General features: G+C 38.1%; 1 long non-coding RNA gene across 1 annotated transcript; it reads left to right on the top strand.

Moving 5' to 3' along the window:
• Positions 1-21,593: 21,593 nt before the first annotated feature.
• Positions 21,594-61,343, top strand: LOC108407946 (uncharacterized). The gene is made up of 3 exons (XR_001855861.3): positions 21,594-21,769; positions 47,472-47,639; positions 52,025-61,343. It is a non-coding gene; the product is annotated as an uncharacterized lncRNA (long non-coding RNA).
• Positions 61,344-72,089: the final 10,746 nt, after the last annotated feature.

Here is a 72,089-nt window from a genome sequence, read left to right as displayed (position 1 = left end):
GAATGAAATTGGATTACTGTCTAATTCCATACACAAAAGTTGACTCCTGTCTAATTCCATACACTAAAGTAAACAAAATGGGTCAATGACTTGAATCTAAGACACGAAACAACGAAACTCTTAGAAGAAAACAGGCAAAAATCTCTTGTAAGTATGAGCAATTTTTTCCTGGACACATCTCCTTGGAGAAGAGAAACAAAATAAAAAATGAACAAATGGGGTGACCTAAAACTATAAAGCTTCTGTACATCAAAGGACACCATCAGCAGAATTAAAAATGCAACCCACAGTATGGTAAAATATATTTGTAGACGATTTATCTGATAAGGGGTTAACATCCACTCTAGAAATTTACCCAAAGAAAACAAAATCCTGATTCAAAGAAGATATATGCACTCCTATGTTTTTTTCCACATTATTTACAATAGCCAAGATATGGAAGTAACCTAAATGTCCATCAATAGATGAATGGATAAAGATGACGTGGTACATATACACAATGGAATATTATTTAGCCATTAAAAAAGATATCCTTCCATTTGCAACCACATGGATGGATCTAGAAGGTATTATGCTCAGTGAAATAAGCCAGGTGGAGAATGACAAATACCACATGATTTCACTTATTTGTGGAATATAAAAACAAATCAAGACAGAATAAACACAATATCAGTAACTTATAGACAATAAGAAGTGACTAGTGGTTTCCATGGAGGTAGAATTGAGGTGGGTCATAGGGGAGGGCAAGAGGGATAAAGGGGCACAAAAATTCTCAATTATAATACAAGTTGGTCATGGGCATAATAGTATAGCATGGAGAATATAGTCAATGATTCTGTAACTTCTTTCTGTGTAGACAGATAGTAACTGCACTAGACATGGTAAGTATTAAATAATATGGGTAAATGTTGAACCACTGTGTTGTATATTTGAAATGAATATAAAATTATATATCAACAATATTTCAAAAATACTTCAATTAAAAAAAAAGTGACAGGCCAGGAGTGTCACAGGCAAAAAAGAAAAAAAATGTGCAGAGGAGAATTTGGTTAGAGCATTGTGGGTAGGCTTTGATTTCATATCTGGACAAAAGGAGAGTTGGTTCTGAGAGAAAATAATACAAGATAGTTTGAAATCTTTTGACCAATTTTGATTTAAATAAGGTAATCCTAAACAATCAGGCTTATATTAATACTTCTGAGTGATGCCTCTAGAATGATAAATAGTTCCCTGAATATTTAAAACATATTTTAATCAGTAAATTTGATTTAAATCATTTTTAGTATAAATTGTTTATTTATGTTCTCTCTGTGACAAAATTATCTGTGATATTCTTCTCTTATTATGCTAGCTAACATAAAGTTGATAATGGGTAGTAAACACATATATGAAAATGTATAGACTTACTCAAGACAACTGTGTAGAGCAGTTGCTCTTTTTTTTTAAATTTTTATTGAGGTATTATTAATATACACTCTTACAAAGGTTTCACATGCAAAAACAATGTGGTTACTACATTTACCCATACCCCAATACAGTCACTGTCCATCAGTGAAGTAAGATGCCACAGATTCACTATTTGCCTCTCTGTGATACACTGTTTTCCCCATGATCCCCCAAAACCATGTGTACTAAACATAACACCCCTCAATCCCCTTCTCCCTCCCTCCCTCCCCACCCACCATCTGACACCCTCCTCTTTGGTAACCACTAGTCCCTTCTTGGAGTCTCTGAGTCTGCTGCTATTTTGTTCCTTCAGTTTTGCTTCATGGTTATACTGCACAAATGAGGGAAATCATTTGGTACTTGTATTTCTTTGCCTGGCTTATTTCACTGAGCATAATATCCTCCAGCTCCATCCATGTTGTTGCAAATGGTAGGATTTGTTTCTTTCTTATGGCTGAATAGTATTCCATTGTGAATATGTACCACTCTTATTTATCCATTCATCTACTGATGGACACTTAAGTTACTTCCATATCTTGACTATCATAAAAAGTGCTGCGATAAACATAGGGGTGCATATGTTTTTTTGAATCTGAGGAGTTGTATTCTTTGGGTAAATTCCAAAGAGTGGGATTGCTGGGTCAAATGGTATATCTATTTTTAGTTTTTTGAGGAACTTCTGTATTGCTTTTCAGAATGGTTGAACTAGCTTACATTCCCACCAGCAGTGTAGGAGGATTCCCTTTTCTATGGATCCTCACCAGCATTTGTTGTTCTTAGTCTTTTTGATGCTGGCCATCCTTACTGATGTGAGGGGATATCTCATTGATTGTATTTTTAATTTGCATTTCTCTGATGATTAGTGATGTGGAGCATATTTTCATGGGTCTGTTGGCCATCTGAATTTCTTCTTTGGAGAACTGTTTCTTCATGTACTATGCCCATTTTTTGATCAGGTTAATTGCTTCTTGGGTTTTGAGGCATGTAAGTTCTTTATATATTTTGAATGTTAAACACTTGTTGGATATGTCATTTACAAATATTTTCTCCCATACTGTAGGATACCTTTTTGTTCTGCTGATGTTGTCCTTTGCTGTACAGAAACTTTTAAGTTTGATGTGCTCCCATGAGTTCATTTTTGCTTTTGTTTCCCTTGTGTTCAGAAAGAAGTTGCTCATGCTTATATTCAGGAGATTTTTGCCTATCTTGTCTTCTAAGAGTTTTATGGTTTCATGACTTACTTCAGGTCTTTAATCCATTTCAAGTTTACATTTGTGTATGGGGTTAAACAGTAATCTATTTTCATTCTCTTGCATGTAGCTCTTCAGTTTTGCCCACACCAGCTGTTAAAGAGACTGTCATTTCCCCATTGTATATCCATTGCTCCTTTATCATATATTAATTGACCATATATAGTCGGATTTATATCTGGGCTCTCTGGTCTGCTCCATTGGTCTATGTGTCTGTTTTTGTGCCAGTACAAAGTTGTCTTGATTACTGTGGCTTAACAGTAGAGCTTGAAGTTGGGGAGCGTAATTCCCCCTGCTTTATTGTTCCTTCTCAGGACTGCTTTGGTTAGTTGGGGTTTCTTGTGGTTCCATGTGAATTTTAGAAGGATTTTGTCTATTTCATTGAAGAATGCTGTTCATATTTTGATAGCAATTGCATTGTATTTGTAGATTGCTTTAGGCAGGATGGCCATTTTGACAATATTAATTCTTCCTATTCATGAGCATGGGATGTGTTTCCATTTATTGGTATCTTCTTTAATTTCTCTCACGAGTGTCTTGTAGATTTCAGAGTATAGGTCTTTCACTTCCTTGGTTAGGTTTATTCCTAGGTATTTTATTCTTTTTGATGCAACTGTGAATGGAATTGTTTCTTGATTTCTCTTTCTGCTAGTTTATTGTTAGTGTACAGGAATGCCACAGATTTCTGTGTATTAATTTTGTATCCTGCAACTTTGCTGAAATAAGATATTAGTTCTCGTAGTTTTAGAGTGGATTCTTTAGGGTTTTTTATGTAGCATATCACGTCATCTACAAATCGAAACAGTTTAACTTCTTCCTTGCCAATCTGGATGCCTTTTATTTCTTTGTGATGTCTGATTGCTGTGGCTAGGACCTCCAGTACTACGTTGATTAGAAGTGGGGAGAGTGGGTATCCTTGTCTTGTTCCTGATCTTAAAGGAATAGCTTTCAGCTTCTCGCTGTTAAGTATAATGTGGGCTGTGGGTTTGTAACATATGGCCTTTACAATATTGAGGTACTTGCCCTCTATACCCATTTTGTTGAGAGTTTTTATCATGAATGGATGTTGAATTTTGTCAAATGCTTTTTCAGCATCTGTGGAGATGATCATGTGGTTCTTTTTCTTCTTTTTGTTGATGTAGTGGAGGATGTTGATGGATTTTTTAATGTTGTACCATCCTTGCATCCCTGGAATAAATCCTACTTGATCATAATGGATGATGTTTTTGATATATTTTTGAATTCAGTTTGCTAATATTTTGTTGATTATTTTTGCATCCATGTTCATCAGGGATATTGGTCTGTAATTTGCTTTTTTGTGGTATCTTTGCCTGGTTTTGGTATTAGAGTGATGCTGGCCTCATAGAATAAGTTTGGAAGTATTCCCTCTGCTTCTACTCTTTGGAAAACTTTAAGGAGGATGGGTATTAAGTCTTCACTAAATGTTTGATAAAATTCAGTGGTGAAGCCATCTGGTCCAGGAGTTTTGTTCTTAGGTAGGTTTTTGATTACAAGTTCAATTTCTTGCTGGTAATTGGTCTGTTCAGATTTTCTGTTTCTTTCTGGGTCAGCCTTGGAAGGTTGTATTTTTCTGGAAAGCTGTCCATTTCTTCTATGTTATCCAATTTGTTAGCATATTTTTCATAATATTCTCTATTAATTCTTTGTATTTCTGTGGTGTCTGAAGTGATTTTTCCTTTCTCATTTCTGATTCTGTTTATGTAAGTAGACTCTCTTTTTTTCTTGATATGTCTGGCCATGGGTTTATCTATTTTGTTTATTTTCTAGAATAACCAGCTCTTGCTTTCACTGATTCTTTCCATTGTTTTATTTTTCTCTGTTTTATTTATTTCTGCTTTAATCTTTACTATGTCCCTACTTCTACTGACTTTGAGCCTCATTTGTACTTCTTTTACTAGTTTTGTTAATTGTGAGATTAGACTGCTCATATGGGATTGTTCTTTCCTGAGGTAGGCCTGTATTGCAATATACTTTCATCTTAGCATGGCCTTCACTGTGTCCGACAGATTTTGCATTGTTGAATTATGGTTGTTATTTGTGTCAACATATGGCTTGATCTCTGTTTTTATTTGGTCATTGATCCATTGATTATTTAGAGCATGTTGTGAAGCTTCCATGTGTTTGTGGGATTTTTCATTTTCTTTGGGTAATTTAGTTCTAGTTTCATACCTTTGTGGTCTGAGAAACTGGTTAGTACAATTTCAACCTTTCTGAATTTACCAAGGCTCTTGGTTTTTTTTTTCCTTGAAAATGTTCCATGTGCCCTTGAGAATTATGTGTTTTCTGCTGCTTTTGTGTGTAGAGTTCTGTAGATGTCTGTTAGATGCATCTATTCTAATGTGTTGTTCAATGCCTCTGTCTCCTTAGTTATATTCTGTCTGGTTGATCTGTCATTCAGAGTGAGTGGAGTGTTGAAGTCTCCTAGAATGAATGCATTGCATTCAATTTCCCCTTTTAATTCAATTAGTATTTGTTTCACATGTGTAGGTGCTCCTGTGTTGGGTGCATAGATATTTATAATGGTTATATTTTCTTGTTGGATTGTCCCTTTTATCATTATGTAATGTCCTTCTTTGTCTCTTGTGACTTTCTTTGCTTTGAAGTCTATTTTTTCTGATACAGGTATTACAATGCCTGCTTTTTTCTCCCTATTAGTTGCATGAAATATCTTTTCCCATTCCTTCACTTTAAGTCCTTGTATGTCTTTGGGTTTAAAGTGTGTCTCTTGTAGGCAGCATATAGATGGGACTTGTTTTTTTATCCATTCAGTGACTCTATGTCTTTTGTTTGGTGCATTCAGTCCATTTACATTTAAGGTGATTATCGATAGGTATGTACTTATTGCCATTGCAGGCTTTAGATTTGTGGTTACCAAAGGTTCAAGGGTAACCTCCTTAGTATCTAAGAGTCTAACTTAACTCACTTAATATGCTATTAAAAACAGAATCTAAAGCTTCTTTATTTTTTCTCCTTTTTCTTCCTCCTCCATTCTTTATGTTAGGTATCATATTCTGTACTGTTTGTCTATCCCTTGATTGCTGTTGGGGATAGTAAATTTAATTTTTCTCTTGCTTTGTATTTAGCTGTTCTATTTTGTTTACTGTGGTGTTATTACCTCTGGTGACAACTATTAAACCTTAGGAACACTATCATCTATAACAGTCCCTCCAAAATACACTGTAGAGTTGGTATGTGGGAGCTAAATTCTCTCAGCTTTTGCTTATCTCAAACTTGTTTAATCCCTCCTTCAAATTTAAATGATAATGTTGCAGGATAAAATAATCTTGGTTCAAGGTCCTTCTGCTTCATGGCATTAAATACATCATGCTACTCCCTTTTGACCTGTAAGGTTTCTGCTGAGAAGTCTGATGATAGCCTGATGGCCTTTCCTTTGTATGTGATCTTATTTCTCTCTCTGGCTGCTTTTAATAGTCTGTTCTTACCCTTGATCTTTGCCATTTTAATTACTATCTGTCTTGGTGTTGTTTTCCTTGGTTCCCTTGTGTTGGGAGATCTGTGTACCTCCATGGCCTGATAGACTACCTCCTTCATCAGATTGGGGAAGTTTTCAGCAATTACCTCCTCAAAGACACTTTCTCTTTTTCTCTCTCTTCTTCTTCTGGTAACCCTATAATGTGAATATTGTTCCGTTTGGATTGGTCACACAGTTCTCTCAATATTCTTTCATTCTTAGAGATCCTTTTTTCTCCTTGTGTCTCAGCTTCTTTGTATTCCTCTTCTCTAATTTCTATTTCAGGTATTGTTTCCTCCACCATATCTAATGTGCTTTTAATACTCTCCATTGTGTTCTTCAGTGATTGGATGTCTGACCAGAATTCATTCCTGAATTATTGAATATCTTTCCATATTTCCATGAGCATGTTACTGATTTTTATTTTGAACTCCCTTTCAGGAAGATTCATGAGGTTGATGTCATTTATATGTTTCTCAGGAGTTTTATTAATTATTTTACTTTGAACCAGGTTCCTTTGGTGTTTCATATTTGTATATGGCACCCTCTAGTGACCAGAAACTCTACTGTCTAGAGCTGCTCACCCCCTAAAGCAGTGTTGGGATTGTAGGGTAGTGGTATTGGTATTGGTGCCTGGGGGGAAGAAAGAGCTATTTCCTCCTTCTCAGCCACTATGTCTGTCTCCACTGCCTGAACCAGTGGGCCGAGCACACAGGTATAAGCCTCTATGCTTTGTGTTTGTAGTTGCTGTAGGCAGATCTTCCCCCTGACTGGCCTAATGCCAGGGTAGGGTTTGCTGATTTGAAAACCTGGTGGGGCTGGCTGGGAGAAAGACGCAGTACGCTGTGTATCACGAAGGGGTTCCCTGGAGCTGTGTAGCCAGCCAGGGAGCTGGAGCCCCTGAAGATCATGAAAACTCCCAAGTAACTCAGTAAGCTCTGTGCAATCCTTGCCCCTTCAGCAGCCCTCTTGCTAAGGGCTTCCTTGTTAGAAAGTCTCTCAGACTGCCCCCCTTTCTTTTGTCCCAGAGCAGCTAGATATGGATCCCTGTTTTCCACAAGTGACTGGAATCTCAGTCTCTCCAGGTATTCTGCCTGTCCTACCTTTCCAACCCCCTAATTACAAGAGTACCATGCAAGCACCATAAAATGTAGGTTTGTCCTCCCAGAGCAGATCTCCAGAGTTAGGTATTCAGCAATCCCAGGCTTCCACTCCCTCCCTGCTCTGTTTCTCTTCCTCCTGCTGGTAAGCTGGGGTGGGGGAAGGGCTTGGGTCCTGCTGGGCCACTGGTTTGGTACGTCTCTCTGTTCTATGTGGTCTGCTCTTTTCTCCAGGTGTATGCAGTCTGGTGCAGTCCTGTTTCCTGTTGCTCTTTCAGGATTAGCTGTATTAATTATATTTTCATAATATATGTGGTTTTAAGAGGAAGCCTCTGTCCCACCTCTCATGCTGTCATCTGTAATCCTCTCCATAGAGCAGTGGTTCTTAAACATGTCTGTGCTCAGAATCACTGCTGAGACATTTTTTTTTACTTTATTTTAATATTGATTATGAACCCACATATTTTGATGAACTGAATCAAAATCTCTGAGAATGAGGACCAGGCACTTCTAAAAAATGTCTCTGAAGTGATCTGAATGAACCATTGGGGTTGGAAAGTATATATTAACAGGGGAAGATATTTGAAACATATTCCTGAGAAATATCTAAGGAGAAGGAATCCAGTGGGGCCTAAAACAGAACAGCCAGAGAGATAGATGGAAAACAAGAAGGGGCACATTGTTAGAAACCAGGAGATACGTGGAATCCGGAAAACAGCCAACAGTATTAGTTACTGAAATCAGTGAGGAAAATACTAAAAAGTCCTCTGGACGTCACTCGTGCCATTTGCATGAGTCACTCAAGTGGAGTAGATGGTTCTGAAGTGGGTTTGTAGGTACAATGACTATGAGAGTAAAGAAAGTGATGATAGTATGTATGGAACACTTTCACATAGTATTACTATAAATGGATACAAATATGGGACTATAACTGAGTCAGATAGAGTGACAAGAGAGGTTTTATTCTCCTTTCTTTTCAAATAAGAACACCCTTAAGCATGTTCACAAGCTAAGAGAGAAGAGGTGTCAGAGAGTGGAAAATTGAAGGTACAGAAAGGAGAGGCAAAAACAGTCCTTGAGGAGGCAAAGGAGGATGATATATAACATGATGTATATATAAGTAACTTTGGTCTGAAGAAGAAATGATTCATCCACTGGGATCTATGAAAAGTAATAACTTAGAATTGAATATATTTATTGGAGAAGTGAGGCATGATGTTTGGATGATGAGGCTGTATAACCTTTATTTTTCTCCGTGTATTAGAAGGCAAATCTGTTGTGAGTGAAAGTAATACTGGTGGAGCGGGTGACTAAAGAATAGTGGAAATATTTTGGAAATGTAGTACAGGGTGGAAACAGTAGTTGAGTGGGGTCAAATGAAAAGATGCCAGCATGTAATTATGACAGGTGACTGTGGTGCTAGAATGCTGCTGACATCAGCAATCAGCATGTAGTAGAGGTGGTTGATGGAGAGATGAACTGAGGCTTGAAATTTTACAGGGTGATTGATTTTGAATAATAAGGAATCTGATAATATGGACAGTATACCAAGAGGTGGATTATGTGATCTAGACTGACAAAAAAGGAAACAAAAAGAAATGGCTGATAGATTGAGAAAAAAATTAAGGACTTAGAATGCAAAAGGGTGAAGTAGGAGAACATTTATGGTGGGAAGGAGATGAAAGCTGGGGGTATAGAAAGGATTGTGGTCAGAGAATGAGATGTTGGGGATAAAGAGTGGTGATGGGGAGGGAGGAGGTACAGAGAAGTGTAGGGAAGGGTTTTAGTTACAAATTGAATTTACAAATTGATTTGGGGGCTAAACAAAAATAAAAATAAAATTTATAATACAGGTGATGTTATTGAAAGAGTGATATGGGCAATGCTCACTATGTAGTTCCAATAAGGGAGACATTATCATAAAGAATAATTATCAATGACTTCATCATGGAGAAGAAGAGGTGACATCTGTGTCTTGAGGGTGAACACAATCCAGAAAAATAGGAATAGGGAAGGGATCTTAGGCAAAGGATGAGATAGGCTCCAACATAGAAGGAAATTAAAATGCACTTGAAGAGACAAGTTTAGAGACTAGAGAAGGTCTTGTGTCTATACGGTTGAATAAAAAGGAAACTGAGAGGCTTAGGATGGCCTTAAGTGTAAGCTAAGGAGTTTTACTAATGTTATAATGTTCCTTATCAATACCTAAGTAAACAGAATTTCTTTTAAAATGAATGTAGAAAATCATATTTAAAGGTTAGTTTTTCAATTACTATTGACACACAAAAAAGACTATTGCCTTTAAATTTAAATGGCTCTAAATTTAATTTTGGTTACAAAGTATTAACTTCCAGGAAGATAAACGACAAAATACTTTGATCTTTCAGTATAAATTCCAAAATGCTCTCCATGCTGAATTGTAAGCAGGATGATGAAGTAGTTGTGCATGTTTCTACAATAGCTTTCTTTCTCACCTGATTTTTTAACTCAGGATTCATCTTCTGGAAATTGCATGCAACCCTGACATTCTTCAGGGACTGATGTTCCTGGGAAGCAATGTCCATCTGTCTCTTCTACTCTGTCCTCCTACCCCTAGATTTGCCATATTCCAGATGAATCTTTTGATATTTCCCAGTGAAATTATTATCCCATCACAGTCATGCTGACAACATGTTATTTGGACCTGACTGGAGGGATCTTCAGGCACCTCCTGGCCCCATAGGGTTGTACCTTTCAATTTTCAGCTTTGGGTCACAAGGCCATCAAGTTTTCATGTCACCTAAGGAAGAGATTGCAATAGTGGGGCCTGCAAGGTACTCCTCCTCCTGAAGTGACTCAGATTACTTCATGGAGAAAACTGGTGATGCAGTATAAGCCTTCAGCTTCCTGTCGTGCCGCCAAAATATGTTCACATTCTCAGTCATTCAGTGCTTTCCCCTCCTCCTTCAGGAGAAGTGGTATCCTCGGTGTTCAAGGCCAAATCCTTTCCCCAAATCCTCTTTGCCCACTGTATACTGTATTCTTGTAGGCCTAATGCAACTGTTATTTCCTCTAGCTTTATTTTCCAATCTTGACTTCAATGCCTTTTTTCTCTCAGAAGATAAACATCTTTTACAATAAAACAATAAAATAAAATCACCTAGTGTAGTCTCATTCCTCTCATTTTGGCACATTCTCCCTTCTCCATCTCACAGTCTAGTTTCATTGCCCATATTCTCAGCCTCTGTCTTTTATTTATTTATTTAGGTATGATTAATATACAATTACATGAGCAACATTGTAGTTACTAGATATCCCCCCATTATCAAGTTCCCACCACATACCCCATTACAGTAACTGTCCATCAGCATAGTAAGATGCTATATAATCACTACCTGTCTTCTCTGGGCTATACTGCTTTCACTGTGACCCCCACTACATTATGTGTACTAATCGTAATGCCCTTTATTCTCCTTCTCAGTCCCTTTCCACTCAACCTCCACCCCTACCAAGTCACTTTCCCGTTGGCAACTGTTAGTCCATTCTTTGGTTCTCTGAGTCTGCTGCTGTTTTGTTCCAACAGTTTTTGCTTTCTTCTTATGCTCCACAGATAAGTGAAATCACTTGGTACTTGTCTTTCTCTGCCTGGTTTATTTCACTGAGCATAATACCCGCTAGCTCCATCCATGTTACTGCAAATGGTAGGATTTCTTTTCTTCTTATGGCTGAGTAATATTCCATTGTGTATATGTACCACATCTTCTTTATCCATTCATCTACTGATGTACACTTAGGTTGCTTCCATATCTTGGCTATTGTAAATAGTGTTGTGATAAACATAGGGGTGCATATGTCTTTCTGAATCTGAGAAATTATATTCGTTGGGTAAATTCCTAGGACTGGATTTCCTGGGTCAAATGGTATTTCTATTTTTAGTTTTTTGAGAAACCTCAATACTGCTTTCCACAATGGTTGAACTAGTTTATATTCCCACCAGCAATATAGGAGGTTTCCCCTTTCTCTGCATCCTTGCCAGCATTTGTTATTCTTAGTCTGTTCTATGTTTGCCATCCTAACTGGTGTGAGGTAATATCTCATTTGGTTTTAATTTGCATTTCCATGATAATTAGTGATGTAGAGCATCTTTTCATGTGCCTGTTGGCCATCTGAACCTTTTCTTTGGAGAATTGTCTGTTCAGATCCTCCACCCATTTTTTAATAGGGTTATTTGTTTTTTGGTTGTTGAGGCATATGAGTTGTTTATGTATTTTGGATGTTGACCCTAATCAGATATGGCATTTAAAAATATATTCTTCCATACTGTAGGATGCCCTTTGTTCTGCTGATAGTGTCCTTTGCTGAAAAGAAGCTTTTTAGTATGATGTAGTCACATTTGTTCATTTTTGCTTTTGTTTCCCTTGCCTGAGGAGATGCATTCAGGAAAAAGTTGCTCATGTTTATATTCAAGATATTTTTGCCTATGTTTTCTTCTAAGAGTTTTATCATTTCATGACTTACATTCAGGTCTTTGATGCATTTTGAGTTTGCTTTTGTGTATGGGGTTAGACAATAATCCAGTTTAATTCTCTTGCATATAGCTGTCTAGTTTTGCCAACACTAGCTGTTGAAGAGGCTGTCAGTTCCCCATTGTATATCCATAGCTTGTTTATTGTATATTAGTTGATGATATATGCTTGTTTATATCTGGGCTCTCTAGTCTGTTCCATTGGTCCATGGGTCTGTTCTTGTGCCAGTACCAAATTGTCTTGATTTCTGCAGCTTTGTAGTAGAGTTTGAAGTCAGGGAGCATAATTCCCCTGCTTTATTCTTTCTTCTCAGGATTGTTTCAGCTATTTGGGGTCTTTTCCAGTTCTAAAAATATGAATTTTAGAACTATTTGCTGTAGTTCATTGAAGAATACTGTAGGTATTTTGATATGGATTGCATTGAATCTGTAGATTACTTTAGGCAGGATGGTCATTTTGACAGTATTAATTCTTCCTATTCATGAGCACGGGATGTGTTTCCATTTATTGGTATCTTCTTTAATTTCTCTCATGAGTGTCTTGTAGATTTCAGAGTACAGGTCTTTCACTTCCTTGGTTAGGTTTATTCCTAGGTATTTTATTTTTCTGATGCAATTGTGAATGAAATTGTTTTCCTGATTTCTCTTTCTGCTAGTTCATCATTAGTGTATAGGAATGCAAGACTTCTGTGTATTAAATTTTTATCCCTCAACTTTGTTGAATTCAGATATTATATCTAGTAGTTTTGGAGTAGATTCTTTAGGATTTTTTAAGTACAATATCATGTCTTGGGCAAACAGGGGCAGTTTGACTTCTTCCTTGCCAATCTGGATGCCTTTTATTTCTTGGTGTTTTCTGAATGTTGTGTATAGAACCTCCAGAACTATGTTGAATAAATGTGGGTAGAGTGGGCATCCTTGTCTTGTTCCTGATCTTAAAGGGAAAGCTTTCAGCTTCTCATTGTTAAGTATAATGTTGGCTGTGGGTTTTGCATATATGGCCTTTATTATGTTAAGGTACTTGCCCTCTATACCCATTTTGTTAAGAGTTTTTATCATGAATGGGTGTTGAATTTTGTCAAATGATTTTTCAGCATCTTTGGAGATGATCATGTGGTTTTTATCCTTTTTGTTGATGTAGTGTATGATGTTGATAGATTTTCAAATGTTGTATCATCCTTGCATCCCTGGGATGAATCTCACTTGATCATGATGGATGATCATTTTGATGTATTTTTGAATTTGATTTGCTGATACTTTGTTGAGTATTTTTGCATCTATGTTCATCAGGGATATTGGTCTGTAATTTTCTTGTTTTGTGGTGTCTTTGCCTGATTTTGGTATTAGAGTGATGTTGGCCTTGTAGAATGAGTTTGGGAGTATTCCCTCCTCTTCTACTTTTTGGAAAACTTTAAGGAGGGTAGGTAATAAGTCTTCACTAAATGTTTAGACTTTATGTAAAGTTCAGCAGTGAAACCATCTTGTCCAGGAATTTTGTTCTTGGGTAGTTTTTTGATTACCAGTTCAATTTCCTTGCTGATAATTGGTCTATTCACAATTTCTGTTTCTTTCTGGGTCAGCCTTGGAAGGTTGTATTTTTCTAGAAAGTTGTCTATTTCTTCTAGGTTACCCAGTTAGCATATAATTTTCATAGTATTCTCTCATAATTCTTTGTAATTCTGTGGCATCCATAGTGATTTTTCCTTTCTCATTTCTGATTCTGTTTATGTGGGCAGACTCTCTTTTTTTCTTGATAAGTCTGGCTAGGGCTTTGTATATTTTGTTTAGTTTCTTAAAGAACCCACTCCTGCTTTTGTTGATTCTTTCTGTTGTTTTATATTACTCGATTTTATTTATTTCTGCTCTAATCTTTATTATGTTCATCCTTCTACTTTGGGCCTCCTTTGCTCTTCATTTTCTAGTTTCATTAATTGTGAGTTTATACAGTTCATTGTTCTTCTTTCCTGAGGTAGGCCTGTATTGCAATATACTTCCCTCTTAGCATGGCCTTCGCTGCATCCCACAGATTTTGCGGTGTTGAATTATTGTTGTCATTTTTCTACATATATTGCTTGATCTGTTTTTATTTGGTCATTGATCCATTGATTATTAGAAGCATGTTATTAAGCCTCCATGTGTTTGTGAGCTTTTTCATTTTCTTTGTGTAATTTATTTATAGTTTCATACGTTTGTCATCTTGAGAAGGAGGTTGATACAATTTCAATCTTTTTGAAATTACTGAGGCTCTTTTTGGGCCTAGTATATGATCTATTCTTGAAAGTGTTCCATGTGCACTTGAGAAGAATTTTATCCTGTTGCTTTGGATGGAGTGTTCCTTATATGTCCATTAGGTCCTTCTCTTCTAATATGTTGTTCAGTGCCTCTCTCTCTTAATTACTTTCTATCTGGTTGATCTGTCCTTTGGAGTGAGTGGTGGGTTGAAGTCTCCAAAAATGAATGCATTGAATTCTATTTCCCCCTTTCATTCTGTTAGCATTTGTTTCACATATGTGGGTGATCCTGTGTTGGGTGCATGGATATTTATAATAGTTATTTCCTCCTGTTGGACTGACCCTTTTATCATTATGTAATGCCCTACTTTGTCTCTAGTTACTTTCTTTGTTTGAAGTCTGTTTTGTCTGATACAAGTATTACAATGCCTGCTTTTTTCTCCCTATTAGTTGCATGAAATATCTTTTTCCATTCCTTCACTTTTAGTCTGTGTATGTCTTTGGGTTTAGAGTGAGTCTCTTGTAGGCAGCATATAGATGGGTCTTTTTTTTTTTATCCATTCAGTGACTCTATGTCTTTTATTTGGTGTATTCAGATCATTTACATTTGGGGTGATTATCAATAGGTATGTACTTATTGCCACTGCAGGCTTTGGATTCGTGGTTACCAAAGGTTCAAGGGCAATTCCCTTAGTATCTAACAGTCTAATTTCTCTCACTTAGTATGCTATTACAAACATAACTTAAAGGTTCTTTTTTTTTACCTCCTTTTTCTTCCTCCTTGATTCTTTATATATTAGGTATCATATCTGTACTCTTTGTCTCTCTCTTGATTGACTTTGGGGGTAGTTGATTTGATTTTGCATCTGCTTAGTAATTAATTGTTCTACTTTGCTGTGGTTTCATTTACCCTGGTGATAGCTATCTATTAGCCTTAGGAATACTTCCATCTGTAGCAGTCCCTCCAAAATGCACTGTAGAGGTCTTTTGTAGGAGGTAAATTATCCCAGCTTTTGCTTACCTGAAAATTGTTTAATCCCTCCTTCAAATTTAAATGATAATCTTGCAGGATAAAATAATCTTGGTTCAAGGTCCTTCTGCTTCATTGCATTAAATATATCATGCCACTGCCTTCTGATCTGTAAGATTTCTGCTGAGAAGTCTAATGATAGACTGATGGGTTTTTCTTTGTATGTGATCTTATTTATCTCTCTGGCTTCTTTTAATAGTCTGTCCTTATCCTTGATCTTTGCCATTTTAATTGCTATATGTCTTGGTGTTGTCTTCCTTGGTTCTCTTGTGTTGGGAGATCTGTGCACCTCCATGGCCTGACAGACTACCTCCTTCATCAGATTGGGGAAGTTTTCAGCAATTACCTCCTCAAAGACACTTTCTATCCCCTTTTCTCTCTCTTCTTCTTCTGGTAACCCTATAATGCGAATATTATTCCGTTTAGATTGTTCACACAGTTCTCTCAATATTCTTTCATTCTTAGAGATTCTTTTTCCCTCTGTGCCTCAGCTTCTTTGTATTCCTCTTCTCTAATTTCTATTCCATTTACCATTTCTTCCACTACATCTAATCTGCTTTTAAATCCCTCCATTGTATGTTTCATTTTAGATAAGGAATTTCTTAATGATTGAATCTCCATCTTAAATTTATTCCTGAGTTCTTGAATATTTTTCTGTATCTCCATGAGAATGTTTATGATTTTTATTTTGAACTCTCTCTCAGTAAGATTTGTGTGTTCATTTTCATTTGGCCTTTTTCTGAGTTTTGTGAGATTTTGTTCTGAACCAGGTTCTTTGATGTTTCATATTTCTATGCTGTTCCCTCTAGTGCCCAGAAGCTCTATTCTCTGGAACTGCTCAGCCCCTAAAGTGAGGTTGGGGGTCACAGGGGAGTGGCCCTGGTGCCTGGGGGCCAGAAAGAGCTGTTTCCTGATTCCCAGCTGCAGTGCCTGTCTCCAGCGTCAGAGCCAGTGGGCCGAGCACACAGGTGTAAGCCTCTGAGCTTTGCGTCTCTAGCTGTTGTTGTTGGGGCCTCCCTCTGACTGGCCTGATAACAGTTCAGTGACTGCTGGTTTGCAAGCTGGTGCTGGCAGACCAGAAGGAAGGTGCAGCAGGCTGGGTGTCACAGTTGGGGGCCTCGAAGCTGAGTAGCCAGCCAGTGGGATGAAGCACCTGAAGTTCCTCAAAGTTCCCAACCTGCTTGGCAGAGTGCACCCAGACAACCTTGCCCAGCTCTCCCTTCTCCCATGCAGCAAAGCTGTGTGCAAACCCCACCTCTTCAGCACCCCTCTTCCTGCTGGGAATCCTCTCAAACTGCCCACCTTTCCTTTGTCCCAGAGAGGCCGGTTGTGGATCCCTGTCCTCCACAAATAGCTGGAATTGCATTCTCTCATGCACTCTGCCTTTCCCAGCTCCCCAACCCCACAAACCTCCAGAGCAGCACACAATGTAGGTTTGTGCTCCAAAGATCTCCAGGGCTGGCTGTTCAGCAGTTCTATCCTTCCACCACTCCCTCCCCTCTCCATTTCTCTTCCTCCCATGGGTGATTTAGGGTGGGGAAGGGCTTGGGTCCCTCCGGATCAAGGCTTTGGTTCATTATCCTGTTTTGTGAGGTCTGTTCTGTTCTCTCCAGGTATATGCAGTCTGGTGCAGCCTTTTCTCCTGTTGCTGTTTTAGAGTTGTATAAACTATATTTTCATAGTATATGTGGTTTTGAGATGAGTTCTCTCTTACCTCTCATGTCGCCATCTTGAACCAATCTCCTCATCTTGTCTGTCTTTTATCCCTATTCACTAGACTCTGATTTGGCTGTTGCCCATATGTACCTCTTAATTCCCTTCCTGAAGTCATTAATGAACTCCTTATTACTATTTTTAAGGAATACTGTTCAGTCCTTTTTTCTGCCACACACACTATCTCAACCTTTTCTCCTGTGTGTGTGGTTTTTCTCTGCTCCCTTAAATACTGGCTTTCCTCAGAGTTCTGCTCTCAGGCTACCTCTTTTCTCAAAGGACAACATTACAGATTTATCTTATCGTCTCTCATATCTTCAAATGCCACCAGTGTGGAAGGTTCTCAAATCTCCAGCCCCCAGCTGTCTTCCCAGTCTAGACTCACATACCCTGCCCAATGGAAACCTCCACTGAAGGTTTTACAGGCACCTCAAACTTAACATGAAAAAATCTGAACTCAGCATCTTTCTTTCTCCTTCTCATCCCCCATGTCTTTACTTCTTTGTGTTATATTTAATGAAGGTGCCCCATCCACATAGTTATTCCAATTGGGAACCTGCCAGTCATCCACAGTTTCTCCCTCTCATGCATCCTCCACCTCAAATTGGTCACCTCAGATCTCAAAGCCATTCCCTCCCTATTCCTGCTGGCACTCCTCTCCCTGTCGTAGGCCCTTATCATGTCTCCAAGATACAGATAGTCTTACCTTTCCTTAACTTCAGATTTCCTCAATTCACTCCTAACTAACACTGCAGGGATGGTTCTAAAAGGCAGTCTAGGTTTCAAGTAACATTGAAAAACCTTTCCAAAGCAAATAAGACCCCTCCTTATCTGGTCCAGCCTCATTTCTTACCCTGCTCTTCTCCTCTTTTCACATTCCTCCATCTCTATCCTCCCTCCTCATGTCACTATTTCTCAAACTATCCAGAGCTATTCCCCACAAGCTGGCCACACTTGCTTTTGTACTTACACCAGCATTTTCTTCTGCTATGCATAACTCAAAATCTTTCTTCCCTCCTCTTCATGTCCCTTTCAGTGACCCTGCTGCCATGGGAGATGGAGTTAACTCTCTTCCTTAGTGCCTTAACATCCTGTCTTTGCAATTATTATAGCTTCTGTCACACACTTCAGATCTTTTAGTCACCCATCTACCTCACTAGCATGGAAGCTCCTGGAGGTGGGGTCTAAGTATGATTTGCCTCTCTTTTCCCAGCATTAGGGTGAGGGCAGTACCAGGCACAGAGGTGGTGCTCTATGAATGCGGGAAAGAGGTGCACATCTTCTGTGGGTCCTGGTGAGTTTGGACAGGAAGGGCCTTGATGTACCTATGAGCCCTCCTCAGATTTGGGGGGTTGTGGCAACTTCCTAGTCTCAGGAAATCTACCCAAAAAACTATTGCAGTGTCAGTCTTGATTTATATGGAAGATACTGAAAATATCCCCAATACCAAGTGTTCTGTCTAGACATCGTAAAGTCTAAATAAATATTCAATGGATTAATGATTAAACAATTGAGTCACCTGAAATATTAATTCTTTCTATTTCAAAATTGTCCTGGCAAGATGAGTACCCCACTAAAGAATGAAACATTACCTTTATTCCCTAGTGCAAAGGAGGAATACATTTCTTCAAGTTTTTTCCTTATAGCAAAGCCAGAATTGATATTTGGAGATTTTGCCCACTGTACCTGAAATAATCATTTGCTTAAACTCTTCTCAGGATTCTTTACATGTTGTTCTTAAATGTAGTGTGAGTGTGTTTATGTGTGTGTGTGTTCATTGTTTATTTTTATTATGTTTGTGGGAAGGAAATCATGTATTTACATCTCATTTCAGCTTTCTCAAAACTCCTTTCTAGAGTCCCAGGAACATACATCATGCTGAAGTTAACTATTTCCTGACAAACCCAGTGCATATGTTCTCACAGACAAGAAGAAAGTAAGAATGGCAAAACTATTTAAGGTAAACATGTCTGAGATGTTAGTAACTAGGTTCATATTTAAATTAAGTAGATTCTTTCTATTTTATTTTATCACATATAAATGGATGGATTTTAAATATGAAAATGTTATCTAAATTAATCTGAGAACATATTTTGAGAAAAAATAAGGTTAAAACTGTTTTTTGATTCATAAACTTAAGAACTCGATCAAATATAATGTAGTGATCTATTTAAAAAATTTATCACAATGGGAGCAGAATACTAGATATGATTGATATTGAATAACCAACATCACATTTTTAAAAATTCTGGAGCTGTATTAAAAAAATCAGTGACTGAAGATATGTGAAGGCTGCGTTCATTGTGGTTAAATATTAACTATTGTGGTTAGATGTTATATGAAAATTGCAAAGTTATGAGTAGTTCTCTGAAACTGGCAGAATAAAGAGGATGGATCTTTTATTTTTATGTAAACTATAATTCTTATCAAATGAAACACAACTTCTCTGCCTAAAATACACAGATATGTTAGTGAACATAGTGTTTCCTTTTTTCTCCTATATATTAGTGTCAAGCAATGCAGACTGTTTGGTGGATACATATTCCCAAGCAGAGATCTCTCTTGGCAGGTAGATATATATGATTTTTGATTAGTATTTAATAATATTAACCAAAAGAAAAGTGTCACATCCAAGACTGAGGTGTAGGAGGAAGTAAGTGCAAAGGGAATTTGAAAAAACACAAATTCATGAGCCCAGTTCAATGCCATAGGAGTGGACCCAGGTCTGTATTTTTTATGAGCTCTCCAGGTAATGTTGAAGAGCAGCTAAGTTTGGGAGGCACTGGTAAGAACCCAGTTCTCCCTGCCTGGAATTAATTTTAACATCTATCAGAATGTCCTACTGTATTAGGTGTGGGCGTGTAACAGTGTCCTTAGCTGGTGGCAAGGGAGAAGAGAACAAGTGTTTCCCTCTTCCCTCCTTCATATGATAATACATATGTCTGCGGTAGCTAGGCATTAGCTAGCTGCTACACTTAGTTGCCCCATTGGAATTACAGCTAACAGAATTGGTGGGAAACATGGAGACTATTTCAGTGTAATTTATCATTTTAAAGCTGAGGACACATTTATGTAGATATTAAGTTACTTGACAAGTTCACATAGTTCCAGAAAGGACTATATCAGGTCCCCTGAGACCTCATCCAGTGCTTTTCTCATTAAAAAAAAAAAAAAGCTTTTTACAATAAGACTCCCACCTAATTGTCTTGCCTCATTTCCTATTAGTTTACTCTAGGTACACTGTCAACTTTTCCTCAGATCTCTGGGCATTTCATAATACAGTAGACAGTTGAAATGCCAGCCCGGGGCCCCTTCCTCCTCCTTTGGTTAAATCCCTTGGCTTTTCATTGTCAAACCACTTATCCTTTACTCTCCTCTGGTTTGAGTGGGGTTACCCCAGTCCCAGGTCTGAGGAATGGGATGTGACCCAAACAAGATGACTGAAGACTGACTCATTGTCCTGAGGAGGGCCGACACTCATTTTGGCCAGTGTGAGTCAGGAAGGGTGTTGTGTTGGAAGCTCTGGGAAAGAGCCACTTTCTCCACTGTGGTCCTCAGGGGCAGGAGGCAAACTGCCCCTGGTAGCTGGATCCAGAAGCAGCCGAGGAGACTGAGAGTAAAGTAACACAGAAGAAAGTCATGTGGGAAGAGGGCCTGATTCCTGACATCACAATTAGAGTATCTGGATCCAGTTATGCCACAGTCATGCCATTTCTGCACCTATTCCTGGATTTTTCACTTATACAATCAATAAATCAACTTTTCACTTAAGCCAGTTTGATTGGATTACTCCAGATGAGAGAGATTTTACTGAAATGGTTTTGTCCTTTGCAGCTATTCTACCATTTTACTGTAATGCCCATTTTCTATTTTTTTCTCCCGAAAAGCTATTTATTAGAAAAGGCATGAAAGAGTTAACTACAGTCAGCATGTTTATCATTCCCACAAACCAACTGCCTGGTTATTAACAGCTCTCCCCTGACACCCATTAGAGTAAACAGGACAGTGTTTTTCATAACCGTAAAACATTATTTTGGCCCCTGAAATGTCATTGAAAAGCAAAGATTCTTGCTTTTGTGTGTTTTAACTTTTTATGCAAGGAGACATAATTTTAAAAAACTATGAAAACTGAACATGTAAATTATTGTGGAGAGGGGTAGAAAGTGATGAACACTAAGTTCAAACACCACCGCCGCCAAGGGGATGCGAGTAATGGGTGCTAGAGATGCCAAGGGTAGGAGGCTTGCAATTTAAAATGAAACTCATTAGGAAAGTAACAACCAGCAAAGATTAATGGTGAGGGAGTTAGGCAGGTGGTCACCTGGGGAAGGGGTTTTTTAGGTTTTCAGAACAACCAGTGCCAAGCGCAGAAGGGGTTCCAAGAACAGCAAGGGAGGTAATGGAGCTGCCACGGAGCCAATGATGAGAGGATAAAGTCAGAGAGGTCACAGAGGTCTGATCGCACTGCATTTGTATCTGTGAGCACTTTGTCTTTTACACAGTGAAATGGTGAGCAAGTTAACCACCTTATTCTATCTTATCCTATTCTATTCCATTCTATCCATTCCATTCTATTATACTTTTAGCAGAGGGGTGATGTGTTCTGATTTGCATTAAAAAAAAAGCCTGTGGGTGCAGTGTTCAGAGGAGGCTGGGGGTGAGTGTGTCAGCAGGGAGGCCAGTTAGGAGGCAGTGGCAGATAATGTCCACAGATGTTCACACTCAGTCTTCTAAGCTCCTCTTTGTACTGTGAGTCTGGAAGCTTGCAAACTACTATATTTAGACTCGCTTGCTTGCTGGTTTCCATGTAAGATCTGCCAATGGAAAGCACAGTGGGAGAATGAAAGTAGGAGGAAGGGAGAAGCCATTTATTTTCTGCTTCTGGTTGTAGCTTCAGTCATGCTGGCAGTAAGGACAATGGATAACTGAGCATCTAGAAGATAGACAACCCACCAACTGACTGGGAATGACTATAAATGGAGTGTGTTTGGGGCCGAAGCAGGTAGGTGAACACAGGGGAAAGCAGGAGTTCTATTTTTGTTATGTGTCTTTGAGATGCCCTATTAACTATCCAAGTGAGGATGTTGATGAATAACTGGATATGATGGAAACTGGAATGAGGTCTAGATTACAGATATAAATTTGGAAGTCAGTGAAGTCATTTAAAGCTGTGAGATTAAGTGAACTTGTTGAAGGACAGAGAAAAGTGACCAGCCTTGTCAAATTAGCCGATGAGTCATAAAGACGGGGACAAAGACTGGACAGCTGAGTTTACCAACGTGGAGGCTGCTGGGGACCCTGATGAGAGTAATTTTTATAGAGTATGGGGATGAAAACCTTGGCATTGTTTTATTCACCTACTGGGGATTGAGGCAAACAAGAGAAACATTGCTCATGTCCTCTAATAGTTCAGAGTACTCTACTCTAATGACAGGCTGTGATTTCATGCAGGGGTAAACTTCAGAAGTGACCCTTATTATAAGTGTGTGTGCATGCACACACTTGAAGGAGTGCAGAATGCAAGAAAGACACAAGCGGAGGGAAGCTGACTGTAGGACCCATAGGACACATCAGAGCAGGCCCTGTCTCTGTGAGCTATGACTTGGTAAATGCTGTTTATCTTATGAGTTGAAGCACCTGGCATCTTAAAAAATTTTTTATTTGGGGAAGTACTTGAACATGTGCTATAATTTGACTTTAATCTGATTTTATCTCTGTAGTACTTAGGTAGTTCAATTGCTAGTTTGATCAGACACCTAGAATATGAATTGTTGGAAAAACATGTTACATTCTTATAAGAATTGAATTCTTATAAGAATTCTCATAGAATTGTTTCTATGGATTCTCACTCCTGAATACAAGTGATGAATCATGACTCTCCAGGGACTAGGACTTGGAAAATAGTATTTTTTTCATCTAAATATTGTTCGATAGAAATCATATAAAGCAATATTTGAAACCCTAATCTTGGATAAGTTATGGCATGAGGTCCTGTACAAATTAAAATAATTGAAACTGAAACAAAGCTTAAATGGTAGATACTCTAATGAGTGTGTCGTCATAATATGGCTCCTAGATATTAGTAAGTTGTGATTCTCAGTAGTAATCACTAAGATATAATAAAGATGTTAGTATAGAAAGAGACCTTTTATAATGTACAGAGAAGCTTTTTTCTTGCAACTACAGAGTCCATCAATTTTTTGATTTTCCTATTTGAATTTTATACACTGTTAGTGACCTATAAATGAATAAACAGAGGCCATGACAAAGTGACATTGTTATAAAGCATGAATACTTTGTTAATACAAGCAATGAGATTATCCTGCAAAGAACTACTTCACAAACTTTGGTATGATCCATTTTGAACTCATCCTAGAAGTGTTATTGAGAAGTAGCTGAAAAAGACTTCCACATTCAGAAATCTGAAACATAAATGATTTTTAACCCAAATACGGACATTTCAAGAAATTCTCTCACTGGGAACTTTTATCAGGAAATGGGTGAAAAATTAGAAATATTGGCACTGTTCTTAAAGGAAAAAAGCAATTAAATGTTTGAAAACTGTCTATTATCAAATGATTCATTCTGTTTCCTTCCATACCTAAAATGAAATGTACAAAAACTAGTTGATAAAAGTAGAAAGCCCTAATGAATTTCACACCCTGGTTTGGCTCAGAGGACTTGAAATAACCATACACAGTCATACATGGACAAGATGCTTGTCATGTGCTCTTAGATTTCAATAAAAGAACACATGAAATCAGTGGCTGGAATAAAACTTCCAAGATTTTTTTTTTAAGTTCTGTTTACTTTTCCATTGGGTTTTGTTTTATTTTTATTTTATTTTTTCTCTTCTCCACTCTTGAAATGAAGATATAAAGTATTTCCTAGAGTATTAGTCATAATTTGAGCTCATTTCTACCCCTACATGCAATTCCAATCAAAACAGTTCATTAACTAATGAGACATAACATTATTCCATGTGTCAAGATTAGATTTGTGGGGAAGAGCCATAGATATAACCTCCCCTTTCACTCTTTGCACCAACATGCCTCCTAATTCACACCTGGTGGGGTGTTCTGCAAGATCAGCAGCCTTCCCAGGACTGGCTGGGCCCTGTGCTCACTTGCTCACTTAGCTGACAAGATGAGAGTAAATCAGAATTCGAAGAGGACACTTTCCTTATTCAAATAGGAGAAAGTGGTTTTTACTGGTTTTGTTTGACTGTTAGGGAGCATAATATGTTCTGTTCTAATAATAAACACTGTGAGAACAAATTCCAAATTTTATTTCTCAGAATCAATGGGCCCCCACAAAGTGAGGTGGGGAGGAAAGAGGAGGCTCAGATGCTCACTCTGGCCACTCACTTCGTAATTTCAGCCAATTAGCTCTCCCTTCATTCTTTTAAATGGTAATGTATCACATGGAAAATAATACTACAAAATGAATTAGCTGCTTTAAAAATTAGTGTGACACCAGAGAGAAAAGTCATTCAGTGAAAAAAACAGCATCATAAGGAGTGAACCCAGATGTGGTAGAGTCTGCTTATTGCTTCCACAAATTTCTTTTTAATAATTTCCTTTTTTTCTTTGTAATAATAAAGCCATGATTTCCCTGTTTTCCTCCCATTTCAATTGGTACAAGGTCTCTGACTAGAAGTCATGTTTTCCAGCCTCTCTTGAGTTAGCCCTGACTCATAGACTAAGTCCACAGCAATAATATGAAGTGCAGAAGTGATGTGTGCACAATCTGTGTCAATTCTTAAAAAAAGGAAGCTGACTGCCTTTCATTCTCTTTTCCCCTTTCCAATGAGTGGCACAGCCACCTTAGTCTCTAACATGGAAACTGTGAGTTCATGATGTCAGAGCCACCCCACCAGACCTTAACTGTTCCTTTTCAAAAGGAACTATGATATGAGTGAGAAACAAAATTGCATGTTGTTGAACCCCTGGCATTGTTAGTTTTTTGTTTGTTTGTTTAATAGTAGCTCAGGCTTTACTCAAAGTAATGTAACAAAGGTCATGCAAGAAGAGTTGTGAGGTAGGTTTCATCAGAAAGGCTGACTTTAAAGAATTTAATCTTCAGTATAATTGAGTTTAATCTTATGCTTACCATGAAATAACATGGCATAGAGGTATATCACACCAATCAGTGCTGTATAGGCCAAAATAAAGAGATTCCAGTCATTATTGTCCTTATGATTTGAGATAGCACAAAAGTAGGGCAGGATTAAAGGCATAGACACAGCTAAACAAACAAACATGAACAGAAATTAAGAAATGGAGGTAGTATTAGACATGCATGCTTAGCATTTAGTGCATATGAGAGGAAAGCATGAAACTAAGATAAATTTAGGCAAAGTGGCAGCTGGGAGAAATTTTCTCATTATTTGTTTTGTACTTATGCTATATCTTTCCTATAAGAAGATTCAGGATCTTCCCAAAATAATAATAGTTATTTTACTGACACCCTGGTGATTCACATGTTCTATTTCTTCTCAGGCATCTTAGTATGGTCTCTTATCCAAGGGTTTCTTAATTCTGACAATAAACCTATCCTTGCATGCCCTGCCGTTGCCCCAAACTGAACACAATAAAACCTGAAGTCCCTTTCTTCTCATAGAGACTGTTTTCCCTGTCAACTGTCTACTTGTCAGTGTTAACTATTCTTTTTTTGCCATGTCTCTCTGAGATTTCCTCAGACTCTTCTTTTTCCTTCATCTGTCTAGCCAATATTAACATGTATTTCTTTTCTTTCTTTAAACTTGTTTTTAGATTCACCCATTGTTCTCTATTCTCACAGCCACACACTTGACTCAAGACCAGAATACATCAAACTTTGGATATAGCCCACAATCTTTTATTTAGTCCAACTGAGTTAGTCATAACCAAATTCTGTTTGTTCTTCCACATCAAGATCCTACAAATTGCTCTAAAAAATGATTTTAGCATTGTACTTCCTTCCTCAGAACCAGTAATGGTTGGCTCCCATTTTCTGATTGCTATAGCCCATATTCGCCTTCTTGCCAGGCCTTCCATAAAATGGTCCCCACAACATGCATTCTGGGGTAGTAGTTAAGAGCACAAGTTTTGGTGTCTTGCTCAACTGGTTTCAAATTCTAACTTCCCACATACAAGGTCTGTGATATGGACATTTTAAACATCAACTTATTATCTGTAAAATAATGGTAATGTTTCCTTGATAAAGCTTTTAGTGGCATCTAATATTGGATAACATCTGTAAGATGTGTAGATTGTGCACAATACACGGTGGGTGCTCAGTTCATGTACCTGCTGTTATTTTCCACCTGACAATCCCTATGTTCCTGTCCTCTGTCTTTGATTTCTCACTTTCCTGGGTAGGATCTCTCTCTTCTTTCCTTGGCACTTCTAGTGCTATTCACCCTTATTCCCCAGTTCACTCCTACTTTCCTCATGTAGTCTTCTCTGGATTCCTATTATTTTTCTAATTTCTTGATATGTTTTCATTTATTTTCTTCAGCTACAGCTGAAATGTACCCTGAGGGTCAGGAATCATGCTTATACTCCTTTTCTAATCTCTTCAGCATCTGGCTAATATTGGTCACATATCTTCCACTCAACACCTAGTAAGAATAGATGGATTCACAAATATCATAAAATAACAAATTCTTCAAATTTTCTCATCTAGGGAAAATCTTAAAACTTACATCCTAATGTAGCCTTGATGTTGTTAATGGCCTCACTTTGTCCCTTTTTTATACTATTTTCTGTGTGACATGACTAAACTTGGGAGAAATTCATAATATGATGAGGCAGCTAATGGGAAGACTATTAGGGGAATGGGACTGAGAGAGGAGACTGAACCTGAGTGCTGAAGGAGAAGGGAGCAAATGGAAGAATAAGAGATAGGAAATTGAGAGAAAGGAATAGAGGTAAGGGGAAAGACAGCAAGGCTAATATATAAACTAATTCAGCATTATGCTGAAACCTTGATATCAATGTAATCATCAAATCTAATCATAAGCCTGAAAGACAGGTGTTATCATTGTAATACTTGTAGACCTTTTATAAGTAAAATATTGAAGAGTGCATTAAATATAAAAATTTTGAGTGCATGTTCATTGAACCACCATTCACTCAGACACAGTGAACCCTCCATCCCTCCCTAAGCCTGAGGTTCCCTGTGATATGCATCGCTTCTGGGCCACTTCCCCCTTGAGGGTATGGGGTTCCAGGTTAGACTTGTGGCTAGTTTACCAGAGTCCCAGCTTCCTGCACTTTGGGCCTTATCTCTTCACTCGCAGTCTCTAAGTCTGCCAAAAGCCTAACTCAGTTTTGCCACTATTTTATTTTTTCTAGATCAGCAGATGACTTCAGAGGAAAAGTGCCTTTTAGTCTTGGCTTTGCTTCTCTTTGGAATTCATCTTAAACATTTTGGTCCAGTAATTCCTCAATATCTTATTATCTCTTTGATGTTTTAAAGAAGAAATTATTATTATTGTAAATCTTTTGTTCAGCTGTTTTGCTATCTCAATAGGAGTGTGGGTCTAAGTTACTTTGATTGTAATTACTCAAAGGAAGTTTGTAATTGCTTTTTTTAGATGTAAAAACTGAAGTTTAAAGAGAGATATCCATTCAGTAGAACCAGAATTTGAGTCTTTGGTCTTATCCTATACTTGCTCATTCTGCTCTGTTATACAGACAGACAAATGAATTTTGTGAAGTTTGGCTGTAAGGTTAATGTATTGGGTAAAAATTATATAAATCGATTTTTTACTTGCCTTCTTAGTTAACTGCTTTTCCTTGACTTCTAGCCTTCATTCACAACTCTCTCTCCTCTAACAACATTAGTTATTAAAAAAGATAAAAGGAAGATTAATAAAGGTTGTTGGTTATTGCTGACTTAAATCACTGTGCATTTAAGAAAACTGAATTTTATTTTTTGTTATGCACCCAGGTGACAAAATGGTTGAATTTATCTCAAAAGGATTTAGAGCACTTAACCAATGAGATCTCATTAATCCTCACAACACGATCTTGATGTTTCTGTTTTATAGTTGGTGCAATTTACCAGTAGAAAGTAAATAACTTGACTTGCATCTTGATTTTGAAAACTCTCCTTTCTGGGTCCTCTGACTGTCATGCCTAGGTCTGGGCTGTCTCTCCATATCAACAAGTTTGCGGTTTATCTAGTGTGACATTCAAAAGTAAGACATTTTGTGAACACTTCATAAGACCCAAGATAAATGATGCTAAAGGAGTAAAATTTAAAGGATGTATTAGAGGGAAATAGAAATGGAGGCAACTCACCCATTAAGTCAGGCCAACATGATTACATTATCTTTTGATAAATGTATAAAACTGTGATTATGGTCTTCTGCTTCAATTATTAGGACAATTGTTCTAATTCTATAATGTCACTTTTCAGCTATAAACAAATGGAAAACGATATGCTAGTGTGTAATATGCTTTGAAACTGAAATTGGATACTTTAATATTGTTTTTCATGACTGTACAAGGAGAATAGGTAGATGATCTGTTAAAGACTGACAGAGTTTACCTGAGGGCAGAGAGTTTTTCATACTCCTAAAAAGTGTCAGTAAAAATATTTTCCTCACACACCCTCTTGTTCAAAACCTGATTGTGTGTCTACATAGACACCAGAAATGATGCATTCAGAATTTTATCCCTGGCCCCTCTGAACTTCTGACAGGAAAAGTCACATATACAAAGCATGAAGAAGCAGGAAGCTTATATTGCTTTTTTGCCACATTTTGGTAGCTGCAGAGTGAATTTTTTGTTAGGAAAGCTGAAAGATCACAGTGGGGTAACATATTAACTTCATCATGCTATGCAGTAAGAAGAAATGACTGATGGATGGGTTGAGGGTACCTTTAACAAAGTCAACCTGAGTTAAATATATGGAAAACAGGATAGTATGAAACAGAGAAGCCAAACATTTTCTATAGCCACAGAACAAGAGATTTGTATGCTCTTCCATACCTGTGGGCACGAAGACTGCCAGAGAAAAGCCTCATGGTGAGAAAGGGTTTAAATAGCAGATTATGAGATTCATGGTTATGCTGTCATTTTACCAATTATTCCTTTTGTTTCTGTTGTCAGGGTTTTGAGGTATTTCTATTTCTCAGGGATGTCTATGTTGCTACAGGACATTTCAGAGTTCAGATAATAGCCACTCAAAGAAGCACATGGAGAGAAAGATGACTTCATATCAAGACAAAGCTTTGGGAATAAGCTGAAAGCACTGTGTTTGCATATTAATGAGGGGGAGCAGGTGAACATTAACAAATGGAAGCACAGAGGGTGGCTGGTGAGATCGCCAGGGGCTGTGCCAGCCCCAGTTGGTTTGCTAATAAGTACAAGCTAGTGGAGTGATGATGTCTTAGATTCTACCAGTCTCAAATGATCTATAAGAGGCTACAAGCTAGAAAGTATTCATTTCCTTTCCTCTTTATAATGTAATATTTCAGCTGGCATTATACTAGTAATCAGTAATAGGGTTATTAAATGGAAGTATTGTTAATTTCAGCATAAAGTAGTATAATAGTACATAGGACTGTGGGTCAGTTACTCACTTGCCCTTTTAGAGGCTCAATTTTTTCAACTATAAAATAGGGGTAATATTAGTATTTCTCTCATTGTTATAGTATAATCTTATGTAGGTAATTTAGTATTGTAAACAAAATGAATAGATGTAATTATGTTTAAAAGGTCTTTTTGCCCAAAGATTTCTAGTTTTTAAAGGTAGCACTTTTCTGGTACATTTAAAGTACTTGCTGATTTATACAAATCTTGATTTGGGCACATTCCAGAAAGCTATGTGTAATTATATTTGCCCGGTTCCCATGGTCTGGACTTTGTCTTCCCTTTGGCCTGGCCAGAACCCTTAGCTCAGAGCTGGGCGTCTCTAGTGAGATCCAGTCACTGTTGCAGAGTGGTGGAATTTGGTAGGGGAAATTCTGCTCCTTTCTATCAGCTCCCTGAAAACCAGTATGGGAAAGGTGTGACTTGAAGGGTGTGTATGGTGACAGGAAGTACCAAAGAAACTGTAAGGTAGATGTCAAGAATTTTAGTAGTACCTTAGAAATTTAACCAATCTCCCATTCTCTGATACAACTGATGTGGATATATTAGAAGGTAGAATTAAAAATTCATACAAACTTAAAAAAGTAATTTGGTGTTTGAGGTAGGCAAAATGTATAATGTAAAATGTAAAAGTATTCTTTCTTGACAGTAATGTGAGGAAATGGTAGAGTAAGTCAGTTAGCTCTGTATTACTAAAATTAGCTGCCACCCTATATCAACATGTAGGACTACTATGAGTTTCCTCGGGCTTTTATGAGATTCATCTTAAGAAAGAAAATAGTCTTTAATTACTTTTCTAATGAAGAAAAAGAAGTTTTTTGCCTACAATGGTGCTTTTTAAAAATTAACCTGTTTAACTGAATTGTTATTAATTACTTGTCTTTATGCTTCTTAATGTACTGCTTATAATATTTCATATATATTTTTTTCATTCTCTTCCTCCTATTCCTTTTTTATAACCAAACCAAGAGTTAACATTATCATCATGGTATTAATGGTAAATATATAATTAGCCATCTAAAACTATAGTAGGAAGTTAGCATTTTTTATTTTATATTTCATGGATTTCAGATAAATAAGTTAAAGAAAAAGAATCTCCTATTTTTGAAGCTACAGAATTTTAATTATACACTACAATCTAAACAACTAAGATTTTTATTTCTGAATCTATATTAAAAAAGCAAGGGTGATTTTAATGGCTGTGTATTAATTGTCTAAATCAGGGATTGGCAAACTACAGTTTATGGACCAAATCTGGTGTGTGGCTTATTTGTGTGCAGTCCAAGAGTTAAAAATGTCTTTTATGGTTTAAAAATTGTTGGAATAAAAACAAACAAAGGACAATATGTTACAGAGATTGTATGTGGTCCACAAAGCCTGAAGTATTTATCTGGCTTTTTACAGGAAAAGTGTACTGAACCCTTGGTCTAAAGTATTACACAATGTATTTTCTTAATCCATATTAACCCATATTAATGCGATCTGTTCACTGTCCTTGTCCTTTCCAGAACTCACTGCTTTTTGAGTCTCCAGTTTCTTAAGGAAGTACGGTTTGAGTTATCAAATAAACATAATAGATTACTACTCATAGAAAAAACCTGCATTGCTTTTTCAATTTTGTGGTTGTTTCATGGCTTAATACAGAAACATTTCAAATCCAGTTTCCGACCTTTATACTAACTGGAACTATCCATCCTGATTTTGATTAGAATCCTGTTCTCTGGTCATAATTGGTCAATAAAATTATTCAAGAATAATTCTCATTAGTGAGTGGTAAAGTAAAGCAAGTAGACTGATATTTGGAACACTAACGAGTGTTCAAACTATATAAACATACATTGCAAAGAAATCCTCTTTCATAATGAGGAAGGAATTAACCAGTTAAAGAAAAAGCCATTTTGCTATTAAAACAGAGATAAAGAGGGGAAATCTGGTATGTTGAGAAATCATAAACTGCTACTTTGCTTGTACTGCTTTCTTTTAATTGAAATATAGTTAATATACAAAATCTCATACTGGTTTCAAGTATCATGTATTGCTTTTTTCTTAAGTGGAGATGGTCTTACAAAATGCATGATACTTTTCCTTCAGGAAAACAGAAAACCAATTCTCAGTTTCTGTCTCTCCTCTCTTTTGTGACCGTGACCAGTGGTGATTTACCCCTCACAGGCCAGAACATGGGCTCCTTCTGACATTCTGGCCTCAGATATCTGACCTTCATTTGTACCATTTCATGGAGGAGAATTCCTTCCATTAACAGAGAAAAGTAAACAATCCAGTGCAAAACAAAAGCAGTAGCTAAAGAAAATATGATCCAGAACAAGGATATTTTGGAACAAAAATAATAATAAAAGGTCAGATTAATATTGAAAACTTGCTTCAGATCCCCCAGATCTGTGAAAGATTTTTCTCTTGTGGTTTTCTGAGAATTTGTTTATTTTAGAAAAAAACTAAAAATAATTTTAGGTATATGCACTATTAAGTAATGTTTTATTCAGGAATTGGTCAAGTTTCAGTTCATTCCATTTGCAATTCTCCTAACTGTACAATTATGTTCTCATTTTGACGTTGGCTTTAATGAAGAAATGAAGAAACAAAGGATATGACATTAACAACTTTTACGTAGACAGGCAGAGCTTGGGCAGGTTCCTTAAAATTCCCTGCAGACTTTGTGGGAATGGCACAATTAACCACAGAGCCATTCCTGGAATATTTACACTTGTGCAGCTCTGGAGGATTCTTGGTTGTCACGTGGCCTTGGAGAAATGAATGGTCTTTTTTCCTTGCTAAGGGGCCTCTTCCCATGTTGCTGGCTGCCACTTTACACTGACCTTTGATGGAGAGTGACACCCACTTCCTGGCTGCCAGCTAACAACATCCTCAATCCTTCTTTTAAAAAAGCAAATCTCAGAGAATGGATAACCAGCTGGAGGAAGTCAGGAAGAAAGGCAGAGATTGTAACAAAAATGCAAAAATAAAGCTGTTTTGGTAATTTCAGGAAGAATACTATAGATTTTGATCTTTCCCATTTAACTACCACATAAAATTATCAGATATGGATATTGTTACAGAATGTATGAACAGAAAATCAGCCATTTATTTTCTTTAACACATAATGCTACACCACAACTGGCAAACACTAGATCTGGAATCAAGAGATCTGGGTCTGAGCCACAGAGAAGTTGTTTAAATGATAGCACAAATGTTGGAAGATGTGTAGGGTAACCTGTTCTCTCACAGGTTCAAGCTCACCCCTCTTTATCCTCTTAAACTTACACCATATCTTCCAGAGTTCTTTACTGTAGGCATTGTTGAGGAACTGGAAATTTCAAAGTGGGGGTGGAGAGGGAGAAGTCGCATCACCCCTATTTTGCCTCTGAACCATACATATAAGTATGTGTGCACACATGTATGCACAAGCACACACACACACACACACACACACACACACACACAGCTTCTGGCAGCCCCTCCAGCATTACTGGTTCATGAAATTGTGTTTAGAATAATTCCTGCAGCACAAGACCTTGCTCATATTTGTTAGCTATTATTATTGTTTTATGCACAAAAATGTTCTAGCATTTCATTAATTTAGGAAGTCTGCAATCTTCCTCTGTCTTTCTTATAAGATTTACACTAAAATGCTACAGTTTTTTATTGAAAAAACCTATTTCATTTTAGTCATTCCAGCATTTTCTAAACCTGTTTGAATACCAAACTTCCCTCCCCCATTAAATATCACCTTGCAGAAGTGAGGTTCTGCAGAAGATATCTTAGAAAATGCTTACCTAGTGGGACATCTGTGGAGTTCTTAAGCAGAACTGGGTTTAATGCTGGAACTGTCTCTTTATTTTGTTGTGTTACTTAAAGGGCTTTTAAGCCTCACTGAATTCCTTTTTGGTTTCTCTATAACGTTGTCAGTGGTAGACACACCTTTGGGTGACCCTTGATTATCTTGGCCCTATATGGTCCCTTCCCTTTAAGTGTGACTTGCTTCTGACCAGTAGAATATTGCAAAGGTGATGAGTTTTCACTCCCCTGAATATGTTTCATTACATGAGACTCCATCTTAACAGATTGGAGAGGAAGACTCTTCTGTTGACCTTGAAGGAGCAGATTGCTGGAATGTGAACAGAGGGTCACATGGCAGGAGGCACTGTGGGCAGCTTATAGGACCCAAGGGCCCCAAAGATACAACAGCAAGAAAGTGAGTTTTGCCAACAACCACGTAAGCTTGGAAAGGACTCTGAGCTCCAGAAAGGAACACAGCCCATCTGACACCTTAATTTTGAGCCCCTAAGCAGAGAACCCAGCTATGCAACACCCAAACCCCTGACTCATGGAAACTCATAGAACCTGAGATATAATAAATGTTTATAATTTTGAGTTGGTTAATTTGTGGTAATTTGTCATAGTAGCAATAGAAAACTATTATGGTTACCTACCTAAAATCCATTCCCTCTCATTTTTTGTTACTAACAAAATCTAAATTTCATTTAGAATGTAAAGCTGCCAAGAGAACTAATTACTTAATTTTCCTGAATCTCTTTGCTGAAAAGGGAACAAGGTGGCACATTTCCAACCAATGAGTTCTAAGTGGAAATCTGATGAGGATTCTCTAAAGCATACTTTCCTGATAGAGGGGGAATATACATGGTGCTCTCTTGTTCCTCATGTTCCCCTCTGAAAAGGGAGTTGAGGTATGGAGCTGTAGCAGCTGTATTGGGGCCAAGAGACTCAGGGATCACAGCCTTGACTTTGTTAGCTGCTTAATCAACATCAGCACCCACCGTTTCCATATACTTTGTTATGTGAGAAAAGTAATCCCCTATTTGTTTAGGTTACTGTTTACTGGGTTTTCTGTTATGGGAAGATGAACACATTCTTTAATGGTTAATACATATATGATTGTTGTGAAAACGGAATGAGAAAACATGGATGAAGCATCTGTCACATGCCTGCCAGCATTGGCCATTCTCTGGCTCACACACTTGCGTCTGAGTTTGCTCTCTCACCTTATTTCAACACTCACTTTCTTTTGTGTCCCTTCACTTATTCATTAATTCATTCCTGCAACAAATATAACCACATGCTAATTCCTAGTGCTACGCTGGGTACTGAGGATACAAATGTCAATAAAATAGACATGTCTTCATCTTAATATTTCAGTCCTTGCCTCATTAGAGTGAGAAGTTTAATGATTGATTGGCTGATAACATTTTAATATGACTTGAGTTCCATTTGTGATCTCAGTACATATTTAAATTAATGATTCTTAATCTAACTTGCTATAAATGCCTTTATTCCCAGATAAAGGAATTTCAGGCATTAGCAAACAGATGGTAAAGACTTTTGGTGTGACAGTTGGAGGGTGCATGTGAAAGCAAGTAGCTGAGGAAGGAAGCTATATTCTTTGTTGTTGATAATTTCTAGAGCCTGTCACCTATTTTCTGATGGCACCTTCCTACCCTCCACTTGGTCACAGGTCACTGCCCTTCTGTGAAGCATACTTCCACTTTACCCCTCTTTTGGCCTCAAAATTCTTAGAAATATAACTTATGATTTCAAGTGCCTTAAAAAAAGTTTTATTTTATTAATAATGCTGTTGTTTTACATGAATTTCTTATCTGGGAACACCAAATTAGAGGCTAATTTCTACCATAAATAATAATGATTCAACCAAATAAATATAGGAATAGAATTAGTTCTCTTTATTAAGGAGAATTAAGAGAATCCATTCTCTTTATTTTTGTGTCCTTAACTAATTATTCAGTATTCTGTTTTTATGTATTGTACTGTCTTTTATGTATTGCTTGGGCATAACCTCAGAACATGGGACAATTAAAAACACAGAGAGCCTGATATAATTCATATCGTGCTATGTTAGAAGTCAATGAATGATGATAATGGTGGTGATGGACTCTTTCTGCAGCTCTTGAGAACTAGGCCTAAGATCATTTGGATTCTAAATAAAATATGCCTAATTCTTTTTTCAAGTACCATTTGCAGAATGAAACAGAAGTAAATCCAAGAGTACATAAAATATGTTGCAGGTTATTTTACTTTGTTTCAGTTGAACTTAAGATAACCAGCCCTTGAATGGCCCTACCATGATCACCCCGAGAAGATGTTCCCCTGACCTGGAGAGGGATGTGCAGGAGTGCTGCTACTCTCTGATTATCAGAGGAATCCGCACCAACCACCCCTGTCTCCCTGCTTGAGTTTCTCCTGCTTGTCTATTGAAAGAGACACACAAGAGTCAGGCAGCTGGAGATAAAATATTACCCTTATCACAAGACTGTTGCTGAAAGACCTGATGTTTTGTCACTCAGGAGGTGGGCTTGCCACTACATCAGAGTGCCTGGCAGCCCTGGTTAATGCAGGCCGTCCCTCGTGGGGGCACATCTGGGTGATGCAGAGCACAGAAGAGTGGGGCAGGCTGGCAGAGTCTGAAGGAAGAGCATGCTCAGTTCCTTCTCACAAACTCACCAACAGGACAAGTCACCTGCTTCAAAGGCAGAGGCTGAACAAGGCCACAGTGAGAAAGAAGTGAGGCAGAGCTGTGATCATGCAAGGAGTCAGATGCAGTTTTGATAAAAAACTGGGATATTTTGTTCATCACAGGTTATTTGCACTCAGTTTGATTTTGAAAAGTATTGCATTAAAATATTATTTTTCTTGATTATTGCTTTTTTGGCACTTAGTTAAATTTTGTACCTGAGGCAAATGCCTCACTAGCCTCACTGTAGACTTGAAACTGCAAGAAGCTTGAAGGGTAACTGTGGATACAGTGAAGGTTCTGTGGCCAGGATTCTCACCTGGTCCTGGTCAGCTGGTTCACTGCACACGCATGGGCAGTGCATTGTTATTGACTCTGTATAGAGAGCCCTGTCCAGTGCTTTGGGTTGCATGGTGGCACAGCTGCAAGGCTACAGGAGAGCAGAGCAGAGGCTTGAGTGGTGGCAGCGCCAAGGACAGAGACTGGGACAGCTCCGGGTGTAGAGAGGCAGAGACTGGCTTGCTGTATGCAGACTAGCTCTGAGCGGTTGGGATTTGAGTGATTGACCTGCCACTGTGGAAATAAAGTTGGGTATAACTCTTTCATCTCAAGACCATTCTACTGTCATTTCTTCAGCTTCATTGAATCCACAGTGAATTTGCCCAGGGCTAAAAACTGTACGCAAGACAGTAACTTAATGGAGGCCTCCCCAGGTAGAAGTCACAGGGCCAGGGGATACATTCCTAGTTGGGTGGATGTTTAGTCACTTATTCAACCACCCCCTACAGCCATTGTGCTAAGATACTCAAATAGTTTGGGAAACTTTTCTTTCCTTAGTCAATATGTTGCATTTCTGTTATTAAGGAAGAACAAAAAGCAGAACAGGTGTTAGAGATACTTGAAAGTGATACTACCAAATAAGATTGATTGTAATGATCATAAAAACCAAGCTGTTCTTTGAAACAAATGCTTGCTACACCTTGCTTTTTCCTTGAGATTCAGAATATAGTTGAATATGTACATACACACACAGTAAATGTAAAAACATTAAACATGACATATAAAACATCAAAAATGTAAACACAGATTTAGATCTGTGGAATTTAATGCATGAATGTATCCAACTAAGTTCAAGGCTGTGTCCATCAGAAGGGACGCCTGTTCTCTGACAAGTATGTGCCTACCTTCACAACACATTCCAAGAAAATCATATTCTAACTTGTTGTTTACTCTGAAGATGGCATTTTGCACCTCATTTTTCAACTCTTTAGTTCGTTTACATTGAGATAAAACATTCTCTCACAGGAAGAGCTGAGATACTTTTTCTCAATGGAGGGAGGCTTCTCTTTCCAGGTTCAGGAACTTCAGGTCTGCAAAGTTAATTATCAGGAGATTGCAGACCAGTCCTTCAGGCTCCATGTCTGTGTCTCTGACCTTGGCCTAGGGCACAATGACACCAGGCATACCACAAAATATGCAAAGGATGGAGTCTAACTTGAATAGCTTTGTTAACTTGTTTTCTGATGCTGATATAAAGATTATCATAATAAATCATTTTGGCACATTTGAGAAAGCTCAGTTCAGAAGGTGGAATGGTCTTATATCAAAATCCTTACCCAACTAACTAAATTCTTCCAGACCTGTAATGGAAAGCCTTTCACATTTAGATAAGATCTAAGCAAGTCACTGGACCAAGTTAATCGATTTTGTAATTTTTTAAACTTTGGCAAATCAAAAACATTATTTCTGATCTGCAACTTACCTTTAAGCAAGATCTAGTATCATGGCCATGGACAATGTTTAGTGAATTATAAAAGCTTAACAGTTCAAAAGAATTATTCTCAATCTATGGCTTAGTTCAGGATGGCTCTCGTTAACTGACCACCTAGACCTGTGCTGACCAATGTGAGGGCCACTAGCTCTACATGTGGCTACTGAGTGCTTGAAATATAGCTCGTCTGAACTGAAATGTGCTCTAAGTTTAAAACATGGTTTTAAAGACTAGTTGAAATGATATTTTAGATATAAAGGGTTACATAGAAATATATTGTCAAACTTCATTTCACCTGTTTCTTTTTACTTTGTTAAATGGTGTTACTAGAAAATTAAAAATGATGTATGTAGCTTCATATTCTATTTCCAATGGACAACGTTGGTCTAGATGCTTTGGAGATACACATCAGGAAGAGAGATTCTGATATACTTTGTCCATTTATTCTGCCTTTGAGGTATTCCAGAAGCAGCATTAATTTACACAAAACCCCTGTGAGAAGGATAGGAAATGCCTCTTACTAACATTTCAAGGAAAATAACTTCAAAGGATGTTGTCATCAAGAGTATGATTCGTAAGTCAGAGAAAACTTTGGGTTCATGCTTCAGAGAGTAAAGCATTCAAGGTCAGCTGTTTCTCTTATTACTAACTCTTCCTCAGGTCCACTTTGAAACCAGAAAAGTCTTAGGATAGGGTGGGGAGTGATGTGGAGTTAGGCTAAGTAGTAATTTTCATAGAATACCTGGCAGAGAGTATAGGTACTTAACAAATGTTTGTTAAACTGGAAAAAAAAGGACTCATGAATTTAGATTAAAAGTGTCATGTTGCCAAATTACAACTGGCTGTGTGAAGGTCTGTGGTACAGTATGATGATCCAGTGCCTCACTGCAGTGACAGTGGTTCCCATTCCACTATGGTATGGCTAGGCTGGGTGCAGGGGCCCCTGCAGAGTATGGGGTCACTGGGCCAATGCCAGCTGTGAGGAGTCTAGGAAATATATAAGGATGTAGAGTTCTGAGAGACCAGAAGACATATGAAGTCAGAGGTACAAATACATCAGGAAAGCATTAAAACTACAGGTGTGACAAGAATTCAAGAGAGTTGGGAAGTCAGGATGCAAGCAGTGAGCTCCAAATCAGTAGCAGAGCTACCCACAGAGGTCAGTGTAGGCACAATATCTTGAGCCCTGCCTGAATAGTAGGTTATGGTGCCATGGGTTAAACCCTGTGAAACAAAGCTTGGCTCTGTTAGGTGCCTCTGATCCTCTTCCTGCCTGAGCAGTGACCCGGTTCCAGGTTATGTGTAGGTCTGAATGTCCCTGTGCCAACAGGAGCTGACTTGACTTGATTGAAGATGGAATGAGATAGCAGCAGAACTTAAGTTATAACAAACTTTCTGTGGGTTGGAGTTTTGCCATCTAAAATGTGACCCAAGCAAACTTTTTTAGTTGCTCAGTTATGGTTCTGGATTGGAGGAAAAGGTCCCGAAATGAAGGACATGAGTCTCTTCTCTCTTTTCTCATGTGTCTTCATACCACAGGAGAGCTCAACTCCTTTTCCAACATCACGACAGGTACTAGGTGATCTGGATGCCTATGTTAAACACTCCTCTTCATGTTCTGCCTACTTGCAGGAACAGAAACAAAATAAAATGTTTGGTATATAGGAAGTTACCATATATTAAAGACTATCTGTTTTCACTATAATAATCTGTCAAATAAACTTAATTGAAATGATCTTGTCTCAAAATGGCTGTAGGATATCAAACCTGAAAACTGCTCTTTTGCACTTGATGTTGTAATGCACAGGTGACATCGTGCAGGGTCAATGTCTCTATGGTCTTGATCCTGTGTCCCTAATCTGGGTTGAAATAATGGCTTTAGTGCCTTACTTATCTTGACTAAATGGCAAAATTTACAGTTTAAGCAGAAGTTGCTTAAGAAATGCTATTACTTTGCTGCTCTGTGGGAACACATGGGGTGCTATTATTATTGGCTTGAAATACAATTTGTGACCCACATGTAATCTAACATTTCTCTGGTACCTCATTAATGATTTAATGATGGAGTCCAAATCATAAGTGCAACTTATGGTATCCTTCAAGAGTCTGAATCACACCTTCTTCCTAAATAACATCTGGACAGGCTTGGTCTCTCTGAAAAGATGGGCTTGTCTTTGAAAATATCTATGAAATTTGACAATTTAACACTTTTCCTCAAAAAGGATTTACTTAGAAAATGGACATCTTCAAATTCTGGGTTATGGAACATCTGAATAAGCATGAATACTTGTACAACCCATAATTGCCAGTTTGTACCATAAAAAAATCATGACTTTTTGTGGATTAAAGACTTAGATTTCAAGTATTGACTTCCCCTAGCCCCCACTACCAAATCCAGCAGTTTTATAAATACAACATAAATTCACAGGCACTATAATTATTGTGGTCAATTATGCTAAACCAAGCAGATAATTTTTTCTCAAACATTTTCACAAGCAAGGGAAAAGTTGTCTTCAAGACTCATTTTTACAGATGGGCTAACAAGTTTGGGTCATGTGAGAGCTGACTCAATTTTTTTTTCTTCTATATTTAAGATGTGTCCATGTTTAGGGGAATTAATTAAATTTCTGTTACCTTGATTGGATCAGATAAAAAGGGACAAAAAAAAAGTAAGTCAGAGTTTTTAAAGGACATTTTAAAATAAGCAGAGCTCTTGCTTACCAAGTAGTTTATGACCAGATGCTTTTTAATTATAATGCAATTAAAATTTAAAAACAGATATAAGATTATAATTTATATACCATAATATTTGTTCATTGTAAGTATACAATTTAATGATTTTGAGTAAATTTATGCAGTAGTGCAACCATTACTACACTCCAGTTTTAGAACCTTTCCATCACCCTACTTCCACCTCTAGTTCTGGGTGACCACCGATTTGCATGTTCTCTCTAAATTTGTTTCTTCTGAACGTTTTGCATAAATGAATTTTACAGTAATTGTGTCTCATGTCTGACTTCCTTTTTTTGAGGATTCATCTGTTGTAGTAGCATATTATCAATTGTGCTATCATATTCTATTTTATGGATATACCACATTTAAAAAATCCATTTACCAGTGATGACACTTAAATTGTCTCCAGTTTTTGGCCATTATGAAATGCATTTTGGCCAAATGAAATTATGTGTTCATTTCTCTTGCATAGGTTCCTAAGAATTGAATTGCTATATTGTATACAGTTTATGTTTACATTTTTAAGTAACTATCAAACCTTTTCAAAAGTAGCTGTACTATTTTGCATTCCCACCAACAATATGTGAGGGTTCTCATTTCTCCACATCTTTGTTAGAGCCTATCTTGTTAATTATAATAATTACAGTAGGTATAGAGTGGCATGTCATTATGGCTTTTAATTTTCATTATTCTAATGACAAATGATTTTTAATATCTTTTCATGTGCTTAAGTCAACCATTTATATATCTTCTTTGGTGATATTACTTCAAATCTTCCACCCATTTTTTAATTGGGATGCTTGTCTGATTGAGTTATTTGTAAGTGTTCTTTATAGATTCTGTACAAGTCTTTTATCAAACACGTGATTTGCAAACATTTTCTTCTAGTCTGTATTTTGCAAACATTTTATTTTATTTTCAAAAATAAAGTGAAAATATTTTTAATATTCATGAAGCGAAAACATTTTGAATTTTGATTAACTCCAATTTACCTGTTTATCAGCTTAAAATTATTCATGGACTTTCCAAAAACCATATGGACATTGTCCAAAATTTATAGCATGACATGAAAAGTCCTCACAAAAATGACTTCTCTTCATCACTGCACAGCTTCAGCTCTTGACCTGATTTTGTTACTCATCCCAAGTCAAAATCAAAGCATCTCACCTTCAGTCTCTTAATTGACCATTTCATTTCTGTTCCCTGTTCTTTTCCACAGGCTGCTCCTTATACTCAGATCAACTTCTCACTTTCCTTTTCCTCCCTAGATAAATTCTTTCTGTATTTAACTCCTTTGTAACTTACATTCTCCGGAAAACTTACCTTAATCTCCTCCCTTACCAGGTTGGTAATCTTTCTAAATGCCCTCTTTGTCAGTCTCAATCTTAACACACCTTAAATTGTTAAGTCATTTTTCATTATATTGCCTATTTTCCCTTACTGGGAATAAAGTTCTTTGGGTAAAGGACCTGGTTTTTCTTTATATTTTTAGTGCCTAGCATAACAACAGGTTCATTATAAATACTTAATAAAGATTGATTCAATATGTTCTGTGTTTCAAAAAGTCAATAAGAGCCCGACTTTAAAGAAAGCCAGTCTACTTGGTGTATTATGGACAACCAGAGATAAGCATTTTTCAAACCTACGTGTTCAGAGAAATAAATTATCATATGGAATCTGAATTCAGCATCAAACAATTCAGTTTATATTCTGGAAAAACATTGAACCGTATGTCTTGCATGCATTTTCTCTAATACTCAAGCCTCCCTTGTACAGGAAAGGACACTATTGATGTCCCTATATTATAGGAAAGAAAACTCAGACTAACAGCCTTAACTGAGGTCACATAGCCATTTTCAATGGGAAAGAGAACAACAGATCATTTCTAGACTTAGCATGAAAAGAAATTATAGTTTCAAGGAAGATATTTAATAAATGTTCAATGGTCAGATACTATGTGCCAGACAATACTCTAGGATCTATGAATATAGAAAGGAAAGAAAAGACAAAATTTTCTGTTGTAATAAAATTTATATTCTAAGTAGTTAAATATCATCTCCACTAACACAACAGTTTAAAAGAAAAACATAGAATTCTACTCACTTCAGACAGTTCAGACAGGCAGGAAGTTTGAGCCACATAGACATGGGGTGTTTATTATCTGACTTGAGAACTTTCAATATTTTCTAAGTGGTAGTTGGAAAACAGGAACAGATTTTCATGACCTAGTGGCTTTGTAGGCAACATAGAGGTTATGACCTGGATGTGGACATGGACCTGGATGGCGTGACCAACTATTTGGCTATATTTGTCAGAGAGACTAAATGCAATGTCTGTGCATGCAATGTCATGCTTAAGGAATAATGAGAGGGGGAAGGAAAATTGAAAGAGGCAAGAAGAACGTAGGAAGATATAAAGTGCATTGGGGAAGAGCGGGAACAAGGACACAGTCATCAGTGAAAGTGCCACCTAGGACCTTCTCTCTGATTCCTGCCCATACTGATCGCTGTTTTATACTTAGGACCTAGAAGAATGCCTATCACTTAGTTGTTGTTCATAAGTGTATTAGAATTATGATTTATTAAAATAAGACTAGCCATTAATTCAAGAAATGTCTGTTGATTGCTCTGGTATCCTAGACATGGTGTGAGGTCTTGGTCCCTGCCCTTAGGGGGTACTCAGAATACTTGGGGAGATAAATATAATCAAATTATTGAAAGCAAAGCATGATAAATGCTGTGGCAAAGATGTGGAACAAAGTGCTAAGGCAATGCTAGAAGGAGCTACTTGCTCTGTCTTAGGACTTGGGAAAAATCTTCATGGGGAGTGAATCATTTAAACTCAGAATATTATTCAAGCTATGGTCTAGAAAGGATCTGGCCTCTTCAGGAAATGAGAATGTCACAATAGCTAGAGATAAAACATATAGACAGAAGAGGCTGGGGACACATGCAGGGCTTGCAAGTCCAGCTAGAAATTCATGTTACAGCCTGGGAGGCAGTAGGGGTCTGCCATTGGATCAACCTCTGTCTTACCATCAGAATTATCTTCTTAAATTTTATAATGTTAATACCCTTCCCCAAAGCCACAATGTCACTCAACCATCAAATAGTATCATGAAATATGGATTTCCACATGCTGATGAGAACTCTAGATAAATACCAACATAAAAATCCTATTGTGGAAGCACTAGTGCACATAGGTCATTGAACGTCTAAAGTGGCCTTACATCCACATACTGGTATCCATGCCCCGGTGTTGTCTCCACCTATATTGCATTAGGGTAGGTCTTTGTGAACAATAGAACATGAAAGTAAAGGTATGTCACCTTCAAGGCTAGGTCATGAAATGCATTGTGATGAAAGGCATCTATCTTGTGTTCTCCCCTGGATTGTTTGGTCTGGAAGAAGCTAGTCCCCATGTTATAAAGACATTCAAGTAGCCTACTGATTGCTCCATGTAGCAAGGAACTGAGGCCTCTTGGCAATAGCTATGTGAGTGAGATATCTTAGAAACAGAATGTCCATCCTGTTAAATCTTCTGGTGACTACAACATCATGAAGGACATTGAGTAAGAGCTACCAGCTAAGTCAGTCCCAAATTCCAGACCCACAGAAATTTTGGGATAATAAATGTCTATTGTTTAAAGTTACTGAATTTTAGGATAATCTTTATGTAGCAATCAATAATTAATACAGTCATTGACACATAAAATCAGAGTTAAGAAGAACTCTAAAGATTAAGTAGAGCAGGCACTGATAGATGGGTACAACATTTCCCTTGAAGTCTGAAGAGTTTTGTGGAATCTTTCTCTACTTCTATTGGTTATAGTTGGTACACACATTGAGACTTCTTTACTATCCCTGATTACAAGAGGTGTAAGGCTTAATCCCAGCTTGCATGTCTTATTAATGATAAGAATTTCATTTCTTGACTGTGAGTCCAGGGCTCTTGTGCTGTATTATGCTACCATCTATGCAAATGAACTTAATTTAACCTCTTTGGTTTATATGAGATACTTACCAACTTGCAGAAGTTCATCTAGAAAGAAGATACTATGCTACCTCAGAAAGTGGATGATAGTTTGAATCCTAATAGTAGTAGGCTGAATAACGGTTCCCAAAGGTCTTCAGGTCCTAATCCTTGGAATCTATGAATGCTACCTTACATGGCAAAAGTGATTTTGCAGTTGTGATTAAGGATAATGAGATGGGCACATTGTTCTGGATTATGTATGTAGGACTTACATGTAATCACAAGTATCCTCAGAAGGAGGGAATGTTATGTAATGCACAACAGGGAAAGAAAATGTGATGCAAGGCCAGGAGCAAACAAATGAAGACAGTATCCTGGAAAGATAAAGAAGCAGATTCTCCTTCAGAGCCTCCAGAAGGAAGCCCTGTTGGCCCTTTGATGTTAGCCCCTGAGACTGATTTCAGATTTCTGACGTCCAGAACTGTATAAGAATACACTTGTGTTAAGACACCAAGTTTGTTATAATTTGTTACAGCTGCCATTAGGAACTAATACTTTCACTTTAGCTCTGATATATCCTAGTTCTGTTAGTCTGCATAAGACAACCTAAGACTGTTTGCTCATCTTTAAATAGTAATAACTGTCTATTTCATAGGGCTGTTGTTAGACTGAATGAGATAATTTATGTGTAAAATGCTGATAGAACTTGGCACTCATAAAGTTCGTCATAAACTTGGCTGTTGATCTGGTCTGGACAGGAAGAATGCAACACTTTCTGCTCCTTTTGAAAACTCAAGTAGAGTACCAAGCAGCTTGGAACACAGAAGGAGCTGAGTGTCTATTAAACACTCTAGGCTGCCCTTCCATCAGGGACCTGGAGGCCGATTATCTTCACCCTCTCTGATTGCCCTTTCTCAAGAGTGTTGACTGCAAGACAGGGAAAAGGAAAACACACAGAATGACCAGAAAACCCACAAATATGAGAGGCCTAAAGAGGATTTTGAAGATTTTGAAATAATTTCTTTACCTATTATCTACTTTTGGAGAAAGCCACACAAAGCAGGTGAAAAGTTACCTCATTTACATAGCTCTGACGAGTGGGAGAGACCACTAGCTTTTCTAGTAATTTCCCTTGGTACATATGAAGACTATTCTTGATTTTCAAAGGTGCCTGCACTGATGGCTGTACATTTTTTCACAGAAACAGTGGAATGGATTTGTTTTTGAAAGCTTGATATAAATGCTGCCTAAAAGAGTCTATTACAAAGCAGCCCTGTATTTGTTAGCTGGCCATGTGTCTCATTACTTCAGGCCCACTGGAGGTATGAGGAGCATAGCTGTATAAACCTTTTCTTTTCCTTATCCTAGGTTAAGTTTCAAAATTTCACTAATTAAAAAAAAACATAATAAATATATGTAATTATTGATCCCTACCCCTCTGTTTTCTGTAGAGGCTTTTATTCTCTGTTTTCTACTGATTGAGTATTTGTATTCTGTTGTTTATATGTACTGACCTCATTTGCATAGATTAAGTGCTCTGTGGTTTCTGTCATGAGCCCTAATGGGCAGGAACAACATTTACATCATTTTCTTGTATAGTGCTTAGTGGAACTTCCTGTGCCTCGTGATTGTTTTATGATGATAGAAATGATGCTATAAAATGAAGCCAAAAGGACACTTTATAGGTTCTGATGCTGTTGGATCTTCACTGGATGTCTGTCCAGAGTAAAGAAATGAGGAATAGCTCTTTGTATCATCATGACAAACAACTGATTTAGTAGAGGGCAGTGGTTTTCTAAAGCCCTATTAAATCCTGTCCTGTTAGTCAGAGATGACTGAGGAAATAAGTGAATCTGGTTCATTGACTTGGCTTCTGAGGTTCACCAAGAGGGCTAAATAAAGATCAAGCTCTCTTCTATCTCAGCACACACCTCAACACTGGACATTGGTCTTCAGTGGCCCCCAGTCACTGAATCCTAGGTTTGCCCACCACCACGGTTAGCAGTTCATTAGAAGGGAGTGCATTTTTCCTAACTGGGCCTGGATCAGTTGACACTTGTTGAACTACAGAGGTATAGTAATGGGCACAGGAAACCAAACAGTATGAAGTAAGTTGACTAGGATGTCATTCTTACTAATGCACAGATTCAGCTACCTAAATTGGTAATAGAAACAGACATCTCCTCTTTGAAATGGCCTTGCTTGGCCAACAGAGAGTGACAGCTGAGGTAGAGCTCATTTCTACTGTTAGGGGATTTACTACTTCACAGCTACCATCTAATGGTGACAGTTTAACAGCAGCCTTAGTAGGTCTTTTGTGACAGTTTTAAAGACACTGGCTATAAGCCATGCAAAAATTGATTTGCCTCATTTAGATACTCTCACTGTCCAAGGTTGGTGAAGGATGAACAAAGGCTCATACAGAAGATGTGTTCAAACTCTCTCCAGATAAGAAGCTCACACTAGCTGTTTGCTTTTGTGGGGAGTCAAAATTTAATATATAACCTGAAATCCTCCCAGCTTATTGACCTCCAGTCACAGGTTCTAGGAAAGAAGATGAAACTTTCATTTATCTTCACTCTACACATGGACAGATACTGTGCTTAAATGGTTCAGCCAAAATCTTTTAGATTTTGATGCATTTTATCTGTTTACACAAGATCAACAATACTTCCCTACTCCCACAGTAAACACTGAATCCTGTTTATAACAGAAGAGCAGCGTCTGCAGGGAGCACAGGCAGAGCACTCTGGGCTCCTTTTTCCTTTTTCTCAGAGACCCCAAAGAGTACTGCACCTTTGCTCTGCTTTACTGGCACCCCAAGATCATGATTAACTTGGAGTCCTTCTCTTCTTGGTTGGGCCTGACACAAGCAACTGCTTTTCTGTCACATTGACTTTTCTGTCCTTGTGGATTCAAAGCCAGGGTTGAGACCTCCTAACAGGGTTCATTCTCTGACAAGGAAGTTTTGCAACCTAATTTACAGCTGGAGTCAAGCTTGCCAGTGAGTGCCAGAGGGGAACTGAGGCAATCCACTGATTAAGCGTGCATTTAATAATGTTTATTCAAGCAAGTTTGTGATGTTTTTCACTCCCTTCAACAAGTATGTTATTTGTAATACCTATCTTCTCTAATCTAGGTGGTTGAAAAATGTCTGAAATGTGTGTGGGCTAGAATCCATTTTGTTTTTCTATGGGTATATTCATTTAACAAGAGCAGTCTCTGCGGAACTGTCAAAAACTGCCTGCCATCTTTCCAAATCATCTCTCTCTTCAGTGACCATGACTTAATCCTGAAGGAAAACAAGGTAATCTTTTCAAATAAACATTCTCAAGGATGTTTAGAGGGAACCCAATTGCTAGTATGCAGAACCTTCCCAGTGACTGAAAATAGTTATATTGATGGTAGTACAATTCCGTGGGTGGAGTGTTTGTAAGTATTAGATATTTTCAGCTGAATAACAATAAGCTAAATTGTAAGCAAAGGTATGTGTGTGTGTGCTGAGTGTGTGTGCGTGTGTTCAAAGAGGCACTTAGGATCTGGCATCTCCCTGTTGTTGGTGGAAAATGAGGCACCGAGGGGTTAAAAACTTTCAATAAATAGAAGAGTTAGTAAGAGATATTGGCAGTATTTAGAACCCAAGTCCATTAGGTTTCATGAGGCTAATGTGCTTCTTGTAAGACTAAATAAGAGATGAAGAAACATTTATCATTAAGTAAGAAGGAAGCAACGACAGAAAAGCAGTTGGTTATATGCAACATATTAGTACAATATTCCTACTCTCAAGGAACTTGGCATGCAGTAAAAAGAGAAAATGTAGATTACAGATCCAAAAACAAAACTTACTTGGATGATAAACTTAACTAAATCAGTACAGACCATGTATTCTTGAATCTACCATTTCACTTAAAAATGTTATTTTGTATTAAAGTTTTTATTTTTAACCTGCCTCTTTCTCTCTGGTCTGTGGGCTTCTGAAGGACAAACTTCTTTTCTTATTTGGGGCCTGAAGTTCCAGGACTTAATGCTGATCTGGAAGAAATGAGGGCAGGAATGATTGAATGAATTAATTTGATCTTAAATTTTATATTTTTATCTTCCATTTGTGAGCCTGATATCCTCTGTTTAATTTATTTATCAATTGTTGTTTAAGATGCTTGTATATTCAAAGCATCTTTTAAATATACCCAGACCTACATACGCAAATACATCATTACCTTGTTAAAAAATCTTACAGCAGTACTGTCCAACAGAAATACAATACGAGCCACATGTGTAATTTTGAATGTTCTAATAGCCACATTAAAAAAGTAAAAAGAATAATATATGTTCTTTAACTCAACATATCTAAAACATTGCCACTTCAATACATAAATATAAAATTATTAATAAGATACCTTACATTCTTTTGTTTACACAAATACACTAAGTTATTGAAGTCTGGTGTGTTTTTCACTTAACAGGCATTTCAATTCAGACCTGCTTTCAGACTACAAAGTAAACTGACACAATGCAAGTGATTGGTGGGCTCATGTGGCCACTCTGTTGGTCAGCACAGCCCTGTAGTTCATACACAGATGTAGGGGACATTTCCCCCACCTAACAGTGAACCCCTGCTGTTATGCCCACTCTTGGTTCCTGTAGTCTGGAAACCGCCCTCTCCTCAGCAGTCCATGTGACAATTGAGTGGCCATCCTGACTTACCTGGGGGATCTCCTGGGATATAGGACTTACAGTGCCAAACCAGAACAGTCCTGAGCAAGCCAGAATGGCTGGTCATCCCACTGTAACCCATGCTTATCCAATCAACATATTTTTTCCAACATATTTTAGTCACAGTCAATGGACCAGACATAGAACACATAAAGCTGATTGCCAATCATGAGATTTTGTGGGAACCACTAGGAAAAGGAACCTCGGTTTCTGTTGTAGTGATTATCTAGAGTTTTAGCTAACCTTCCTTCCTTCATAAGGTAAGAGCATGACTGACAGTAATTCCTACTTTGGAGAAAATTAGACGTAAGGAGAGACTGACTCTTGGTGGGTTTACTTAAAAATTTTGAGTTCCAGGTCCAGCCTTCCTTGAACTTATGCAACTTCTAGACTTTTTAGAAAGCCAATAAATTCTTTAAACATAGATCCATCTTTTTTTCTTGTTAGTTTAAACCTTTCAGGTTGGATTTCCATCATGTGGAACTAAAATAGTCCTAACTAACAAAATAGTTTATATAAAAAAAGGGAGTACGAGAATCTAGTTGGAATTCTTCGGGCTCATAAGAAACATAATCAGAGATTGTCTATTTTCCTTTTACAAACTCTCCTTAAGCTACTGTGGGGTGTGTGTGTGTGCACATAATGAGTGTGTGTAAATGAGTGTGTGTACACACACATGATCATGTGTGTTCTTTCTTCTGCAGCCTCTAAACATGAGGCAACTTTGTGGTGAAGGGAGGTGAGGCCGTGAAATAGTTGTGTGCTGGCAATAGCCTATGAATTAGTAGGGCCTTTTTTAAGTAGGAAGCAAAGAAGATGTGTTGTTTTTCTTCCCTGTCTCTCTCTCTCTCTTGCTCTCAGACCTTTGCACTTTGCTCATGTTGAGAGAGCTTTGCTTCATTGCAACATTTCTCATGATGGACTGACTATAAGCCTCATTCTAGGTATTGGAACAATTTAGAGTTCATGAGATTTCCAACCTGAGGGCTACAGACCTTTGGGAGGTTGTAGAGTTGTAAAGTTGGTATCTGAAAATCCATCTGTTTATCTCTTCTTAATCAATGAATGCTAAAAGAGCAATCATTAGCATGTGGAAGGATTATAACACTTCTAACAGCTCCAGGAGAAGAGTGAGTATGTACTCAATAGATGTTATTGAGTGCCTACTATGTAATTTGTCAAGGTCAAATGCCCTATGTGAAGCACTTAACTATGTTACAGCATAATATTTAGATTTCATAGCACTCCTACAAGGCTAGAATTATGCTTATTGTTCTGAAATAGAAAAATAAATAACATCGATGTTTGTGTGTAAATATACATATGGTGTATGTTTATATATAATTATATATATATATAATTTTCCCTTATTCACTATTTAACAAACATTTTTTACACTTTTTGTTTTCAATGAATTGAGTGTCTAGTGTAGAAAATAGGCTTTCAAATGTACACCTGTACTACCTTCAGTGAGCATGTAAAGAAATCAGAGATACCATTGGAGAGGAGAGGAAGAGTGCCTGACGACAGAGGCAGGGATGGGATGGGGGTCAGTCAGAGGAGCTGCTGGGAAGCATGCCTGATGCCTGACACATGAAAGTTTATCTGCTTTATTGCAAATGTCTCTATTTTTTTTTCAGAAGCAAGTTCCATTTTTTGACAATAACAAATTTTATTTTGTTTCTCTGCATTATGGTGACATAAGTGACAGAACTCCAAACTGTAAAGCAAAGGAGTTGGGTTCTTAGCTGGATTTGTTGCTGGTGAGGCCCACAGGCAAAGTTTTATAAAATATCTGGGGCTAGAGTTTTCCCTTAGAGTAATTTCCTCCTACTCCTGTGAATTAAGGCAGATCAACCAATTCATCCATAATAGTACCCTTTCCAAAGCAGGGACACGGCAAAACCCTCAGCAGCGCCCTGCATTCTCACCTTTACTGCCCTTGCATCAAGAGATAGTATGTGGAAACTGCAGTTCAAGAAGCAGGGCGTAAGAGCTGGGCTTAAAGGGAAAATTAACATACAAGTAAAAAATGCCATCTCATTTCACTTTTCTCTTTTCACTTTTCACTTTTCTCAAAGTCAAATGACCATCTGATCATAGCTGCAGAATTTCCTCACTTAAGGATAGCCTAGGATAGAGAAGTGAAGATTTGGCAAATTAGATTAATGGTGATGGGGATATAGTTTCCAAATGCCTCAATCTGGCATTATTAGATTCACAATTAAAGAATAGTAAGTATTCAATATTTAATTAATATCCTGGAAGTTCCTTATATGGAAACACAACAGAATGATAACAAAAATGTCATATTTTCATATGGATATAAGTTGGAAGCAGATGTAATTCTTAATCTTAAAATTTCACTTTAGCAAGTAATCAGTTTTTTTGTTATTTTTAAATTTATTGTGTCTGGGGATACACTAATACGTGTACATGTTACTTATTTATTTGTTTACTTATTTAATTGAGGTACATACAATAAAATGCTCAAATCTTAGGGTATAGTTGATGAATTTTGACATGTGACCTATGTAACCTAGGTCATGCTATAAAACGTTCTCACTATTTTTTGTCTTCCTGGAGATACATTTATGTATGTATGTGTAACAAAGTCAGGGAGAGAGAAGGGAGGAGGGAGGAACTGTCTGTCGTATTGTGGTCCCAGTGTTTAGTGTAGGTCACCACCTATGAAATAGAAATCATTTTTAAGATTATAGGAAAGAATGAGAACACAGAAACGTAAGAACTATTTGTTGACCATGTTGATGACTTAGCCTCTCAGACTGGATTTTTTTGCTTTCAAAAACAGTATTACGTTCATTTTTTGATTTAAATGAAAATATCTCATCAAGTTTTATCAACAAATATGTAAATTATTATACATTGTATATTAATAAAAAAAGTAATTTACATTCAACTTAAAATCCATAAAAGACTATTTGGCTTTCACAAAATGAATGTTTTTCCTCACTGCAGGTTGAAAGTGTTAATTTCCTTCTTTGCATCTAAGCACATGACAGTTTGGGCTACTTGGAGACTCAGCAGAAGGATTCACATACTGGTTGTCATGATGCTCTTCCAGACTCACCGGTTTCCTCAAAGGACATGACTACAGGACGAAGGCCCGAATGCTCAGTGCGGCACACCTGGGAAGTCGCCCTCTTCATGGTACCAGAGTTCGTAACACTCACCCAAAGTCAACCTATTCAACATCCGTTATCACTAGTCACTGGATAACCCTAGCGTGGAAGTCTCTGGTATTTGCCACCTGACTTTGCTACTTTAAATGTGGCCAGCACACTTTCCTACTGCATCGTGATCGGCATATAAAAGCCAATGGCATTTATCATCAAGTATTAACACCACCATCACCAAGTTCTCGTGTAGCATGACTGCAACTCCTATGGCCATTTATTGAGAATGCAAAGCCTTTGATGTGCTAGAAACAGATGCACCTCTGACGCTGAACTTGCTCCCCACTTTATGGCTCTTCTCATCTCTCCCGAGCCCCTCAACTTTGGCTCCCTTTCTTCAGGATGTGACTACTCAGGCAAAGCGGCTCATTTTTATCTGACTATAAAGCCAAACAAACAAATCTTACATAACTCTTCTGCCACATATTTTAACCTCTTTCTGTTTGGAATTCATCTATATTTTAACAGCAAGCAAAGCCTCTGAATAGAGCTTTTGCACAAAGCTGCACCCAGACTGTGGTATGCCATGCTACTAAGTTGCCACACAAGTGCCACCCTTCCTGTCACCTAAGCCACAAGGCAATGAATAACCCCCAGTTAGAAGTTTAGTCTTCTTTCTTCCTCCATCTAAACTAAAATTGTAAAATACCAGATCGATGTGTTAAGAATGCAGCTTGAAGGTATGATACAATAAGCCATGCAGTGACTATGGAGATCCCATTGCAAATCCTTTAAAACGTTTGCCTCGTCTACCTTTTGTCAATTCTCCCTTGGATGCTTTTCATTTTCCAGCACATCATTTCTGCCGAACGGGAGAAGTGATGATATTGGGCTTGATGGGAGGCTGTGCTGCCATGTCCGCTCTCCTGGAGTCCAGTGTGGAGGAGGAGTCCAGCTTGCCCTGAACTCTGCTCGGTCAGTTCCCTTCACCCACTGTTCAACACCTCACCCTGACCCATTCCTTCACAAACTTGACAAGAGAGAGCAGAAAACTCTCCTTTTTGTCCTTCATTCATTCATTAGAGGTGAACTGCAGACTTAACTAACCACAAAGCACTAAACTTCACCATGAGGATCACGAAGGAATTATGAAAGAACATCAGATGTCTGTTCTGAAAGGGTCACCTCTGCACACACATGTCCTCTCCCTCGGACTCATAATTTGATAGGCAAGCTGCAGAAGGTGCTTCCTTCTTTGGAAAACTGCACTGAGTTATAAAAGCTGGGGAGTTGGAATTTAGCACCTTTTCTAGATTTGCTTTCTTTCTTTCCCTTACATATACTTCATGTGGAAACCAGCTGTACTATTTAGCATCCCCTTAGCCCAACCTGCCCTTTTCTTTCTTCAAAACTCATGTAAGGGATGTCCTTCTTTTATATCAGCACCCTGCTCTGCCTACTGCCACTCCCCACCCCCTGTCATTGGAAACACATTTCTTCTATTTCAAAAGCACATTTTAAATATGTCTTCCTTTCATCTGGATAAAATTCTCTTTTGCCTGGAGACTCAGAGAAAGTGACAGAAATCAACAAACTTTGCAGTCTACAGGCTCTCATTCTGCACTTTGGCCCTAGTGCTTACTAACCATGTCCCCCTGGAAAAGCTACCAGGGCTCTCTGAGCCTCAGTTTCCTCATCTGCAAAATGGAGATGGTAATATTGCAAAGGAGTCATGATTTTTTGATTAGGTAGTTTACATAAATGGCCTAGCATAGTGTTTGACTCCTGAAATGACTGTCAGTGTCCCTTCTTGGAAAACTCCATTATTAAATTCTGTTTGATGTAACTATTTGCAGGATTACCTCCTGTGTTAAAATCCTAGCCACTTGAGAATAGGCACCACAGCTCATTCACATGGGGTTCCCTGCAGCCTTGAACAAAGCTTTGTGCCTAGCAGATGCTCAGGCACATCACTGGCTGCATCAACATGTTATTGTGAAAATACAAATGATCAGAGGTCTGTGAAGAGTCAGGCTTAGAGGTGAAAGGAGGGCCTGGGTATAAAGCTACGTTCTTTAAAGTCTTTGCTGAGTTCAGCAAGGTTCTTGAGGCAGGGTAGCTGCAAGTAGTTGCAGTTGCATTAAATGAGCCAGGGTAGTTGCAGGGAGAAAGTGGCAGGCTCATGAAATTTAGGGCCCCAGGGTGACCTTAACCTGGGTCACAGGCAAGATGAATCAGAAGAGAAAACAGAGACAAAGCTAGCTCCTCTCAGATCCTTAGACATTCCAAACAAGGGGGAGACTCAGTCTTTCCTGATTAATCTTTAGTGATTTATTCTTTGGACATCATTTAAAAGGAGCATTTTAAAGTAAATTAATTGAACTCCCATGACCTTTTACCCTACATGTATCATCAAAAGAAACTAGATCTTGAAATTAAAAAAAAAATACTTGATTTATTTTCTGTGACTTACAAACTACTGAGGAATGTCAGTTGGGTTTTTATTTTTTGAAATTATAAATAAAAACTCCAGTCTTTTCAGCAGTTAGTTGAAACATCCCAACTGTAACAAATAAGTGTTGAGTGAGGAGTATCATAAGAGGAGAAGTAATAAATACAGAACCTAAGATACATAGGTAGAGGAAAGTATTGGTTGTCTTAAAAAAACAGCTATTGCCCCTTTTACCTCTCTGGCCTGATATTATTCCTGAGTTCACCCCTCTTCAACATGACTTGGGTAAATTTTCATTAATATAAGCTGATGTTTTCCAAAGTACAGGCAGGGGTCTATTAGGGAATTGTAAAATCAGTTTAGTAGTTGGATTATTATTATTATCATTATTTTTGATTAATGAATATAGCAGTAAAGAGAATAAAACAGAATAGAAAATATATGAATGCATTGCATAGTAAGGATGAGTTTTATAAAACTTTCATTTGTGCTTTATATATGCATTACGAAATGCGTTTATGTGTGTACTGAGCTGGGGTGTACAATGTATTTTTCACAGTCATTTCTCAAAAACTTTGGAAGCTGTTGAATCCTGCAGGCCTCATGGTGATTTGTTTGCAAATTGCTGGGTGATGGTGATATGGCTCTGGCCCATGAGACATCAAAGGAGATGTGGTGGGGAAGGCTGGGAAAAAATTCCTCACCCAAACGCATGATACACTGTGGACCTACTGTCCTCTCTTTCACTGGGTGTTGCCATGTCTATATGTGCTTCCTGGTACTGTGGCTCCATCTTACAACTACAAAAGCAGCTCACATGAGATCATGTTGAACATAACATGTACGAAGATGAAAGGAATTGGGTCCTAGGTTCAGTGTTAAACTGTGATGTTAAATACCTCTGAAACTATTCCACCTCTGGGCTATCACATGAGATCATAAATCCCTTACTGTTTAAGCCACTTGAGTTAGTTTTATGTTACTTACAGCTGAAAGAACCCTAAGGGATAAAGAAAGCTTATTTTAGGAAGTGCAAGTAAATCAAACACTGGTGTATAGGTCTGGTGGAAGGAAAGCTTGAAAAGGAACTCTGAGTCAGATGGTGAAGAATGCTGAGTTCCAGGACCGAGCACTAATGTGAAGACAGGACAGGCTTACAGTTATGAGCACAGACTCAGGAGTAGACAGTCTGGGCTTGAGCCTCTTTTTTCTACTTGTTAGCTGGGTTACTTAGGTGAGTAATCATTTTCAGCAGTAAATTGGAATACTGATCTGGTGTCATTTTCTAGGGTGGATTGGAAGTTGGGAAAATGTGGAGTCATTGAAATTAGAAGACTATTGTGACAATCCATTAATGAATAATGAGGGCTTATGCTCTGGAGATGGTAAAGGAAACCCATGGGAAGAGAAGGATGTAGGAGGTACTAAGAAGGTGGGCTTGGTGATAGACTGGTTATGGGACACGGGGCTGAGGAAGGAATGAAATCCAGCTGTGTGATCTCAGTGCTGGAGCATAGGGTGGGGAAGGGATGATGTATGTGGTGAGGTGGGAATAAGAAGTGAGGACGGGAAATAACTTCCCATGATACCCTTTATGGCGGTGGTGGGGGGTGGTGGATGGCACTGCATTTTCTTAGAATTTCCTCACCACAGATTCCATTTTATGGTTGGTGTCCCAAAATTCTGAGATGTTAAGGCCCTCTTCCTGAGTGAGAGAGTAAATGACGAAGACATTTAATTCCAGGCCATTTTTACTTCAAATTGCTTGACAGCCACCTGTGTCCAGGATGAAAAATGGGAAATCATGAGGAAGTATAAAGAATAAAGTGAGAAGATAGAGTTCAAACTCTAGATCCATAATACAGATAGGAAATAAAGGAGGGACTGTGCATAATAAAGGAGGGGCAGAACTTAAAAGACAGATTTTGTTAGAATGATATTTTTTTAATTGAAAAAAATGTAAGGTGAGAAAACAAAGACTAGTATTAGTGGAGACAAAGTACAGAGACTGGCTGGGGGAAATTAGGGTGATGCAGATGGAGTGAATTCCAAAAGAAGAGCGTGCGGCAGGGGACATGCCCACGTGTCACCGCTTGAGGGGCTACGGGAGCTAGGGGCTGAGAAAAGGGCACAGGCTACAAGAACACGTGACTTTCTGGTGACTTTAAGCTAGGAATTTCAGTAAGTTTGGCAAATATATGTGCTAAATTGTTGGATTGTTAGAGTGAGTGGAGGGGAGACTGTGGGCCATTAATGAAAAGTCACAATGGAAAGTAAAGATTTGACAAGAAAGGAAATACCTTTTCATGTTTAAAGTAGAAAGAAAGGATCATAAATTGAAGATATTTTGAAAAGGAGAATAATTGAGGGAGCAGAAATCTGTAGAAGTTAGAGTTAGGAAATGAGAGAGAGGAGAAGGAGAGAGAGCCCTCAGAAGACAGGGAGGTAGTCTGTGTATAAACTGATCTGTAATCCAAAAAGGTTAGTGAAAAGACTGGTAGGTATTATCTAAGGGTAGGGGAAATGACGCGTTGTGACTTCTCCCTGCAACACCTGATACCTTCAAGAGATGGTGAGGAGAAAATAGACTTTGGAAGGGGTATGCAATTTGTATCCTGTGATTCAGAAAAATGGTACAAGGGTATTAGTGAGAGCAACACTGAAGTGTTTCTGGAGCCCGTTCTCCTGCAGCAAGTTGTGTGTCGGCTTTCAGTGGACAGAGTTCAGGATTCTAATCACGGGTCTGCTTTAATTAGTTGGAAAGTCTTATTATTGTTATATTTCTTTACTGTAACAGCCGTAGTCTCATTTATTTATATAATGGGACACATTGGCCATGGTTCTTTACATTTTCACTGTGGAAATTCAATAAGATGACACAGATGATGATGATGATAATGTTGATGACGATGATATAGCACACTAGCAATAATATGTAAAAATCATGTGGCTCTTTCGATGGTGAGCTGGATACTTCTAGCTTCCTACATATATTAGCTTATTTAACCCTCCAATCTGCTGTTGAAGTTCTATACTCCCTGCTCCTACCCCAGTTTACAGAAGACACTATGATAAGTTTAACAACATTGTTAAGAAAGTCTGATAAGTTTAAACTTTACCTAAGTTTTAACAACTAACAAAATGACAGAACCAGGATACAAACTAACTAGCCTGGTTCCAGATAAAGAATTTCACAAATATTAAAGCCTTCTATTTTGCCAGGTATTATTATAAGAGAAATAAAGCATATTCTTAAAACATGGTCTAACCAATTTTCAACAGAGGATGTATTTTTTACATTAATTTATTTTGATTACTTAAGGTGCCTGTTTTTGTAAACCATTAGCTCTTGAAAGCATTGTGTTTCCAAAGTTTGTTTGTTTTGCTATTTAGAAAATAGCACCTCCCATCTTCATGTAGATTCCTTAGCAAGATAAACCTCTGACAATGCTCTGTGGTGTTTACTTCCATGAGCCACGGCACTGCTGCTCTGAGGAGGACGAGGAGGACCTGTCACCTCTGAGAGGCTGCTCCTGAGAAGCAGGGATGGCAACTGCTGTCTCAAACTTCCTGACCAACCCTGAGCCAGATGGTGTATCAGGCAAAGACGATGGCCTTGAAAGGAATATAGCTATTCAAAGGCTAGGGAAAATTCTTTACCACGTTGTAAAAATGTGGAATCTCATTTTAAATGGGTTTCTCCAGAGTGTCGCTTTAATGACTTCTGCCTCAAGAAGATGTTGAACTAGATTCCAAGCAAATTGCATTGGGTGGTTGATATTTTACACCAAGAACTGTAAAGCACCAACACAACCTTCCAGACTGAATGAAAGGCTTAGAAGGCTGTTCAAACAGGCCACTGTGCCTGGCAGGAAATTATTGCTTTCAATACTGAAACAGCTATAGAAGCTTATTTGTAATATCTTCAAACTTAGTTGGCTGCAGTTCGAAATTGCTGTAGCTACCTGGGAATTTGACCAGAAATACAGTTAGAGAAGTTATGTCAGGATTGCGTCCTCTGCTAGAACCATGAGGAAAGCGGCAGAAGTAGCTTAGTCACTGCATTGTATCCACTGCTTTCAGGGTCAGTGGTGGGGGCTCTGCTACAGTGACACAGGCAGATTTGGAACTGGCCGTGATAGTCTACAGAGGCTGACCTGGTGCTCTGGCTCAGGGGTCTGGTGTCTCATGTAAGGTATTGTCAGAAGATTTTCTTTTCAGTTTCTGTACATCCTATGCCAGATCAGTCCCAATCCCAGATCAATGCTCTCTACATAGTGAGCAAGAGCATTTCGAGACTCAGGAAAAACACATTTTCTCTTTCAAATCCTGTTCCTAGGTTTTTAAGAGGAGCTTAGGTACAAAGAGGAAGTTATTGATTCAGAACCATAGAAACTAGAATATAAAAAGTAAAAGCCGTGCGGAACCCAGGTAGCAAGGGCCTGCTGCTGACATCAGCCCCTGTGGTGGTGTCCGAGATGGGAGCCGCACTGTGTGCTGTCTTCAGTGATATGACAATTCAGGCCCAACTGAAAGCAAGTCAACTGCGACCTCAAAGGCCCTCAGCGGCCTGACAAACACGCCTGGCTTTCCCTGCAGTAGTGCCGCCTCCTGCATAGGTTTTGGCTTGCTTCTAAATTATGCTTAAAATCTATTTCTACACTTTTTTCCCAAGGGTCTCCTCCACATTTTTGTTAAAAAAATGGTATTACATTAGACTGAAGAAAAAAAAAAGAGCATCGCTGCTGTTACAAGGGCTGTAAATGTGCAACGGGCTTGCTGCCCGCTCCTGCCGATCTTCCTTGGCACCGATGAGAATGCTGTGGGCTTGCCTTTCTGCATATTTCAGGGGTCCTGCTAACTTTCTTAATTGTTAGATTTTCTTAGATGTTAGCTAGTTTTATAGATGGGATTTACTTAGGAATATCATGAGTTTTCATGCTCTGAAATTTAGACGTTTTGCTTTATAATGTATTCTGAAATTTACATTCTATTTCTGGCCCGACCCCCTGGACTGTAATAGATTTGTGCCAGAAGAGTTAAACTGTGACTGAAAACTCTCACACCTTGTCACACTGTGTGACAGACCATAGATCCAGGCTAGATTGACTATAGATGGTTCCAGTCCTAAAATGAATCCTCAAAATTTTTCCAGTCTTATTTTTTGTTAGCAGAAAATATGAAATAAATATATACTTATACAACACACAGCATCTTTTTATACTATACCTTAGCACTTTTCTTTTTGACATTATTACTACTATATTTTAAGTTCCTGTGAAGGCAGGGGCTTATCTTGGCTACCAAAGACTCCTTAATTAAAAAAATATATATATTTAGATTGTGGCACTTCCCTGTTTAAAGTTCATTGTTGGTTTCTCATGATGTTGAGTAAAAAAACAAATTCTCTCCGTGGGCCTAAGGGCCTCAGTGGCGCGGGTTCTGCCTCACTGGGGCCACCACCTCGGCTTCTTGCTCTCTGTTCAGATAGGCCCCTCTCCACTTTTGCAAGCTCCTTCCCAACTCAGGTGCTCACACAAGTTGTTCCCTCAGTCTGAGATGCTCTTTTGCAGTGATGGATTCCTCCTATTTGAATGTCTATGCTCTCTGCAACCATGCATTTAACTAGATCCCTTCCGTTCTCCATTTTCTATATTTCAACAGGCCCCATCTCCATTTTCTATATTTCAGCAACCACTCTATCTCTTTGGGAATACTTAACATAGTTCGTTTATTTTCATGCCACTTAGCCCTGAGCTCTATGAGGTCAGGGACCCCATGCCTGTGATAGTCCTAGAGTTTAACCTTTACCTAGCACATGGTAGCTGTTCAACAACTATTTGCTGAATAAATACAAGAGCTTGGGAAGGACAAGTTAATAAATGTACCATATATTTGTCATCTTCAGTGTAGGGGAATAGAAAGAGACAAAATTGAAAAGATTCACTGAGTCCAGATCATAGGTGCCCTCGGCTGGAGTCTATAGCTAAAAACAAAAATAGTGTTTTGAGCAGGGAACTGTCACCTGGCCTATATTGAAAAAAGGTGAATCTGGCAAAAATATAGCAGGCTTGATTTTAGTAGAAAAATAACATTAAGAATGCTGGTAACAGTATTAGGTGTAGAGGACTGAAACTAAGGAGTTTAGATAAGCAGCAGTATTGATTAAAAACTTTAATATACTAAAGCAGGTTGAAGAGAGAAAACTCCTTTTTTTGATGGCTAAGTCATTCAAAATATATGTCTTGAGAAAGTTGTTACGGAGAATGGAATAAAAATTACTCCTTGTCTATCGTGAGGGGATTAATTTCAAAGACATACCCTGATGGAGCTCAGCCTCCTTTTAGTATTTTTGCTTACTGATGGTCTCCTGCTCATACGTGAGATAAGGGCAAATAGTTGTTTTGTTACTGCTATTTCAGATCCTCTAATAAATCCCAAACAGAAACATATTAGCTGAGATGTGTTTGGTTTTGAAACCCTTTTGTATGGAGTATTGTAGGAAAGGAGGGCCAGGCTGCCTCTCTTTAGAAAAGGCAGTCTCAATTGGTGGAATATAGGATTTTGAGTTGGATTTTCTAGGTTGAGACCTGTCTCTGTCCTGTACTACCTAGGTGAGATTGGACAAGTAATTTAACCATTCAGAACCCCTATTTTCTGTTCTATAAAATGGAAATAAATCATGCCCTAACTTATGGTGAATACTTTTAATCTATAAACTGCTGTTCAAACCCCAATAAACAGGATTCACAGATATTCTGCATCTCCATCTTGGCCCACATAGTTGCACAACAATGTTTTAACTTCTATGTATCCAGAAATTAGTGGAAGCAGATTTACAGATATGAAGGGTGGAGGAGGAAGAAATCATAAATAGAACATATCAACCAGGCCACTGTGGCCAGATTAGTAATACAGGGCTTGTGGGCTGCATACTTTCCAATTTAAATCAACTAGGAATTATCAACACTAGATACTAAATTATAAAATAGTGTAATTTGTCAAAATGTTTTTTTTTTGGCTAGTTTGTGAGGGTATGATGGGTAAGAAAGATGAAGAGCATCTTCCTGTCATGTTTTCATTGTTATTGACAATAATATCACTGAAAGGCAGTGATTCCTAAACTCTCGGGTCAGGGACTTTTTAGAATCTCTGATGAAAGGGATAGACTCTAGAAAAATTCTGATGTACATATTTGTGGATAAAATGAGAGTTCCTCCCAAATGAATAGTCTAACATCACAATTATCAAAATTGTAAAAAGAAGAACAAACAAGGCCTAAAGTCAGCAGAGGGAGGGACATAATAAATGTCAGAGAAGAAATAAATAAAATTGAGAAGAATAAAACAATAGAAAAAAATCAATGAAACCAAGAGCTGGTTTTTTGAGAAAATAAAAAAAAATTGATAAGCCCCTAGCCAAACTTATTAAGAGAAAAAGAGAATCAACATACATCAACAGAATTAGAAATGAGTATGAAAAATCATGACAGACTCCACAGAAATACAAAGAACTATTAGAAATACTATGAAAACCTCTATGCTAACAAGCTGGAAAACCTAGAAGAAATGGACAACTTCCTAGAAAAATACAACCTTCCAAGACTGACCAAGGAAGAAACACGAAATTTAAACAAACTGATTATGAGCAAAGAAATTGAAGCAGCAATCAAAAAACTAACCAAGAACAAAACCCCCGGGCCAGATGGATTTACTTCGAAATTTTATCAGACATACAGAGAAGACATAATACCCATTCACCTTAAAGTTTTCCAAAAAACAGAAGAGGAGGGAATACTCCCAAACTCATTCTATGAAACCAATCTCACCTTAATATCAAAACCAGGCAAAGACCCCACCAAAAAAGAAAATTACAGACCAATATCCCTGATGAACATTGATGCAGAAATACTCAACAAAATATTAGCAAACCGAATTCAAAAATATTTCAAAAGGATCATACACCATGACCAAGTGGGATTCATCCCAGGGATGCAAGGATGGTACAACATTTGAAAATCCATCAACGTCATCCACCACATAAACAAAAAGAGGGACAAAAACCACATGATCATCTCCATAGATGCTGAAAAAGCATTCAACAAAATTCAAAATCCATTCATGATAAAAACTCTCAACAAAATGGGTAGAGAGGGCAAGTAACTCAACATAATAAAGGCCATATATGATAAACCCACAGCTAACATCATACTGAAGAGTAAGAAGCTGCAAGCATTTCCTCTGAGATTGGGAACAAGACAGGGATGCCCACTCTACCCACTGTTATTTAACATAGTACTGGAGGTCCTAGCCACAGCAATTAGAAAAAACAAAGAAATACAAGGCATCTAGATTGGTAAAGAAAAAGTTAAACTGTCACTATTTGCAGATGACATGACATTGTACATAAAAAACCCTAGAGACTCCACTCCAAAACTACTAGAACTGATATTGGAATACAGCAAAGTTGCAGGATACAAAATTAAGACAGAAATCTGTGGCTTTCTTATACACTAACAATGAACCAATAGAAAGAGAAATCAGGAAAACAATTCCATTCACAATTGCATCAAAAAGAATAAAATACTTAGGAATAAACCTTACCAAGGGAGTGAAATACCTATACCCTGAAAACTGTAAGATACTCTTAAGAGAAATTATAGAGGACACTAACAAGTGGAAACTCATCCCTTGCTCTTGGCTAGGAAGAATTAATATCATCAAAATGGCCATCCTGCCCAAAGCAATATACAGATTTGATGCAATCCCTACCAAATTACCAACAACATTCTTCTACAAACTGGAAAAAATAGTTTAAAAATCCATATGGAAACACCAAAGACCCCGAATAGCCAAAGCAATTCTGAGAAGGAAGAATAAAGTGCAGGGGATCTCGCTCCCCAACTTCAAGCTCTACTACAAAGCCACAGTAATCAAGACAATTTGGTACTGGCACAAGAACAGAGCCACAGACCTGTCAAACAGAATAGAGACTCCAGACATTAACCCAAACATATATGGTCAATTAATATATGATAAAGGAGCTATGGACATGCAATGGGGAAATGACATTCTCTTCAACAGATGGTGCTGCAAAACTGGACAGCTATATGTAAGAGAATGAAACTGGATCACTGTCTAACACCATACACAAAAGTAAATTTGAAATGGGTCAAAGACCTGAATGTAAGCCATGAAACCATAAACTCTTAGTGAAAAACATAGGCAAAAATCTCTTGGAAATAAACATGAGTGACTTCTTCATGAATATATCTCCCCGGGCAAGGGAAACAAAAGCAAAAATGAACAAGTGGGACTACATCAAGCTGAAAAGCTTCTGTACAGCAAAGGACACCATCAAAACAACAAAAGGTACCCTACAGTATGGGAGAATATATTTGTAAATGACAGATCCGATAAAGGCTTGACATCCAAAATATATAAAGAGCTCGTGCACCTCAACGAACAAAAAGCAAATAATCCAATTAAAAAATGGGCAGAGGAGCTGAACAGACAGTTCTCCAAAGAAGAAATTCAGATGGCCAACAGTTACATGAAAAGATGCACCACATCACTAGTTAACAGAGAAATGCAAATTAAAACCACAGTTAGGTATCACCTCACACCGGTAAGGATGGCTACCATCCAAAAGACAAACAACAACAAATGTTGGCAAGGTTGTGGAGAAAGGGGAACCCTCCTACACTGTTGATGGGAATGTAAATTAGTTCAACTACTATGGAAAGCAGTATGGAGGTTCCTCAAAAAGCTCAAAATAGACATATCATTTGACCCTGGAATTCCACTTCTAGGAATTTACCCTAAGAATGTAGCAGCCCAGTTTGAAAAAGACAGATGCACAATGCACCCCTATGTTTATCGCAGCACTATTTACAATAGCCAAGAAATGGAAGCAATCTAAGTGTCCATCAGTAGATGAATGGATAACAAAGATGTGGTACATATACACAATGGAATATTATTCAGCCATAAGAAGAAAACAAATCCTACCATTCGCAACAACATGGATGGAGCTAGAGGGTATTATGCTCAGTGAAATAAGCCAGGTGGAGAAAGACAAATACCAAATGATTTCACTCATATGTGGAATATAAGAACAAAGAAAAACTGAAGGAACAGAATAGCAGCAGAATCACAGACCCCAAGAATGGACTAACAGTTACCAAAGGGAAAGGGACTGGGGAGGATGGGAGGGATTGGAGGGATAGGGTGGGAAAAAGAAAGGGGGTATTATGATTAACATGTATAATGTGGGGGGGCTCGGGAGGGCTGTGCAACACAGAGAAGACACATAGTGATTCTACAGTATCTTACTACACTGATGGACAGTGACTGTAATGGAGTTTTAATGGGGGATTTGGTGAAGGGGGGAGTGTAGTCAACATAATGTTCTTCAAGTAATTATAGATTAATGATAATGAAATAAAAAAAATGAGAGTTACTCTGGTCAGGATTCTCACCTGGCCCTGGTTGACTGGCTCACTGCACACCTGTGGGCAGTACTTGGCTCTTGACTCTATATGAAGACCTCCACCCAGTGCTCTGGCATGACACAGTTTCAGAGTTGCAAGGCTGCAGGAGAGCAGAGCAGAGGCTGGAGTGGTGGCAGCACCGAGGACAGATGCCCAGAGGAAGGCTATGTGGACAGAGGGGCCTAGAGGCAGAGACCGGCTTGCTGCATGCAGACTTGCTTTGAGGGAATGGGGTTTTAGTGACTGACCTGCCGCCTGGAAATAAATTTGGGTATAACCCTTTCACCCCAAGAACATTTTGCTGTCATTTTCTTTGGTCACACTGAATCCATAGCAAATTTGCCCGGGGCTGAAACTCATTGGCAAGACAATTGGCGAAAATCAGCAGGATTCATTGTTGACCAAGGAAAAAGACAGGCTGCCCTGATGGGAGGGGTACTTCAGCAGGCTGCCCCTGTGAATGGGGAAACAGTGGATTGTCCCCCAGTGGGTATGTGGTCTGAGGTGGCATGCCTCCTAGAGGACTGGGCCCCATCCCAGGACTGGAGGCAAGTGGAATGATACCTGAGGCAGTAGGGGTGGCCTTTGGTATAGTAAGCAGATCCTTTGAGAAGTAGAGTGCCTGGGAGGCAGTGGGGACTTTGGGTTGGATGCTTATTACAGTATTAAAAAAAAGTCTACAGAGGAGACCCAAGAAATGGCAGCACGAGAACGCGAGCTGCAAAATTCTGTGGATTCCCTGAGGAAGGAGTTGGCATTGATGCAGTAGGAGGCAACATGAGAGCACCGGCAGCAAGGTGCCATTGTTGAAAAGACAGCGGTGCTGCCAGGTTTTCTGAAGGAAGAAGAGGCCATCAAGGAAAAGGACGAGGTCCTGAGGGAAGCACAGGTGGAGATGGCACAAGAACATCAGCTGTGCAGCATTGAGCTGAAGGTAAGAGAGATGCTGAAGACTGAGCTGGCACTGTTGCAAGGCACTGTAGCAGAGGAAGCCCTTGGGGGAGTGGAGAGAATAGTGCCATCAGCCCCAGAAATGGAGGAGCTGGGGAAGTATGAAGGGGTGGTGCCAGAGGCACTGGCCCCTCCTGTATTGAAAGCATGCCCAGTGGTTGTAAAGAAAATAAAGACCCAGAAGTTGAAAGTTCCCAAGGAGAGGGGCAGCCCTCTCCCCAGGTCATGGAGCACTCTATGGTCTGCCACTATGCTCAGGCTGAGCAGGTGACTGTGGGACTTAGGGGTGGATGGAATTGTTCTGTCAGGATCAGAGATGGGAAAGCTGTCTTCCCTGACAGTGCAGCCTGCCTTAAGGCAGCAATTACAAAATGCAAGGTGACATGTACAGTAGCTGAAGCAATGAGAACCCGGAAGGAAATAGGACCTGTTACTCACAGGAGGAATTTGAGGGGCCTGGTGAGGGTTATGAGGACCCAGATCTGGGTTGATTTGATATGGGCAGGAGTAAATGGAAGGAAGTTAGATGGGAAGTCAAATAGGATCTTACTGGAGCTATGGCAACAACTGAAACCGCAACAGCAGTTCCAGCCATTACCAAAGAGGCAGAGGTCAGAGACAGACCCACAAGTCCAGCTTGTGTGTCTGCAAGACTTTTTACTGGAGAGGCTGGAGAACAATGTTTGAGCTTCCTTGCACAGGGATCATTGCAGAGGACTGAGGGCACATGGATTGAGAGGAGAGACTCCTGGAGGGGTGGAGTGTGGATAAAATGAGAGTTCCTGCAGCCAGGATTCTCACCTGGCCCTGGTTGACTAGCTCACTGCACACCTGTGGGCAATACATGGCTCTTGACTCTATATGAAGAGCTCCACCCAGTGCTCTGGCATGACACAGTTTCAGAGCTGCAAGGCTGCAGGAGAGCAGAGCAGAGGCTGGAGTGGTGGCAGCACCGAGGACAGATGCCCAGAGGATGGCTGTGTGGACAGAGGGGCCCAGATGACGTCTGTGAGGAAAGAGGGGCCCAGAGGCAGAGACCACCTTGCTGCATGCAGACTTGCTCTGAATGAATGGGGTTTTAGTGACTGACCTGCCACCTGGAAATAAATTTGGGTATAACCCTTTCACCCCAAGAACTTTTTGCTGTCATTTTCTTTGGTCACCTTGAATCCATAGCGAACTTGCCTGGGGCTGAATCCCATTGGCAAGATAGTATTCACCTCTGGTTTTGCTTACAGATTACCTGAAATCTGTCTAGAGAGGTGGTGATCCAAGAACTCCAGGTGGAGAACTGACCATAAGGTAGCAATTGAATTTTCTGTGTTCACACTTGTCTTTCTGTTTGCTTTTGTTTTAATCTAATTTCAAGGGGGTTGTTTCCCTGGGTCACGAGCAGTCACGAAGGGTCTGGTGTCATGCTACGAACTTCCTCAATGCTTGACTCTCCCAGTCATTTCTGTAATCCTAATGGGTAATGGGGCTTGTTACTGTTTATATAACACTGACTAAATGACCAAGTGAAATATTTTGGATTCCTCATGAATGAACCTGGGGAGCCTGAGTAGAGATTCTATCATGAGCCGATTAGGTACCTTATGCCTTTCACCACAGAGGAAAATGTATTCCTTGGGCCAGGCTATCTTTTTTATCATGTGCACCCCTCAATACTATCCTGGACTGGTTCACACAGCACAGGGAAGGAAAGATAACTCCTAGAGTACTCTCACATCTGGGATACCTCACAATATGTCAGACCATCATTAAACTCAAGAATTGTGTGTGCATGTATTTAAAAAAAAGAGTTTTACTACTCAAATACACAGTTTGGAACAAAAATACCTAAGTTTATGAGATCAGATAAATTTGTCAAAGATTTGCTTTTCTAGGTCATTAGAATTTCTATTCCTGAACTAGAAAAGAGATTCATATATCTATATTTGATCTGGTGCCTCTTACAGTAAAAGATGTTTAACTCTGGTAACACCTGAAATCAATTCCCAGGAAGCCAGCTGTTTCTAGAACATCAGAAAGTACATAAATGATCTTTAAATAAGCTAAGTGTATAAATAGTTGAAATGCTAAAATTGAGAGATCTTGTGTTATGAATAATGCTGACATGTGAAGCAATTTTACAGAAGTGCATATAATTGAAAAAGCAGATTTATTTGAGTAAAATCAAAGTATTTATCAGTAAAGTCCTCTGAGATGTTCAGATGAAAGGCAGTATAGAGGTATAAGGTATGTTTATTATCACCATCATCATTAATAGCTAACATAGTGCTCTCATGATTTCCTCAAAGTTGTCTTATTGGTATTATTGGCATCAGCTGTTTTGGTCTTGATAGCAATTAAGGAAAGCATTACCAAACAAAAAACTGTAAGAGGAGCAAATTTTCCAAGGATACTTTCATATTTATTTCTAAATATATTTATCTTACATAAATTAACATCCCAGAAAGGAAGGTTGGTCATATCAGAGAAAAACAGAAATTATGCTAGATATCATATCATAATGCAAGACAACTGTAGGTATTTATGGGTAGTGGCCCTAGTTCAGACTGCATTAAATTAGAATTTCAGTAAATTATGTCAAAAGAAATGACATTATCTTGTCCAAAGTCAGAAAACCCAGGGACTCTGAAATTGGTACTTTGTAATAAGTCTATATGGTAGGTTAATGTGATCTGATGCTATCTGGGTGGTGTTCTGGGAAGCAAACTTACCTTTTGTCAAAGAAAAACTAGATTCCAAATACTTGCATAGCTCTGTTTCTTCTCTTTTTTTAAATTAAGGTTTCATTAATATACAATCTTTTGAAGGTTTCACATGAGCAACATTGTGGCTTTAACATTTAAACATTCACCCATATTATTGGCCCCCCACCCCATTGCAGTCACTGTCCATCAGTGTAGTAAGATTCTATAGAGTCACTACTTACCTTCTCTGTGCTATACTGCCTTCCCCGTGACCTATAGTGTGTGTGGCATAGCTCTTTTTCTGCACATTGATATTTTGCTGTTTTCAGTCTTCTGTGGATGCAGAAATTTTGAATGATGACATATTCAGATAAAGTGACACTTTTCCTGAAAGAATGATTACATCACCAAGTGAAAAATCCAACTTGGAAGAAAAGGAAATGGTCAGAAGTATGAAGCCAAGAATATGACTTGTAAAAGAAAAGTTTTAGACATGAAAGGAGAACAAAGGAATGAAAGAAATCCTATTAGTTACAAACTTATTTTAAAAACTATGTTAAGAAAAGTACAAAATAATTATAGAAAATATTACAAACCTTTACAGTGAGCTTTCTTGTTATTGATGAATGATTCTCTACTCAGAAGTTGAATTATACAAGTCTTGGCAACTGAAATCCAATAGAAGAAATCTCCTGGGAAGTGGAATGTATTGATAAACTAAAATTTCAAATTACACAATCTTTTAAAGAAAAATAACCCTTTAGTTAAAAAATTGTTTAACAAAACCTTTCAAAAACAAAATATTTTCCTACCTTAGAAAATCGTCATTCAAATGCAGAGTTTCTTTGATAGTTGAAATGTCCAAAAATATCTAAGGATCATTATTTTAAAAATAAATGCAGTGTTCAATACTGTACATCTATAACAGCAGTATTGTTTCAAATTTGAATATTCTGATGTATTCTTCAGTTTATGCAAATTCTATGAGAACTTCTTTTCTAATCTGTTTTCATTTCAATGAATCAAAAAACATATGTAGATTATATGCCGAATCACCTGAAGGTAAGTATAGACTCAGAGTCTCTCTTGGTGTTACTATTGTATTAATTCTGAAAGCTCATACACTGGAATTAGTATTTAACTTTTAGTGTCAAAATAGCATTTGTTATGAGGTGGCCATCCAGATGAAGTCCTTTTGCCAGCTGTGTAATAACACAACTTTTCTTTTTCAATGATGCTTTGCAATAGAAAGCTTTTTATTGAATAAGACTTTCATTTCTTTAATTATTTAAAAAGTTGAGATTTTGGTTTGACACCAAAAAAGTGAAGTTAGGTACTTACTGTTACAGAGTAATGGAGAAAAAATAGGGCTGGATTTACTACATAAATAAACTGCCTGTTTTTGCAATATAGAAGCCAAATGATATCATGGAGTGCTATGTAAAAGACAGTTTTACCTTAAGTGGTTAGAGAGAAATAGTATGGTTTGAGGTCTACTCTTAGCACACAGAAGAACAGGCAGGCGAGTCCAAGTGAAAAGAGTCTGGGCTGATGTTCAGCTTGTGAGCAAATGTCAGATATGGACCTTACGTGCCTCCACACCGTGAGGCAGTTTGTAAAAGTTCAGCAGCAATAAATGCAGAAGCAAATATGAGGAAAAGAGTTTTAAAATTCAGTGACGCTCATTTTTTTTACATTATTTTATTTTGGGATGCTTTTATGTTATTGATAATGGATTAATGGTAAAGAAAAATTTATTATAAACATTTTTCTTTGAAATTGACTAAAAAATATGAAGTTTGAGGAAAACTGATATAGAGGAATTCAATTTAATTTAAATTCTTCCTTTGGTACTGCCAAAGTTATTTGAAACAAACAAATAAACCTTGCTGACAGCATCTTCTTCAGTCTTTCTCTCCTTCCTTCTCCCTGCTCCTTCCTCCCTGTCATTCCTTCCCACCCCATCTCTCTCTACATCCTCTCCTCTTTTCTCTTTCTTTCTCTCCTCCTATCCCTTTTCTTGAAAGTTGAGAAGATCAAGATAATACCCAGTTGCTAATTCTGAATAATCACTATGTTACTTATCAAACTAAAAGAGTTTCTAACACAAATGTAAAATACATTTAATTTTTCTTTGTATGTTTAAGCATCAAGAATGGCTTAAGTTTCAGAACATTTGGGCCACATTAAAAAAAATTATTTCTACTGATTTACTAAGATTCTACTCCTGTGAAGACTCAGAAAGTTGATAATGCAATTAAAGTTCATTAGTCTTAAAAAATCTAGCTGTTCCGGGAATAACTCCCACTGGAAATTTTAACTTTTCAGATAAATTCAGTTCAGTTCAATCAATAATATTTGAGAGTGCACTATGCACACTATCCTAAGCTTTGGGGGTATAAAGGAAAGTTAGACTGAAGCTTGCTGTGTGGGCTCAGTGTCCCTGTATGTGCTCCTTCAGCTACCAAGGAACTCTGGATCTGGTCTGGGACACTAACACAGAAAAGAGGAGAAGGTGAAAATATTTCTCATTAAGTTTTAAAAAAATATATTTGTATATTTTAAATTAATCTAGTGTTTTCTTACTACTTTTTATAAAAGCTTTATGGCAGTTTTTTGTTTTTGTCTTTTACTAGACTTCTGAGCTTATGAAAGATATTTCTATTCTACTAGTTTTACAATGTGAGAAAAGAGGCGGCCTTATTACATATGATGTTTTCTGCAAGATGAAAATATACTCAGAGGCTAATGGGTAATAGTGAAAGTAAAATAAGTGAAAAGTGAAACTGTGATGAAAGAGGCCTGAATCCCACATGGACACATTAGCTGCTTGCTGAAGGACACTGCTGGGCTGTTTTCCTGATGGTGGTGAGGGTAGGAATGGAGTCCCAGATAGCCATGGGTGGTGTGAGTCATTAAGGGGATTTTCCTGAAACTCTAAAATCTCTGCATTAAAAATAAAATAAATAAACCCAGATAGTACATACTTTTTTGTAAAGACAATACTATAAACTAAACCTTAAGATAACAGGCCCCTAATTATTTTGCTTTGATTTTAAAAAATGCTCAATGTTAATGAAGGAGTATTTAAGTCAACACTTAGGAGAACAGGACATATGACTCAAGAAAACAGCTGTTCAGAGCCAGAAAACAAAACAATAGAAATTACCTTCCTGCTGTCTCTACTTATGCGATTAGATGTGAATAAGGGCAACAATTTGTGAGGTGGGCAATAGAGTGAAAGTGATGAGTCCAGAATGTTCTCTTTAGATCTGAGTCCAGAAAGTACTATGGGAAAAATCCTGTGGTCAAGTAA

Source organism: Manis javanica, chromosome 13, assembly GCF_040802235.1.
Source record: "Manis javanica isolate MJ-LG chromosome 13, MJ_LKY, whole genome shotgun sequence".
NCBI lineage: Eukaryota > Metazoa > Chordata > Mammalia > Pholidota > Manidae > Manis > Manis javanica.
This window is presented reverse-complemented; position numbering and strand designations above follow the sequence as displayed.